Genomic DNA, 72,089 nt, shown 5'->3' on the forward strand with positions numbered 1-72,089 from the left:
GTTATGATAAAAAACCCACCACGCATATTTCAATAGCAGTGATATTACTTGGAAATGAATTAAAACACAGCATAATTAACACATTGTGCCAAGGGAAATTACACAACCATAGAGTATAAAAAAAAATTAAATATGACGGAACAAGGAAACAGTGCACCCACGTGACCTGGCAGCGCTAATGAGGAAAAGCCACACATGACTTTTGTGGAGCATCTTTATTATGCCACAAATAAAACCCAGTAGTTCTGAAAGAGGACCTAGCGTTTGTTTGTTTTTACTCACCAACAATGACATTCTGAAAATGGTGGAAGCTGCTTGTGATGGGTTGGCTGAGCAGACAGACACACAAAGAGAGAGAGGAGGAGTGTGAGGGAGGATAAGAAGGAGGCGGGTTTGGAAAGTAAAGAGTGAAAACTTCTCAGTGCTCAAAGACAGAAACACAACAGTCATATACGCATCAAAGAAAAGACCAAAGTATGCACACACACACACTGACAGATGCATGACAACATTGCTTTTATGGTCAAACAAGGGGAATGCACACTGGTTCTGCTGAATATACCACATTTATTACTTTTGAACTGATTAATAGAAAGAGTGGGGGCAAGGCCACTCACATCACTGTCTTTAGAAAACGGAGAAACGAGAGGAAAAAAAAAAAAGCAGCCCATAGCAACGACGAATTAACTTGTCCAAGAGAAAGAAAAAGAGGGTAAAATAAGTCCAATGAAGACTGTTAACAGAGGGCTGCGTTTTTTTAAAGATAGATTTAAATTATACACAGAGCCAGACTCATCAACTCAACATTTTCTTCTGCTTTCAAACTCTCGAGCCCCTTTCTCCTCCTCTCCAGACCCGACCTTCCCCACACACTCTGCCCAACACATGCAAAAACAAAACAGAGGGGCATTTCTTAAACATCTGCAGTCCTCTCAACCAAAAACATGGCCAGCATGTGTGCATCACATTTGGGAGTGAGTGTAGTTAGTTGACACCCGCCTACGATGAAAATCCACTGAGAGAAAACTCCACTGGGTCCTGGTTGAGTATTGAGCATCCTCAGAAGACAAGGGGACGAAGGAGGGGTTTAAAAAAACAAAAAAAACTGCCCATTCTTGACTATGGGATACTATTATTATAAGCCAACACTACACATTTCTGTTGGATATGCGTGTTTGAGAGAATTTCAGACTTTATCTTGGACCATAAAAACAGAGGATCCTTTCATTTATAAAAGGAAAAAAGCAGCATACAGGGGAGAAGGATATGTAGTGGAATGGGGTGGGGCAAAAAAGATTTCACCTAAGGATGCTATGCATTTAGTTGTAGTCCTATGAATAATCGTTTCCGTTTGTTTTTACTACAAGTTCCAAGTCTTCAAAGTCAAAAGAAATCAAGAAAGTCTTCATTTAGTTTTTTTTTTTGTCCTTGGTTAATTCTTCACCCCTATTAGAATTTCTTTATAGATCTGAATGTATTGATGTACTGGGGTGGACAGGGCTTTGGGGGGGCCATTGCAGTCTTTTGACCAAAGCACCAACTGTTACTTGACTCGTCCTTGACGCTCCTGCAACACAACCAAAAAGACAGCAAATTACACACAAGGACAAAAGAAAAAACATTCTCTTCTATTTAAAACAAACAAACTGATAATGAAGTCAAATGTACATGTTATACTCGTACAGAACATTTACCAATTATTAACTGGGCAACTATTGCCCAACTATTAACCACTGCCAGGGTTTACAAACGTCAGACTTTAAAACACTTGATTCTTTTAACATTTCAAACAACGAAAGCCTTTATCTGACGGCTTCAGATGAGCACAACAACAAACACTGCTGCCTCTGCATATGAAAACAAATGCCTGCTAAAGTTACCTGAAGCCTGTAATGAGTCCTGTTGCTTGGGTTGCTGGGATATGGCTCGTTGCCTTGGACCTCCACCTGTCACACAAAAGGAGTGAAAACTGAGCGTAACTGGAACAACTGCACATCCAAACAAGTGCATATCCTCACATCTGATTGTATTCAACATAAAATTACATTACGAGCATCTGCTTGAATCATGGATTAAAAAAAAGAAACTCTATAAATATTAGCTCATTGCTACGATTGCCTGGAGTATAACTTATAAAACAAAAACAGCAGTGTTTAATACAACAGTGGTCTTTCTACGGTCTCATCACTGCACAACAGATAGTTTTACTGCTGGTCAGTAGTCATAAATTACTTCTTCAAACTTCAGAAAACATTATACAACAGCAACATAAGCGTTGCCACCAAAAACTGTGATGTAAAACCAAGTATTTTAAATAGGACACTGACCAACTCGTTTCTAAAAACATATCCTTGCTTCAAAAGTACTTTGTGTGTTTCTGGCAGCACATTCTGTGGTTTTGACAAGCGATTACACCTTCTCCTTCGACAGTAGATTTGAATACACAGTGGGGTAAATATTGAGACTTGAAACAATAACTCTTGGCATGAACCAGCAAAAAGCACATGACACTTCAAGGAAAAATATTCAGAGTATAATAAACCTTTTCTATATCCCATAACAAACGTCAGTTTATGAACACCAATAGAATATGTTAGTGTTTAGGGAGGTTCCAAATCAATGTTGTCCTAATTTGTCCCACAGCTGCGCAAGACATCAAAACCCCACATATAAAAAAGCACCTTTTTAGATATCCGACAATAAGTTAATGTGCTACAATACACATTCCTTCTTAACATATGTTGGTGCTGATTAACTTTATGAAACAGCTTCCTGGGGAAAAGAAATATAAACCCTGTGTTGGGAGGTTTCACAATTGAGTGACCTTTAACAGCTACACAAACCCAATTTATTCACTATATGTGCGTGTATTCAATAGGTGAAATTATTAAGTGTAGTGTTTATTCTTGTTTTCTATTTTTGAGTGAAGTTTTACACACGTTTAACAGAAGAGACTACAGTGAACTTCAGTGACAGAAGAAAAATCAAATACCTGACAAAAATTTTAAACCAGATATAAATGATTATCTGGGCAGCCCCTCCCTTCATAACGAACACATATACATGTGGACATGTACTGTAAAACTAAGCACTTTTTCCATACATCTTTTGTTACTTTATTCAACAGTAACTAGGTTACCTTTTTCACACACTCTTCCTCCTCTTGACGCTTCTCGTAGTGAGAAAAGTCATCGAAGATGGAAGTGGTGTGTTTAAATCCAGCGATGATCTTTAGCACCTGTCTGGCTTTATCCAGTGGTACCTCCTGTGTGTCCCGAGAGTTGGTCACTGGCTTGTTCTCGTTGTTCTCCAGTCGAATGTGCCTCAGCTGACTGTTGGGAACGTCCTTAACAAAGATCCAGCGCACATCAAAACGACCCTTCCACTTGTCCTGTGACCACACGCCAGCAGACGTGCTGTAGTCCACGGGTGAGCGCATCTCTGCGACACCACAGAAGTGACCACTCCCATTGACACTGAAAAGGAGATAGATAGGCCCTTTGCCACCCAACGAACGGTACGCTGCATCTAGCCTCTTGTTGCCGTGCTCCGTGCTGCACCAGATGTTATACTTGATGGAGCGGTGGATGTCATCCTCCGAGTAGCTCTTGATGATAAACACTCTGCCCTGCTTGGGATTCCAGTCAAAGTCCTTGGGGTTATAATTGTTGACCATACGCAGTTTCTCTAGGACAGGGTGAGGCTCAGAGGGAACCCCAGGAACAACACCCACACCAGAAGAAGAGGGAGGTGACTGGCCTGCACCACTCCCACCAGCATCCCCAAAACCATTGGCCCTGTTCCGTGGAGGAACCCAGCGAGTGGGTTGAGAAGGTTGCTGCTGACTTGGAGGAGGAGGACCCTGGGAGAGCTGAGGCACTGAAGCCATACCTGGCTGCCCGCCGGGTGGAAGCTGATGCTGCCCCATCTGAGAAACAGGTGTTACCAGTTGTCCATTGCTGAGGGGCATTTGTGGGTTTCCTGCAGCAGTCGCTCCGGGCTGTGGAGAAGCCTGACTGGGTGGCTGCCCATTGCTGGGAACAGGGGGCACCTGCTGTGAGGTGGCGGCTTTAGGCATGGTACCCTTGTTGTCCCAAGTGCCAATGTCCATATTGTGTTTTATGGGTGGAGGAGGCAAATTGGCACCAGCCATACCACCCTTGGTTTTCAGCTTGGGTTGAGGCTTGGCTGGCTTGCTGGCAATATCGGCCCATGAAGCAGGCTTGGCAGGGGCAATCGAGACCGGAGGCATGCTTGGAGGTCCTACAGATGATACAGGGCCGAGCGGACCCCCACCTGGCAAACCAGAGCCAACAACTTTAGGAGCCATGTCCCCGTTACCACCAGGAGCAGCACTGCTGATCTTAAGCCCCGCCATACCCTGGTCAAGGCTGTTCATACCAGGTGCCTTGTTGAGCGGCTCATTGGCAGCAGGTGCAAACGGGGACTGTCCATCGATCATGGCACCTCCAAGGGAACTTGGAGCATAGGCATAGCTGCTGCTGTAGCCAGAGCTCTGCGGTGTCCCCGACTGTCCCTGAGAGCTGTTATTGCCCCAAGCCGAGAAGTCGATACCACTGGGGAAGAAGTTGAAACCGTGCTGGCCCAGGAAAGGATTGCTCCCCAGGGGGCCGGGTTGGCCAAACATAGCGTCCGGGAGGTAGTGGGGCTCCCCATTGCTCAGCTGTCCATAGGAGGCCAGGTAAGGCATAGGAGGGTCCCCACCTGAGGACCATGCTGCCTCATTCAGGGAGTAGGAAAATCCTATGGAGGGGCTGTAGTAGCTGGGCATGTAGGAGTCCGACATGGCCGTATAGGCATTGCTCTAAAATAGAAAAACACAGGGTTTTAATGACAAGATTTTGAGAAGAGAAAATGTATATATTCATTCAACAAACTCCAGTTTGATATGTATGCCTTTCTTGGGCTCCAAAAGTCAGAGCAAGATAAAAGTTAGTGAATTACTATCATTTTTCATTATGACAACATCTCTATCAACATCACATTTCCCTCCTCTTTTCCCCCTCTGATCTGAAAGAAATAAAAAAAGATGCTTGTCTGGTCTAATGGTCCAGACATGAATACACTCTGTTAACCGTTAACCTCAGGGACTGTATTGACACTGTGGGAAACTAAGCACCCTCGATGGTGCTTTCCAAGTGCTTCATCTACTCATTGAGTTAATGTATTTATGGAAGAAAAGCTTTAATTTACATTTATGACACGTTCAAAAAAGCTCAATCAACACCGTCTTCAGACAGAAAGGCAACTAGTGAAATCCAGGTAAAAGAAGTTGGCCAAACAAATTAAAAGTGACTCAGTTTTTAAGGAGCACTTGTGGGCAAACATCTGCCAGTAAAAGCTTACCTGTCTGGCCTGAGTATTCAGGTAAGGCTCAAACTCATCGTCATTCAAAGTATCCTTTTGTGTCACAGCTCCGTTTTGCACTGCAGAAAGAGAGAGACATACACTGGCATTAACAAAAAGAAACATGTTTGTGTGAGATATTACACAGCACCTGTACATCCCGTCATATTAGCAACATCACTACTTGTTACGCAACAAAACCACTCCCTGCTATTATTTATGAGTCTCACAGGAAAAACAATTAAGCAGAGAATGACACCAACTGTACAAGATGCTTCATATTACAAAGCCTTAAATTACACAATGATGAATCAGTCCTTATGAAAGATGAGGTGCACCTAACAATCTTTAACAGCTAGTAAGACAAAAGCCTTGAATATTCCTAATATATAACACTGCTCCTTTATGAAGACAAAACGTTTTAAATTATATATTTGTCTATGGAATAGACAAACTGAAATCAGTCTGATGCTTGGTTATTGATAATGAAAAGGTTTGCATCTCTCCATAGATTTCATATATCAACTCACTGAACCAAAATAAACGAGTTTCAGGATGCAATTCATATTAGTGTCACTGTTTCACAGGGTCAAATATGTTGGTAAACCTAAATGAGACTTTATTCAACTTTGACTAGATGTGATGATTGTAGGATAAGGACTACAAACCCCACATTAATAGAGTGGTCTTAGTACTTGGGGTGCTGTGTGTAATAGATGACTGTGTGTGATTAGCTTTTCAGAGATGAACTAAAACGCACACACGGTTTGGTAAAACAATGTTACCAACGGTACAGCATGGTGGCCGGAACGTGTGAGGCCCATTTGGACACAGGAAAAGCATGTCATGTCGGAAGACGTGTCATTTTGGGTTAAGTTAGCAGCGAGCTAACGTTAGCACGCTAGCAGTGTGGTTAGCTGCATGCAGCGAGTGCGCAGCGTCTCCGCGTTCACGAGCGCCAATCGTCCTTTTCAACATGACGGAGCTGGCTAACCATTAGCCAAGTGATCAGCGTGTTGGGATTGCACCTGTGGCACCAAAAAGACCGCACACCTGCTTTACACTTAATAACAGAGAATGTACGCATATATCATACGGTATGTCGCTGCAATAAACAGCGCAACAAGCACGACCAGGGAATTATGCTCTTGTGCATCATGTTGCCATTTAACGTTGTTAGCAAATGAAGGAATAGCTTATGCTAACTGTGTAGGACCTTACGAGTGCAATTTCAGGCAAATACAAAGCGCTCACGGACTGCGAGCAGCGGCCCAGAGAACCCTCTTCTAAAGAAATATTCCATTTTATTATTCTTTGAGGTGACAAAGCACAGACGTCTCAGTAACTTTACACACACGGGCCTAATTGTCAATACACAGAGAGACGGGCTGTAGCATCCGCGCACGCAAGATTTCCAGAGCGCACCGCACGTAAAAAAAGGTCCGCATTCAAGACAACCCGAGTGCACAGCGCGAGACAAAATGTGTCCTTACCTTTATTAGCTTGGCCTTTCGGTCTCTGGATTGGGTCCAGGTGATTCATGAAGGTTTGATTTATGAGAAGAGAGGAGGGGGAAAAAATAGATGAGATGTATTTTCAGCAGTTCCTTTAGCAGGTGGTCAGGCCTACTGCACAACTGAGCCACAGCCGCTGCCTCTGAGCTAAGCTATTCCCGCTAGCCGTCGCGATGCTGAGAAACGGCCCTCGTAAATGTTCAGAAAATACCTCTCTTTACCTGTTCGAGAAGGCTGCTGGCTGACATGTCTTTCCCCCTGTGGCCTATATAACTGTATTTGCTTCTAAATAAAAGTGGCAGGGTGCGAAATTGGTCTACCTATTGAAGAGTTCCAGCCAAGCGCCCCTATCTCCCTACAGAGCCTGGTTTCTACACAATGGCGGGCTGCAGTTTGCTTGACAGACTCTTCAACATGGCTGGGCGGCCTCGTCAACCCACGATGGACTTTATTTACAGGGGAAGCGCGCCCCCCAGTGGCGCGGAGGAGCAAAGTACTACACATTGCAACCACTGCAACTCACACTATTACAGAACCAAAAACAATGACCAATTTAATGTTGTGGATCTACATAAACTTGGTACCAGGATGAAGAAACTGAGGGGAGTTTAAATATTATTATTTTTTTAATTATAAATAAATAAATAATAATAATAATAATAATTAGGGCCCCAGCACTGACTGGTCCCATACTCCTTCAGATATTTGACCTCCCCAACTCCTGCAATCTTTCTGTGTGATCTGTATGTAGGTTACCACAGAAACGGCAGTAGTAGCCAAAAGTATGTTTGTACTAATAGCACGTAGCAGGCTGCAGCAGAAATGTGATGGAGAAATGAAAGAAAGGAAACAGATACCACCCTCACCTTCCTCTGATCTTTATGTGGGTTACCCCAGCAACCAGTGTTGACTCTGACTATGTATTCATTTACACGGTGCCTACTACCCTTATTGTGTGTTCTTTCATTCTTATTCTTATTATTTAACTATTCCTTTTGAACTTGGTTAGTTCGGCGTTCGTGTGGACAGCAAATGAAGTATTTAATTGCACAGAGAAACATGCTGTCTTACTGTACACATGAACATACTGTCAGGTGGTTAACAATGCACACACACACAAATCTCATTAGTTTTAATTTAGTCAGATGGAGTTCAGGATTCAAGGTTTGTTAACATTGTCTGCAAAAATAAACCAGTAATTATTGTCATTATATGTCTCTCGATCCAGTTCTAAAATATTCTATGCTAGAAATTCACTCAAGAATTAATGCCGAAATGGGAAATGTTGGGGAAATTAATAAACAATAGGGAGGAAGTACATCGACCACGTCAGAACAGATAAGCGGTAACAGTGTTATGGCTGGTGGTTGGTATGTAGCTCACAGCACAGCAACATAAATCCCAGAGTAACTTATTTAACGGTAAACAGTGAATAAAACAAACTAACAAATAAATACATTGGACCTGTATGTGAACAGCATGGATACATATAATAGCGTATAAACAAAGAAAAAGACAGTTTGTATTGTACTTTAGCCCAGATTATATTTAATTTCCTTTCTGGCATCAGGATGGTGAACAAATTCATGTGAAAACAAATTGTCCATTATCTCTATAGCTGTACTCTTTGAGTCCATACCATATTAATATTATTATTACCTTTGCTATGGTAGCTTTGGATTTGAAAACATTCTCTGTTTTATCACTTTTCTAACTTTCTGAAAAATAAAGACTATAACTAATTCCCTACTTCTGCCACAAGGTGGAGTCCTGGTCCCTGCCATGGGTTTTGAGTCAAGTGAAGCTTTAACTTCTGTGTGGCAAACGATAACCAGACATCACCAAGTCCTCTGTCACTCCAATTGTCATTCTGCGCACTCACAAACAGATAAAATAAGACATTTTAATCAGTTTCATGATAGTTTAGACCAGGGGTCACCAACCTTTTTGAGACGGAGAGCTACCTTAAGGGTAAAAAATAATATGGAGGGCTACCATATAATATTTTTTTGTTTGTTTACCATTTAAATGATTAATATTATGCATTCAACTGCATACACATTCATTCCAGTGCTTACTCCTAACGATTACCAGTTTTTATAAACAATATCAAAGATATTTTACTGAGAGATCATACGGATACATGCAAGTGAGGTGAAGTGAAGTGAGCCCGCGGGCACCGTATTGGCTGCCCGCGGGCTACCAGGTGCCCGCGGGCACCACGTTGGTGACCCCTGGTTTAGACTATTCATTCGTTTATATTTAAGTGCTCTTGATTTTGTTTGTCTCAGTCTGTGACTCATGAGGTTTGTGTACCTGCTCGTTCAAAAACATGAGACCTCTGTGTATCTGAGTATTTTGAATGCACTTTGGTGTCTCAGTATTATAGTAGATTTTCAGATTTTCAGGAATGACTTGGAGCTGGGTATATATGCTTTTATGCCCCTCTATCACCGACTCTCCCCCTCCACCCCAGGGTCTATATAACGGGTCAGATGTCATCTGACTAAATTGCACCTTTGAGCACACGACACAGGGCCAGGAATAACCCCATCCTTGAAGTCACACACAAACACACATCGCAACCCCTTTAAGGGGTCAGAGCAGGTACAGGGAGAGACGAGGAGAACACGGCATAAATCACAACATATAATATGTAAAAATCACGAAACATGCAATGGAAGAAAAGGGGGAAAAAAAGCCACACGAGACAGCGATGCTGTATATGAAGGCTGAGCACACACTGGGAAACACAGACCAGTAGCAGTGACAAGACATTTGACTTATGAAACATGTCTAGGGCAGTAGCAGGCATGCGTGTATCATATTCTGCCTTTCAACCCTCAATCATTTTTTGGGTGCTTGACTTTTTTTTCTCCCTGGGGCTTGTTGACTGGTGTGGACTGGACAGGTGGCATAGCATGGAGGAGAGTTGGCCATTGACCATGCATCCAATAAAAATAGCTGTGGTCTCCATGATGTCACCGCTGAGTAAATCATAAATACAATGAGAGAAAGAAAACAGGATCTGCATTATTTTCAGAATCCTTTCCTATCTGCATTCCTCTTGAGTTTGTTGAACATAATTCATCACTTGTTGTCACATGGTCTTCACTCCAGCTTTCTTTCCCACCGGTTTTCTCACATCTGCAGTTTTTTTTTTTTTGGGGGGGGGGGGGGGGGGGGTCCAGGAGGACGCAAAACCTCAGACAAGCGAAAGACCACGTTCCTCACGCCAGCCACCAATAACACTGCCATCTTCAGCCACTCACACCGGCTTCAGTTGCCAGAGAGGGTGTGCAAACTAAAGCCGGAGTCTGATCTCACTCCCATACCTGGCATTCTGAAGTCACAACACCATGCTGCCGATGTGGAACTCGATCAGTCATAAATCTTCCCTGTTTGACCATGTGACATGCCAAATTTGTGATTCTGCCACCCTTCTACCCTTTGCATCTCTGTCCCTCATCCAGTGCCCTTCTAACTGCAGGGCCTCGCTGGCAGCCTGGAGCGGGAATGCCAGGCAGGGAGGCGACAATCCCACGTGCCCAGATTGGTGTTTCTGTGAGCACCTTTTTCATGCACTTGTGTTCCTTTGGCTTTATATCTGTGTGTTTGTGCGCGAGTGTGTGAATTTGTGATTGTGTGTGCATAACTCCAGTGACCCAGAGGCAGTATGGCAGCAGGGATACTCTCGGTAACAGGATGTCAGGAATGTAGCACTTGTCAGCCTCTCCAAGGATGCTGTTCGCTCACATTCTGCCCATTTTAGAGGGTTAGCCCTTAATGAACGGCGTTTATTCACCTGTGCAGAAGCTTTCTCTGTATTCTCGCCATGTGAAGTGGCCAAATTACTCCTTTGTGTTAATGCAATTTGAGGTTTAGCTGCTACATTTTATTACAACTCGCAAATCAAATCACCCAAGCTGCCATGGTAATTATTAACAATATGCTTAGTAATAGCAGGTGCAAACTCATTTACTCCTGACCATGTAGTTAGTGTATTATTTCGTTTTTAAGTGGAGATACAGCAGAACATCTACATTTCCCTAAAAGTCATTGAATCAGCTACAGCTGATTTAAATAAGAGGTGAAACATCTTCAAATAATGGCCGCTTGCTACTGATTCAGTGACTTTTAGGCAAACTACAATCTGGATTAAAGAGAATCTGCACAGACTTTAGTGTCTAACAGGATTAATCTGTCGAAACAGTTGCTGCATTAACTTCAAAGCAACATTTAAGAGCATGAAGAGAGTATTTTTAGAACAATAAAAAAACATTGATCAGTTTAATGATATGCAATGTTTTCAGCAACATTAAAATTATTAAGGCAACAAAAGACCAGTGTCCAATTATCTATGCAAGTTTTTAAAAAAGCACAACCTACCGACTGGCCTTGTTTACAATAATCTTGAATGCATGACATGTCAATGCTGCAATAAGGCTACAACAAGTGTTAATGGTATTTATATACATCTTCTTTACTGATTTATAGACTGGAGGCTGTCCTGTGGTGATCTCCCCGGACAATAACGGAGTTGTTTTAAGGAGAAAATAGCCGCACAGTTGCACATTCTATCACAGAGGATTTATCACCAACATTTGTGTGCAAGGATGAATGAGCCAGACCTGTCCATATGTGGCCCTTTGTGTGTGTGTGTGTGTGTGTGTGTGTCTGCGCGTTCCCGATGACACTTACTGATGATTTTGAACAGCTGAGATGAGTTTGTGTGGAAGTGGAAAAATGGGGCAGCTGTACATCTCTGTCTTGTGAGTGCACACACACGCGCACACACACGCACGCACGCACGCACACACACACACACACACACACACACACACATAAACAGCAGTGGAATCCTTAGGTCCGAGCCTCTTGGGACCAAGCCAGACTGAGACCTTAATAAAGGACTTGTTGTTTCAGGAGGTGGCATACGTGGTTTCGGGTTTAAATATCTACAAGCTCAACTTTACAGAGCTCCACCATAAGCTTAGCAATCATATTGCCTTGATTTTCATTTCCATATTCGAGCCGTTCTTCTTTGTCTGCACCTCACATTATGTTGAGTTTTCCTGTCACGATCAACTTGTTCCCGGACAAAAATACACATGCGTGTGAGTGTGGTTATTTCTTTAATGTACTCGAGTATTTCCAGCCCAGATTATCAACTATTAATGGTGGTGTTGCAATGTGAATAGTGGTCTAAATAAAACCAGGTTGCCATTACTACCTCAACTGGCCCTGCAACATCTCAGCCAATGAGACTCACTGTTTGGTCAGACCTCTTTTTAAAAGGGCGGGACCTCAGTGTGGTGCAGGGTCACAAGGAGTGATGTAACCTGTGTTTATTTTCAGCATATACACGTAAATGTAGACACACACAGACACACACACAAGGGCAACTGTAGATGCATGCACACACTGTTCTTTACGTGCAAAAAGGGAAGCATGCACAGATCAGTATCACTGACACAACAACTGACTGAGTTTTTCACTTTGAGAACACCGACGTGTTTCTGCAGGGCGACTGTCCTGCTTGCTCTTCTCCTAGTTTGGTCATTCGATGACAAGTGTTACAGTGCATGTGTGTGTGCACGTACACACACACACACACACACACACACACACACACACACACACACACACACACACACACACACACACAAATTGAGAGAAGGTGTGTGTCTCACCGAGGAGGACAAGTGTGGGGTAGAGACAGAAAATTTAGTCATGGCCATTAATACTAATAGTGGCCTCTCTCCCCCTCCGTCAGCTGCAGCTGTTGATCATGCTCGTGTGAGTGTTCTAGCATTGCATCACTCTCTTTCTCCCTGACTCCAGTGCTGTCCTGCAATACACTATGGACCTATAGGCACATGCAGCCGCACTTACTCAGTTAGCAACTATTTATTCACTTGTTTAAAAAGAACAAGACTCTGCTGATGCTCTTCTGGTGCATGCATAACACCATACTCTACAATACAGAGTATAATATTGCACTTTAATGATGTTAAGTCAGCTCATCAACGCAGTGATGAGCAGACCTGGCAGAGGTGAGAATTAATATGTCGAATGTCAGGCACATCCACAGCTATTTAGGAGCACGTCTGATGCCAGTGCCCTGCCACTGACTGGTTATTCATGCTATGTGCAACGTATGCAAAGTGCGACGTTGGCCGGTCGTGTTCTCCATTAAGAGAACACAGTGCAGGGACGCTGTAACTTCCACAGAAGCTCGTCCACTAGCATACATCAGAGACATTCCACCTCATCTGACACTCGTCCATGGAATTCTGCAAATTTTCCACACTATTCTCCCAAGCATTCTGAAGTGCCTGTCAAAAAGACTGGCATGCCCAGACACTAAGTACCTGCAAATCCTCAAAAGAGGAGAAATTAACTACACAGAATGTGTCAGGATTTTTCTTTTAGATTTACTGACTAAAATAATGCAATTTTTTGGTATTTTTGCCCAAGATTTGAATTCTGTCTTTCCGTGATGTTTGCTGTTATCCTTGCGTATGTTTGTGTATGAGTGTGAAAATATGTCTTTGTTTACTCTGCTGATAGGTGATAATTTGTCATAGATTTGTGCACAGTCCCTTTTCCCTCCATGTTGGTATGACCAGTGTATGCAACCTATAGTTGACACCTATGTGTCATTATGGGAACACACACTAAATACTTCAGATGACTCGAAGGTTTACTTGGCAACGGACGGCTGTTTTAAGGCCACGGATACACTTTCAGCTTGGACCGGGCACAAAAGTTTTCAAGTATCCACAGGACATGGAAAGAAATAAAGTCAGAGAATCACATGCATCATGTGCTCATTGTGTGGGGTTGGTTTAAAAAGCTCCATGACTTCATCCAAATCTATTTTTGTCACAGGATGACATACTTGACCTTTATTTTACACCAGGATTAAGATTTTGTGGAGTCACAATTAGTCACAGGTTGTCCCCAAGCTTTAACACAAGACACTTGTGCCTCATATCTAAATATTACATTTGATTATTTTGATGATTATTATTATTATTATTATTATTATTATTATTATTATTATTATTATTATTATGTTTTTACATTCATGAACCACTTGATTTCAAATGCGCAAAAGTAATAATTGAGCATATATGTGATGTGTGTAGTCCTGGTGGTGGCAGTGGGAGTGTTGGAGGAGGGTGGGGGTCTGGTATAGGTGGGAGGGGTTGACACAGAGATGTACAGGACAGGACACCCTCATGCTTGCTCCATAAACCTCACCACATTTTGCTGCCGCAGCTGCTGTGGCGACTCTGGCGCGGGCTTTCGCACTAAGCAGCGATCAACGAGGCCGTTCCGCTTCGGCAAAAGAGAGAACGAAAGAAAAAAAAAAAATCATAATAACGGAATGTTCCCGCTCTCTCTCTCGGCAAGGTCGCTTTACACAGACGCGTGAAGACGCCGCTCATTTACCATGAGCTGTTTGGATGTTATGTACCCAGCCTATGGACATTACGCACCGTACGCACCGACTACTCCAGCTTTTATCAGCAGCTTACAGGTGAGACACGTGCAAATGTTTCTGTGATGTTTCTGTCTGAGTGTGTCTGATTTTATTTTCGGGTTCATTGACTGGAGATGAGGTGGCTGCGTGAGGAACAAGTTGATGCGTAAAAGTAAAACAAACAAAAAAAAAGATGGACATGTTTTCTGTTTTCTTTGAATGTAAACATTGGTTTAATTAATAACTTGTATGTTTATGTGCAGTAGAACTGGTTCTATGTCACACAAGTCATTCTGCACATACACTTAACTCTAATTTTGACACACACACACACAGGCATGCTCTCTCCCCCCTCTCTTTCTGTCTCTCTCTCTCACACACACACACAGTGATGCCACACACAAAGAAAAACATTATGTCAAAATGTCTCACAGACAGCTCCACAAGTGTCCTCACTAACACCTGTCTTAACCCTGTCCCTGCCTCCTCCTCCCCCACCACCACCACCCTGACCCAGACTCCCACAGGTCTGAACATCACTCCTCCTCACTGCCGGGATTTTATGGACACTCCCAGGGGTCCTGGAGGGATGTCTGGGGGCCCAGGCAACGGAGGATCAGCTTCCTCCTCATCCTCATCCTCATCGAGCACTTCCTCTTCCGCGTACACGTCTGCGGCTGCAAGGCCAGAGGAAGGGACCAAGGAGAAGCAGGAGGCCCCAGAGGCCGAGTACCTGACGTCTCGCTGTGTCCTCTTCACCTACTACCAGGGAGACATCAGCAGTGTGGTGGACGAACACTTCTCCAGGGCGCTGAGCTCCTACATGGATGGAGAGGGCAAACGCAGGGGGGCAGAGCAACATGGCACAGGTATGACATGCTGCCCTAAAGCAAAGGCTCATTTGCAAATTGAGACGGTGTCTTTTTGTGAGTAAAGCAAACTCAGCGTGAATTTAAACTCCATGATTACTTGGAGTTTAAATTACTCCATGATGTGTAAGTGTGAACAACTATAAATCATATGGCTGGGGAATATGGTCAGAAACATGACGTCAGTAAAAAAAAGTTTCAAATCAGTCGATTATTGATAATTATTGTATTAAAATGTCAGATTGAATTTGAAGAAATTTCAAATCTGACAATAATATCAATTTGTGTAGTGATAATTATTTTCATAATCTAAAAAATACTTGTTTAGTTTGTTGTTTAGGAAAAAACATTATTCTGTTTTAATGATTTCTTTGTTATGTAGAGCAAAGAAAACTTCTTATTTAAAAAGCTGAAAAAAATCAGAAAACTTTACTCAATCACAATCAAAATAGTTAATGTTTAATTTAGTAATTGATGAGCGAATAATCTCTGCAACCCTAATATCAATACATATTGTTAAGTTATTGTCCAGTTATAAAGTGTAGTTTATAAATCATTCATATTTTGTTAATAATAAGTCGGTTTTCCATTTGAAAGCACATTCATGACTCGTGCAGGTGTGCATTATGTTTTCTTTAAGTGGGTTTTTCCATGTACTTCCACTGATTTACGGAAGGCTGCTGCTGCTGCTGCTGGTGGTGTCTGTTGTTGTTGGTGTCTGTTATGTCTGTGGGCGTCTCGCCGCTTGCTTTCGGGGCCACACTGGGTGAGCTGACAGTTGTGCAGAGAACAGCAGAGTGTCAGACAGGTGATCAGGTGATGGCACAGAAGGGCTGCTTGTTGGAGCTGTTGTCCCTGCAGAGGTCAGGGCGCTGGGGGTCAGAGGTCGTGCAAGTCAAGAGCTGTGGGCAATCAAAAGGGACTTAAAAGGGGGCAAAGACTTAAAGGACAGCAAGAAAGACAGAGAATACACACTCCTGTGTAGTTAAGGAGGTTTAAGCTTGAAGTTTAGACTTTATTACATCAACAATTGTGATTATATTTAATACTTAATAATCTGGTGTTCATATTTGAAGTTTATTTAGAAGTCGTGTGCACGGACAGTGCAGATGTCCCTTGGATAACCATGTAGGGCCTATGGCTCCTTCTCTCTCTTTCCTCGTTCACTTTGGACGTCTTCATTTCGACACTCGCACACACCTTCTGCCTCCCAACAGATGCTATGTTTATCCATGGCTGTAAGCACACAGCCTCGCCGGCGTATCCCCTTCAAACATCTCGGCGGCTGCCACACAGACTGACTCTCCCTCCAGCTACCTCCTGCCCCACAATGGCTGCTGCTGCTCAGTCATACGCTGTTGTCTGTGTCACAGACACAGACAGAAGGGAAACACTCGCTCCCTGTGTGGCGCACGGTGTCTGTTTTCAGAGGAATACCTAAATATAAATGTATACTTTTAAAAAACATAGAATGGCTCCCTGACATTCTGTCAAGGGCAGGAGGGGGAGGAGGGAGGAGGCAGAGAAAACAACAGGTGGGGGTGCAGGAGACAGAGGAGAGAGAGAGGGGTGGAGGGTGGTAGTCTCAGTGTGTGTGTGTGTGTGTGTGTGTGTGTGTGCATGCATGAGTATTTTGTGGGACTCTCAGAAGGACTGGGCTGACATGAGAGTGAGAGATGTCACCACAGCAAGTGATTTAAGGCTCTGGGAGGTCAGAGCGTCTACCTTATATAGAATTCTAGGATATAGGGACGCCTCTCTTTCTCCCTCTCTCTCTCTCTCTCTCTCTCTCTCTCTCTCTGTCTGTCTGCTAGAACGCTGTTGTGTTTATTTCTGTGTCTTGTTGGGGATAGGGCTGTGTGACAGCATGATCCAATGGGGAAGATATCTGGGTTAGAGGGTGTAGCAGTCATGTGAGTGATGTGATGTGATCTATGTTTCAGTAAGGGTTGTTCATTGTTGTGCGCAGCTCCAGCAGCAGCCTTTCAATCGTTCTGTAGAAACTTCATATATATTTGATCCATTGTTTGCCCTCTGTTCCTCCCCGCCATCAGATACCCCTTCACCCAGCAGCCGGCGGAGCTTCCCCCCATCCTTCTGGGACAGTAACTACTGCTCGCCTCAAAGCCGCTCCCACTGTGAGACAGGAACACCTGCCTATTCCATGGACCCTTATGCATCAGGGTTACACCCGGGCCTTCCTCATCCACACGCGCACGCACACCCACACGCTCACCCTCACTCCCACGCTCACCCTGCAGAGAGCTGGGGTTACCCCCAGGCCCAGGCCTACGGGCCTCCGAGGCCCCTCCACGAACTCTATTCCCCCGCAGCTTTAGAGCCTCACTATGGTCCCCTGTTGATGCCAGCGGTGCGGCCGCCTCATCTCCCCGCCTTGCCAAGCCACTACGAGGTGAGCAAGCTGGAACCCAGTGCCTCGTGGCCCGGCCTGCTCCCCCCAGGAGACGTCGGCCAAACGATGGCACTCAACATGGATGCAGGTAAGCACTCAAGTGTTGCTTTAGTCACAGTTTATGAGCGGGTTTGCTGTCAGAGGAGATGCAACGACAGCCACTCAGACATGGCTACAGAAAATATGAGAAACAAATGTACTGGAATCTGAAGGGCCACATGCAGGTTTTGTGGTTAAGGTCACTGGTTTGGATCCTGGTTCCATAGCGGGCCGGTTTCTCAGACTTTGTCCCACAGAAATACTTTTATATTTCTATAAAAGCCATACAACAGAGGCTCAATATGTAGAGAAGGAGAAAATACATCAGTTCAATTGTACAAAACCTTAATAATGACCTTAATGGCTTCAACACCAAGGAAACCCCCCCCGCTGGTGATTAAGTGCTTTGACCCTTGATAAAGTTCCCCACATAATTTACACTAGTAGCCAAGTGTAATAAGCCAACATTAATTAAAATGAAATAGTGCATCACCATCCATTATCGAACTGCAGGGTCATGGCCTTGTTCTGCTGCTGCTGTGTGAAGAACATAAGCTCTTGTACAACAACCCAAACAAATGTCAAGTGCAGTTAACAGACTCTGCACACTCTGTCGAGACTCGGGAGCACCTGACGACATTAATGTGCTCGGGAAGTAACACGGGGAAGACTGAGAGAAGAAAACTGACAGAATATTTATACGCTGTGTATTCACACTTCGAGACACAACACTATACAATATTTTTGTCTCATTTGTGAAAGTGTTTGCTTGCAATTAACAGATTTCTTCTACTGGAATTATCTGACATTTTAATGCAATAATTAGAATTATTTCTGGCCACATCACCAAGCCTTGTTGTGCTTAATTGCTTGAACATCTTTATCTTTAAGTATTGACACACGCACCTCTACATTATCTTTCAGTGATAACGTCTCTTCAGTCGACCCTCACACACACACACACACACGATAATCACCACGGAAGCTTTCTTCTTAGACAGGATGTTTGGCTAAAGTAGACTCCATGACAACCTGCGTGCTGTTGTCCGCTGCAGTCGTCCTCATTGTGTCTTTGTCCCTTTTTTTTTTCCTCCTCAGGCCTCCAGCAGCACAAGAAAGGCAAGGAGCTGTACTGGTTCTAACAAGCCCTCAGTCACATTGACCACCAGCCATTACTAGATCCAATTAGTCCCTGGACCGACTCTGCTATTGAAGCAGCATGTCCCTTTATCCCCGCAGCACACATTGCATCCCCACCTATCCTCCCCCACCTCCTGGCCTCCCCTGCCAGTACACAGCCCTGCTCCAGGTTGACGCGTGTGCACCATGGAGATAAAGCAGAGAGAGAGAGAGAGAGAGAGAGACAGAGTGTCACTGTCCATAATCTCTATTGTTGCCTTCTCTTTCTCATCTCCTCCCCTCCACTGCCTCTCCTGCAGCACAGACCTTGGCAAAGGTGTGAGCCGCGGTGACCTGTTTGGACTGAGAACGACAGGATCACAGCAGACTTTAGCAGAGGAAAGAGAGAGAAACAGGGACACGCAGAGGGACAGAGGAGCAGGATTCCCCTCTTGTGTCCCTGGTTATCTCTGCCTCGTGTTCTTTGTTGTTGTCATCACTCATGTGCACAAATGCAACACGCTGTGAGGAACTGGAGCAGAGAGGACGACAGTTATTGCTATAGCGGGACTGTTCATGGTCATGATGTCATTATATATTTTTCTCTGAAATAAAGTGTTTCTATTTATTGGTGTTTCTGTGTATTTCTGAAATGTTTGTTTAGGCCAGTTTTCTGCAGTGACTGTGGTTCAGTTAAGACAGAGGTGATGGAGTTGACCGTTATCCTCACTGCCACTGATGGAAGAAGCTTGTGTGGAGAACAAAGATCATTTCTCTCAAATGAAAACATATCAAAATGATATCATGGTTCAGTTAAAACACGATGTTTGCACTGAGCACCTCCCAGATTGTGTTCTTTCAGTTTGATGATGTTCCATTTCTTTATTTCTCGCTCGTTTTTAGATGTTTGAATGTGGAATTTCTTCTTTTTTTTTTTTTTTTTTTCGTGTGTCATTTCTCAATTTTTTTTTTTGTTGGAGAAAATTGTGAATCAATAAATATTTTTATGGTACATTGTTACATGTCAATGTTTTATGTGAGCTATAAAAAGTATGTGCTGTGAGTGTTAGTCCAATGCGTTTAGATCACTTTCTGAATTTATACCCTTGTACAATAGAAATGCAGGGATATTCCAGCAGCTGTACACTATCACTGCTCTTGTTTAAAGGGCCTCCCATTTGAATTCCTGCTTGCATTCACACTTTGTCACCTATAAAGTGGGAACGAGTAGTGAATGCCAGCAATGTGCAACCGGAGAGCACACCAGTCATCCCAGCTATGCACCAAATGTTGCCGTGTTATTGATCCGATAATCAGATTATGTGCACAAGTATGCCAGCGTGAGCCACCGTCGCAATTTAGTGGCCGTTATGTGTGACCCCCCGCGAGAGCGCAGCCAACTATGTGATTGGCTCTAAGCTGAGGAAACATGAATAGTAATGAAATTAGACGAGTTAACGCGGGGACAGCGTTCCTCTCAGTTTCCCATGCCAAGCATCTTAGTGCCTTTTTAAGCGAGTATTGTCACTGGGCCTGAGGGTTTCCTTTCCATATTAGATCCTCATTCCATTATAGAGTGTGTGCAACCACAGCTATTGTCATTTATTTGGAAGCCAGGTGCAGCCAGGAAATATGAATACTTTCATAATACTGGGACAGAGAAAAATGCATTGATGCACACATTTAGTCCTGATAGTTGCCGGGTATTACAAGAGCTTTTCTGCTTGTTAACAGTAATTGCAGGTAAAGGATTGGAACAATTCTGACAGACACAGAGAGAAAAAATACAGCATAAGCAGTGAAACACTGCCCTCTCAAGGCAGGTTTATAACACTGCAAATGTCAGCAAAGAAAAGAAGAGTTCACACTCCAACACACTTGAATCTGTCAAACACAATCTGGTGAATACACTGCGAGTATTTCCCCTGTATAAATATTGTGTTTAACTGTAAAGTATGCTTAAAAATATTACTTTACAGCGTATATTCATTTCACATAAAACACAAAAATAAGATATCAGGTCGTAAATGTTTAAACTAATTGATTGCAGTCAGACATGATCATGATTTAAGCCTATGAATAGACAGAAAGTGTGTTGTGTTTCACACAAACCAAAGTATTATAGCTGGTAACTAACAGACTGGATGTGAAGTTTTTGGAAATGAACATGTGACCAGTTGGAAACCGGGGACTTTTAAAATGATAATCTGTTTAATTTTCTATCAAAAATAGTCTCGAGTTCTGGGAAACGAACGTCTGTCTGCACAGGGAAGTGATTCTTAGCATGACCAAGCATTTCCTGAGAACTGCTGATTCTGTAAGGCATGAGGATCAAGACAACAACAAAAAAAAACATAATTTCAACCACACATACAGTGAGTCTTGTGACTGTAGGTCAAAGGTCACGCTATACAGGATGTCGATTCTCATTCTGAGCCGTGTGCGATCGTACGAAGGAGTCTGAACAGTTTTAAAAAAGTGTTCACTTTTCACATTTGAATTGGATTTGACCTAAAACTTGAAATTCTTCACATGACTTCATAAATGGTTTATTGTTTTTTCCACCTTCAGACATTCACTACAGTCAGCAACAGTAAGGCAGTAAACGGAGGCGTGATTTCCAAAAACATCGCTCAGCTTTGACGTCCAATCTGACAGATGATGAAAAACATGTGGTACACCAATGCAAATGTACACCAAGGACAGTAAATGGTGGAGTGGAAATCACAAAACGTTTCCCCCGCGGCACAGTGAATCGATTTCGGTTTGGTTTTGTGAAATCACAAACATTCCTAGTTCCTCAAATATACACACATGCACACACTTGAATATGCAACGTACATAAATACATGCTCACACACACATCTTTTTATGCACTCTGAACTGTGAAGTTTTCCTGATGTTTTTCCTCTGTGCTGAGTCACGGGTTGAGCTCGTCACTTGACTGTTGTTGTAAAAGGTTTATTATAAACGCTGTGTGTGCAAATGTGCACTTTCCAAGGAGAAACCAATAATATGCTGCTTTTTTTTTGCCTGTATTTCCCAACAATGACTCAGAATACAAGGCTTTTACTCGTATTTTTATATGTGTGTATTTTTGGTCTTGATACTGTCCTGTCTTCATGTGTTTTGGTTTAGGATGATAGGAAGAGAAAAGTTATTTAAGATTCAGGCAAAAGTACTCATCCTTTTCCTAGAAAGAAATCAAAGACGCAGAGGAGTTCAATGACGTCTGTAAACTCTGAGGTGTGATGAAATGCAGCCTTGTGACCGTCAGACACAGAGAGAGACATTTACCTATTTAGGTGTCTTCATTTGCAAATTAAACGTATTTTATTTGTTTGAACACTAAATTGAAAGCAAAACAAATTACAAAATGAACATGTGTCAGTTCTGTTTGGTCTGTTCAAGTTTATTTGATTTCTTTAAATAACAGAATTTCCTGGCAATCAAAGATGGGAATTTTTCAGAACAAGAGCAACACTTACAGGCAAGTGTTAAACAGGATGTGTGAATCAGAACGGAACTCAGTCATTGGAAACAAACACTAAACAAATCATAAACAATATCAAATAAGAAAACGTATAATTAAATGCGGCCGCTTCAAATCAATATAACCGATATTTACTCTTTTCTTCCGTAAAAAACAGATTTGACGAGAAGTCGTCTTCTACGAGAGGAAAAAACACGCAACACAAATACAAACAACACATGATGATTATAGGACAAAGCTTCACTTCGTGGGTGTTCAGAGCAACCTCCATTTCTGGGAAACACCAACATCAGTCTTGCATAATTCACATTAAAGTTCAACCAAGACAGGTGGGTGAAGGCACACGTGAACACAAACGAACACATGAACATATCTGTTTTGTTCTTTTGAGAAGAAATCGGTGCAGAGAAAACAAATAAAAAAAATCCCTTTTTTTTTTTACATGACTTCATACAACTCCCTTCTGTTCCTGTGGTTGAAACATAAAGTTTCCGAAAATACAATGGCATCATGCAAATTTCTCAGAACAAGTTACTCATTCCTTATTTTTGAACCATTTACTGTGCAGTATATTTCTCCTTGTCCCACATCCTGAGCTGCTGACACTCTGACTTTTTCTCTCTCTGGCTTTATGAGCTACTTCCACCTGACTGGACACACAGCAAGTCATAACCAAAGGCTGCTATTTAAGAGCAGCTCTGTGGCACAGACTTGTCATCAGGTACTGAACACCTCCAAACTTCACTGCACAAACCAAGAGCAGAGCAGGTAAGCTGCTGCGGCACACACACACACACTCACACACACACGCATACTGACTTCCTGTGTGGCAGGTGCTCTGTTACAAACGAGAAAGGAACTTTGAAGGTTTGAGGTGACAGCGATCATTGAAACTGCATATGTATGAGTTTAATATGACAAGTGAAACAAAGTTGAGGTCGAAGGAGCTTGTGCGACTTCCTGCGACTTATTACAGAGCTCCTGAGCTTTTCTTTTTTCTGCTTGCTGCGCCTCAGTCAGGATGAAGCTGCTGTTGGTCGCCGCTGCTATTCTGGCCGTGGCAAGCTGTGCCGCCATCTCCCTGGAAGATCTGGAGTTCCATGCCTGGAAACTCAAGTTTGGTAAGGCTGCGTAGTCACTGTCGGTGTCTTCTATCAGGATCCTGAGGTTTGTTACAGTAGAAGAAGCTGTGCGGTTGAGTCCTGATAACATCAAGATGTTGAAAGTGATTTACAAACCAGCAAAGTTTAGACGTCTAAGGTTTTCTTTGTCTGCTTAAATTGGATGAATTTTTTCACTAATTTTGCCTGCTCATGATGTGCCTGATTCTGTGATTGACAGGACGGTCCTACAACTCTCCATCAGAGGAGAATCACCGCAAGCAAACCTGGCTCAACAACCGCAGACTGGTGCTCGTACACAATATCATGGCTGACCAGGGCATCAAATCCTACCGCCTTGGCATGACCTTCTTTGCAGATATGGTATGCGCTGTGAAATATAAAGATTAAACATTTAACATTTGTATAGTAAATTCACATTTTTAATTGGAAACCCTGTGAATTTCCTAGGAAAACGAGGAGTACAGACACCTGATTTCCCAGGGCTGCCTGGGAGTCTTCAACGCCTCTGCGCCTCGCCGTGGCTCTGCCTTCCTGCGGCTGCCTGAAGGCAACGATCTGCCAACAACCGTGGACTGGAGGGACAAGGGATATGTGACTGATGTGAAAGATCAGAAACAGTGCGGCTCCTGCTGGGCCTTCAGCACAGTACGTGCAAAAAACAGAACTCTCCTTATTCCACTGACAACTTTTGCGCAAATGTTGTTGATTTCTTTACAAATCCACATGTCCCTGTGTTTTTCAGACTGGCTCCCTGGAGGGACAGACTTTTAGGAAGACGGGGAAACTGGTGTCGCTGAGCGAGCAGCAGCTGGTCGACTGCTCTGGTGACTACGGTAATATGGGATGCATGGGAGGATTGATGGACCAGGCCTTCAAATACATCCAAGATAACGGTGGCATTGACACAGAGGACTCTTACCCATATGAGGCTGAGGTAAACAATGCTGCCATCTTGTGGACGCAACTTTCTCAGACAGACTTTCAGTATAATCTGCAGTAATATAACTTCAAAAGCACACATGCCGTCTCTGTATTTATTAGGATGGACAGTGCAGATACAACCCTGCCAAAGTCGGTGCAACATGCACAGGCTACGTGGATGTAAAACAGGGGGATGAAGATGGCCTGAAAGAGGCCGTGGCCACCATTGGACCCGTGTCTGTGGGCATTGATGCTGGTCATATGTCCTTCCAGCTTTATGAATCAGGTGAACAACTCTCTGCTGTAATAAAGTTTAATAAAGCACAGGAGAAAATGTGAACTATAATATTTTTGTGCGCCTGTATGAACCTCTCTGTGTGTTTTTAGGAGTGTATTATGAGCCTGAGTGCAGCAGCACAGATTTGGACCACGGTGTTCTGGCTGTGGGTTACGGCACTGAAGACGGACACGACTACTGGCTCGTGAAGAACAGGTAAGAACAGTCATTTAAGACGATGTCAAATGGAGTTTCAGCTTCTTACAGCAACAGAAAATCCTTGCATTGGTTGTTTTATTGCAAGGTAGCAGAGCTTTTTCAGGAAAAAAGGTGTTGTGTGTGAAGTGAGAAGCCATTACAAAAGGTTACCTCCTCAGGATAATGTTAAATCACATTATAAATCAAGTTCATTTTCTATTTAAACTGAGTTTTTCTGCTTTTGCTGCAAACATTAGAGTCGCCCTCTGGTGGAAATTCAGTATATTACGAAACTTCAGGATCCACAGCCATTCTTTGATTGTCCAATGTTTTGTCACATAGGTCACAGCCAAAACCATTTGCCTGATCTGGTACTAAAAACGCTGCAATAATGCAGGTTATAAACAAGTGTGCAGGATTTTCTGGTTGTTTTTTTGTTAAACAGCAGCTGAGTACAGATATATTATGTGTATTATTTCTGTAGCTGGGGCACAGGGTGGGGAAATAAGGGATTCATCATGATGACCAGGAACAGAAACAACCAGTGTGGCATCGCAACTGCAGCCAGCTACCCCCTGGTCTGAGAAGGTGAGGAATAAAATCACATCATCTTTACATTATCCTACGTCTGCCTTTTATCGCTGGTCTATTCACCGGTTGTTGTTTTTGTTTGCTTGATTTCCAGGTCCATCTGCGAGGAGGAAAGTGACGCACAATTTACTTTAATTTCACAAAAGGAACTGAGTTATGGAACAAAATAACAACGTGTTGTTGTTGTTGTTGTTCCTTGGACGTTGTTTGGGACTAACATGAGAGATCGTCTGGTGCACTTTTAATCGAAAGCGTTTGCATGATGATTGTAAATAAATGTTAACAAATATAAAAAATAAAACTTTATGTGTTAAATGGGATTCTATTTTTTAATTTTTTATTATTCACTTATAAATGTAAATCAAAAATGGCTGAACGTAGATACAGTCTTTAATAGAGGCCATGATCTCAGAAATCCTGGTTTTTACCTCATCACTGGACATACAGCTTCATCTGCCTTTGTTTCCACTTCATATTATATCATCCCGATCACTGCAAGTGTGGATATAAATGAGGAGTAGAAGTCTTTAACTTTACTTTTACTGAGAGGACAAAGGCGGTCATTGTGATCAAGGGAGCGACAGGGAAACGTTTTTGTTTAGTTTCCTGGATGAAGATGGAACGTCGACACAGCGCATTTAAAAGTGTGCCACGGTGGAATATAAATCAGGTTTGACCTGCCATGTTTCTGCAGACAAATATAGGCCAAATATAGTGTTGTGCATTGTGAGGCGGGGCTTAAAATGCAAATGAATTACTTACTTGCGAGGGTCACTTTAGAGGAGTTCTCTGTTTGTTACAAATCTGAGGTTATAAGAAGCACAACTTTTAGCCAATCAGATTAAATACTTTTTTTTCCACTGCATTTTCACCAACTATAAAAACACACAAAAGAACTCAAATGTTTAAAAATTGAATTTTATCTGTGAAATATTTGGAAATACGGTTCAAATACAGTTCAAAGTTCGCTCGGCTTCTTTGAATCAAGAATAAATCATAACTTTAACTCACCCACACATACAAACTTACATATAAAGTGCTTTTCTATGTCACATATACAGACCTTATATGTGGTTTCTTAAACGTGTGCGATGGCTGAGAGCTTTATAGAAAAAGCAATTTCATTCTTCACTTGTCGAAGCTTCTTTATGTCATGTGTGGCTTTGATGCTGAAAACAACTGTCTTTATGATTTGTAAAAAAAAAAAAGTGTTGTTTGGCCTTCAACATACAAAAAAAAGCTCTTTAGTGCTTTCTGCTGTCTGTGGAGTTTTGGTTGGATTGGATGACGTTTTTATCTTTCCTGGATACACGTTTTTCTTTTCTTCAGTGCTGTGGTTTGTGAAAGGTTATCTCCGATTCCTCGCGTGTGCAGGTGGAGATGCAGGCGAACAAGAGGCAAAAGTTGAAGGAGATCTGGCTGCAAATATGAATATAAAGTGAAAGATAATGGCAGAAGCGGAGAACGAGTGAAATTATACACGTCTGCGGTTGAAAGCCTTGTCTGATGTGGTATGGATTTTAGAGACACATCTCAGCCATGCTGCATGTATTCTGATCTCTGTTACTGTCAATATACTTTACAGACTGTCTTTTGCCTTCAAGAACATCCCTGCGTCACGTCTTCATCTCTGACACTCGATCCACACAAGCCCTGATCATTTATGTTCCATATAAACTGTGCAGAACAGGAGGAATGAAAGAAATATATCGTAGAAAATGGCGTTTTCACTTCAAATAAGAGCACTTTCTAAATCTTAAGCTCATATTCCCGGTTTCCCTGCTTTGCCCTATGTATTAAACGTTTGAAAAAGATCATTTTACTTCCATATTTTTATCTTTAGTTAAAGGTCCCATATTATGCTAAATCAACTTTTTAATCATTTAAATCTTTATATTTGGGCAACGGTATCCGAAAACCGGAAGTCCGCGAAGTCCGTGAAAAGGTCTATTCTCGGCTCCACAGTGCAGCACAGAGTTCTACACAAACTTCCAGCCTCAGAGGATTTATCTGTCCAGTGGATACATGTTATATATGACGGCAATGTGCCTGCTAGAGCCTGCAAATGATCACTTTTCCAAATGCTAACTGCTGTTAGCTCCCAGTGGCCTCTGTGTCTGAACAGTTTTTCAAAAACTGCCCCCCCCACTTACAGAAATCCTTACAGAAATCCTATGTAAAACACACTTACTTACTTACTCTAACATCATTTCCAGGGAAAGAGTCAGGTTACACTAAAGTCATTCACTCATGGCATCCAGGTTTCTTCCAATCATATCAAGTGCAATGCCTGAGGGTTTTGTGTAACTCAGCTGAACAGCAGCACAAAGGTCATTTTGTATAACTCAGCTGAACACTTGTGCTCCTCCACTCATCCATAATACATGAAAGCGGCTATAAATACATCTGAAATACCTACAATCATTATTAGAAGTCACTTTACTGCAAGTAAACAGGACGTTCATAAGACATTCAGTGCCCTACAATTCTGTTCTGTGTGTATTTTTTTAATTATTTACTTAGTCAATAAACTCCTCCCATGAGCGACATCTGTTCTAATCACATACAAAATTTGCTCCGATTGCAATTAACACTGTAACACGCAGAGCTTGTAATTTGCCATCTTCAAATGTCACATGAGGTCTGGGCTGCAATAATGTGTTTTTTGGGAGAAACACTGAGAGACAGGGATAACAATGAGAGGAGATTGAACGTATTAAGGATTTAATCAGCCTGTGGGACAAAATGTGACCTTGACAACTTGGTGTCCCCCCCCCCCCCTCCGTGATACAGAAAACTGCAGCATAGAAGCAAACATGGTCAACTGAAGTGAACGAGATTTAGCGAGACAAGCTTTTTAACATCAGGATTTATCCAAATTCTGATTGTCATAATTATATATTACATTTATATTATTATTCATAAATGTACTCTGAGATTATGGATGTGGGCATTAGACAGTGGAAAAAGCCACATGATGAAAAATCTCCCAGACAGAGACACAGGGAGGGAGCAAGTGAGGAAAATTAATTGGTTTTGCTAAATCCTCCTCAAACAGCAGAAGCCAATGTGGTTCCACAAAAGGCCATTACCAGTAATCAATTTAAATCTGTTTTACCCTTCCCAAGGAAACCAATTAGGCAATTTAATTAGGCCTTTTTGATGCACGGCTTTACAACAGCACAGGATAGATCATGTAATTCTCTGCTTCCAGCAGGAAAAAAAAAAAGACAAGTGAAACACGGCGAGGTGTTGCTGGAACAAACGGATGTATTGATACGAGGGGCGGCGGCGGCGAGACGGGAGGACGCAACGGGGAGCACGGACGGGGGCAAGGAGAGGAAGAAAGGGCAAAGATATGTTGATTCAAACTGCCTTCAGTGAGCATTCACTGCTGCGTGTGTTAGGACAGGCACTAGATGGCAGCACTTGACTACTTATGATGAGGTCAGAGGACGACGTTCTGGCCTCAAAATCAGAAGTATGCGTTTGATTCATCACATGACTCTATCCAAACAGACAGTAAACATTAACATGTAGATATCCTCTCTCTCTCACACACACACACACACACACACACACACACACACACACACACACACACACACACACACACACACACACACACACACACACACACACAGTCTCATAAATGACTGTGTTTCCCCTGCATCAATGAACCCATTACAGAGGAACAATGCACACGCTGTTCACCGACTCTCTGCCTAATCAACAATGTCACTGCACACACTCACTTTATTGGCTGTCGGGTTGTTCTGTCAGCCGTGTCAGCATCATAACCAGAGATTCTACTCCTCTGTGTGTGTGTGATCCATCGCTCATCATCACCCCCTTCTTTTCTGTTTGCATGCTTGTGTGTGTGTGTGTGTGTGTGTGTGCTGTCTTTTGTGTGGGATGTCATCGTAATGGGGAACATGTGTGATTGTGACAGACAGGAGTTCTGGATAACTGAACACACACACACACACACACACACACACACACACACACACACACACACACACACACACACACACACACACACACACACACACACACACACACACACACACACACACACTCTCTGTGTGGACACTCATAGACATTAATGCATCCTTACCCTAACCATCACAAGTCAGTGCATAACCCTAAATCCACAAAAAGCCAATTACAGTAGTGTGAACGAGCCAAAATGTCACGCACACACACACACACACACACACACACACACACACACACACACACACACACACACACACACACACACACACACACACACACACACAAACAGATTGGAGAAACTTAATGAAAATTAGCTGAAGTTACTTAGTAAACAACATAAACGTTTTTTTAAAAATGAACCCTAAGTGAAAGCTTTTAATCTCCCCTTTATTATCTTTATCCCCCTTTCCTCCTCACTGCATCTCATCCATCTCTCCATCCTCCTCTAGCCAGCTGCATTTCTTGGACAGGGCTCTTGGCCGCGGTCTGAGAGAGGCGATTGAAGCTAACCGTTTGAGAAAAACAGCCCTGGCAAGGCCAATTACACCCAGACAAAGCACTTTGCATGTTATTGTGTTAGGGATTCATGCTTGATTGACTGAATGGGTTCTAATGAGGCTGGGGAGCGACATGCAGGAAAGGAGGAAACACTCCTCCGTTTCCCCCTGATGGATTGATTCACCCGCACACTCACGTATACACAAACAAACACACACACACACACACACACACACACAGGTGCCGGTGCACACACATTCACATTTACATTTACACTGCCGCGCACATGGGGGAACACTCGCAGTGAAGATCCACCCAAATCAACAGCAAAGCAAACAATTGCTCTCTTGCAGGCTGCAGCTGTGAAGTGTGAACTCTGTGCATGTGTGTGTGTGTGTGTGTGTGCAGTGGGCGGCAGATGAAGAGCAGACTCTACAGTGGAAAGGTAACTCGCTGGATTTGCCTCTGCAGATGCGAAAGCTTCACGCCCACTGGCGTCCTTTTATAGTATCACTTCACTGGGTAGAGTTTGACATAGGAACAGATGGATTGGTAAAGCCTGGAGCAGAGAGATATATAAAAAACAATGCCAGTCATTATTCTTGTTGGGCCTGTGAAACAGATGTTGGTTTTATTTCTGTGTTTGGGTTTCAACTCCACCAAGTTTCACACCCTTTTTTTGAAGTTCTCTCCTTCAGAGACACGAAAGTAGAAGAAAAGTGTATTACGAGCCACGGCGCTGACGGGAAGCTACGATGTTGACAAGGATCTTGTGAAACTTCAAATTGGAAATGAAATTAGCCGGCGACCCCCAGGTCCGGGCATGAATTTTAAAAAGCAGGTGTGAGCTGCATGAAATTAAACGGCGCGATCACATGGTTCTTAAATAAACATTCGTGAAATGTTTACATCATTAGTCACCAGGAGACAATTAGCTATAATATTAATCATCTTTGATTTGATTTCCACAGTCACTTCAGCTGCAGCAGTGATGGATCCTTGAGAGCCAGAGTGTGTGAAGAATATTTACCGCAGCCATTTTGTCCCGTTTTTGCAACTCTCTCATCTCCCTGTCTCTACATCTCACTCATTCATCATCTCTCGTGGCCCCGCCTCCCCCTCAGTCATCTCCCCTGCTGTGCTGAGGTCTGGGTGAAGGGTCAATTGCCTGGGCGCTCCACAGAGCATGTTCTTCCACGAGCAGTCATGTATCTAGCCTTCCGTCATATAATCGTGTTTTATATCATCTGACAACTCTTCCTCCACAGGAGACACCCTCACGCGTTCACCCGAACTAACCTGCACTAACCTGCAGTAACCTGGTCCTTTCTACATACGTGTGTGTATTCGTGATGGAGTGCACATCCCTGCGTCTGCCCTCCTTTCGACCTGACCTTGTTTATTTGCATTATCTTTTCTTCCTCTCCATTCACGTACATGTTCTCTCGCCGCCTCTCCTCCTCCGTCGATAACAAGCACTAATAAGGCAATTAAAGCCTAATTAAAGGGGTCTTCAGAGAGAGGGAAGGTCCCAGGCAAACTTCAAGAAGGTAAAGATAGCTTTGATTTCCTCTTTCCTGACCACCACTGCAAAGTTTAAGAACACGTATTTTTACAACATCTTCAGAGTTCTCTCTCTGTATTTTTTTTTTTTTTTAGCAATGTCAAAAAGCGGGCAACACGAGATAACTAGTTAATTTGTTCTGCTTCACGTGTATTTATCCAGCCGGCGTCAGCCCACTCATTGTCAAATTTGCCAGCTCAGATCAAAGGGTCCTGTGAGACGTGTCAGCCAGGTTACCTCTGCTCAGCGTTTGGAATTAAAGTCATGGATTAAGTGCGAGAGGTGGGGAAGAGTGTGTGTGTGTGTGTGTTTGTTGCCTCTGCAGGACCTTTATCTGGCATGAACACTAACCTTGTCAGGACCAGACGCCCTCATGCAGACCAAAACCCCTTGAAGATGTGAATTGTGGTAGGATTAGGCATGAACTGATTGTGGTTAAGGTCAGAGATAATGTTTTTTTTTTTTTTTTTTTACTGCAGTGTCCTAAGAAGAATAAGTGTTCTTGTATAGGTATATTTGTGAGGACCAACAAACTTATAAACCATAGGGAAAGAGGATATTTTAGGCAAAGTGAGGGCATTCTGGGGGTTAAACCTTGGTTATAGGGTTTACGCCTTTAGTTGTGATGGTTAAGGAGAAGATAATGAGTGTCCTCACTATGAATGCGGTGCAAACAGTGGTGAAAAACTATTCTCTGTCTCTGTCACAAAAGTCTGTGATGGATCTCTGTTGTTTTTTCCCAAAGTGTTCTCTTACATCCCGATGAATAAGATCACTGTGTGCACTTGTAGTCTGAAACAAAATCTTTACCCCCTGATTTAGAAGGCACTTACAATGCATTATCCTCGTGGTAATTACTAGAAACTCAATTAGAAGAAACCGCTGAAGACCAAGACCAAACTGGAGGGCTTAAGCTGCAACGCTGGTAAATGGATTTGGAGTTAATTTAGTGAGTCAGAGGGTGAAACAGCCATCAGTGATGTTTTAAGCTGCAGCAACCTGAGCACTCAAGGCTCTGTACCATAGGCTGCTCCTCTCTATAGTCTGCTTTCTATAGCATTCAGCTTCACTTTGGTATCGAGAGTTACAATTAAATTGCTCTGGGAATTTATTTCAATAACGCGCACACATGCCCTTGAGCGTTTGTGCAGGTGACAATCCTTTAAATCACTTTCCTTAAGTGATGCATTGTGTGTCAGTGATGTTTACACCAGGGTTATCCTGTTCACAGTGGAGCAGTATATTATTCATGGGCCTGAGTATGTTCTCCAACATGCCTCCAAGCATAGTCGGGACCTTAGCCAGAGCTTGTCTGTCTCCACTGAACATCAGCTTTCACCTTCTCTAGGGTTTAAACCCTAGGTGCGTCTCCTTTGTGATGATTTATAGAACCGATCCAAGACCAGATCTGGAACCTAAAACCTTGCACATGCTACTGACCAACAAACGTGGCGAACACACAGGCAAAGAGATTGGATATACATATAAATCTGTAAGATTACAGGACCTAGGACACATGTATGCACTAGCACTGTAATACACACCAAGCTGGTATGAGATTTATCACATATTGGACTCGGCGGAGAGAGGAGTGAGCAGATGGACTGTACCTTGTAGAAAATGTGGGTGGTAAAGTCAGCATGTCGCTGTATGCGTTCCTGCGAATGCTCCTATTGGTGTCAGCATGTGTGTTGGAGCATGGATGCCTGTGTGTGTGTGTGTGTGTGTGTGTCCCACAGAGGTGCTACTGCAGGATCCTGGCTCGTCTGCTATGGATTAACGGCATGAGTGTGTGTGTGTGTGTGTGTGTGGGCTGGTGAGTGGGCGTGCATCATGAGAGCACGGCGATGTCTGCTCTCTCTTCTGGAGACCAGATGGTGATGGAGACAGTGGCTCCACCCAACTGTTCTTGACATCATCGGTCAAAAAAGACAAAGCGAGAGAGAAATAATCAAATATCTGACTCAGTTTTCTTATTTATGCGACCAAAATTAAATAGTTGTATATGTATACAATTGCCTTACATTAAATGTAGCCTATACTCCAGTAAAAAATATAACTCTTAAATGCAAATTTTTTACTTATAAATACAGAAATATATGCAGGCTTTTCAGCAAAATGAATCAAAAGTTGAAATTGTGATGATGCAAACACTGTTGTTTTCTGTTTATGCAGCAAAGCTGTGAAACACAGGGCAAAAACTAAAACAGCAGCACAACAGTATATGGTTTACATGATGGATAAAGGTTACACTTTTATGTGTTGCCGTTTTCCCAAAAAAAAGTGCTGATTCAGGTGAGGTGTTTTTGATATTTGGTCCTTTTTGTTTCTTAAAAAACCAAAAGCAAAACAGAAAAAAAATTGTATTTTAAACCAAAGGTTTAGACAAAGTATGGAGGTTAAATACAGGTTTGTTAATACACTCACTCACTCACCAAGGACTGTCTCAGAAAGACCTACACGCCTTCTTATTCAAGCAATTATCCAATCTGCCAATCACGTGGCAGCAGTGCAATGCATATTTAAATGTAGGAGATTCAGCTAATCTTCAAGCATCAGCATGAGGACACACGTGTGATATGATGTGTGGTGCCAGGCAGCGCTGGTGTGAGTCTTTTAAAAGCACAAAACGTCCACAGTTCTGTTAAAATGCCGTAATGAGGGAGGTCAGAGGAGAATAATTAGACTGGAGCTGATGGAACGATGACAGTAATGCAGATATTCAGCCTCTCAGAATGCACAACACACACCCGAGGTGAACAATAGAAGTGTTCCAAGTCCTATTGTCCAGAATAGATAGATGTAATAACTGTAAAAAAAAAATGAGCCCAGTCTGCTGAATCTGAGTTTCCACTCAGGCTGTCGATGGTAGGGTCAGAATTTGGTGTCAACAACCATGTGTTGTGCTCAGGCTGCTGTTAACAGTGTGATGATATAGTTCTCCTGGTACACTCTGAGCCCTTTACTCCCATTAACCAGCCTGTTTGAGAGTATGGTCGCTGAACATGCGTTTAACTTTATGGCCACAATTTGCCCACACCTCATAATGGCTACTTCCAGCGTGTTAATGCACGATGTCACAAAGCAAAAGTCATCTACGACTGGTTTCATTAACACGAACACGAGCTCAGCGTCGACTTCAATGGCTTCAGGAGTCACCAGACCTGAATACAACTGAGCAGGAACAGCAGGGGATTCACAGTGAGAGTGTGCTGCTGACAGGGAAGTGATGTGAGACTACGGCGGGGGATTAGGGCCAAACAACAAAGCCTAATATTACCAGCATAAAGTCGTAATATTACGAATCCTAAGAATCCTAATGCCATAAAGCGTTGGAGACCCCATGCTCGCCACAGTTTTACTCCTTCAGGATCTTAAAATGTGATTATCAATCTAACGGTTTCTTGAGAAACGACAAAACCCTCAGATGTAAACCAGTGATGGCCTTGCACTCGACCACTTGCAGCCATTTCCTCCTCCACAAAAGAGAGGATTTCCTCCAGGTCTGTGTGACTCTTTCTTCCAAACAAACTCAGTTTCTTGCACAATCTTTTAAAAGTCCTCGACAAAAGATGAAATATTTTGCAGGTTGCAGCTGATCATCTTTGCTCAATTACTAATAACTTTATTCTTGTAATAATACTTAATATTACTTTCAACATGGATCTGAATTTAAAGAGAGGTTCCCATCATCTAATAAAATGCTCAGTGAGTGAATATAGTGAATTAAACTGCAGAAAATGATGCATCCAGTACCTGAACCCTGCTTTAAAGGATTCTTGGCCCCGTCTTATTCAAGTGCATTCTGTGTAATAACATATTTCCTGGTGTCACACACTCAGCTGACAGGGTGACGCTGCCTCGTGGCATTTGATTATTCTCAGGAACGGACACATTACATGTAAACGCTGTGGAGGCGATCTGCTGAATGACAACACCGTATCCCATGAATCAGAGAGGATATAAACCCACTCAGGCGACTCCACAGAGACGACACATGATTAGTGTGTAGAACTGAAGAATAATAAGATAAGATAAGATAAGAAGTCCTTTATTCGTCCCGCAGTGGGGAAATTTACAGTGTTACAGCAGCAAGACAGTAAGGATAAGGATAATAAATAATAAACATGCATTACCAAAAAGAAATAGAATATGTAAAGTACAATATATAAAGATATTAACACTGACTATAAAAATAGGTTTAAAAATAGAATGTACATTACAACCGGTCTGCAGAATATACACAGTATGCACATGGTATTTATAGTGTAAGGAAACAAGGCTGAGCTATTAAATAAGGATATTAAATAAGGATAAGGATATTGCACTGATGAGAAAACTACAGTATAAAAAATTTGACAGTATGAAAAATGACAATATATTGCACTTCAAAAAAAATTTACATTATGAAAAAATATATACAGTATATTACACCAATGAGAGTTAACAGTATATTGCACATGGAGAGTGGAGTGTGTGTGTGTGTGTGTGTGTGTGTGTGTGTGTGTGTGTGTGTGTGGGGTCTACTTAGAGCAGTACTTGTTGTACAGTCTAACAGCTGCAGGGAGGAACGACCTGCGATAACGCTCCTTCAGACATTTTGGATGTTTTAGTTTGTGACTGAAGGAGCTGCCCAGTGCTGCGATGGTGTTCTGCAGGGGGTGGGAGAGGTTGTCCATCAGAGATGATAGCTTGGTAGCCATTCTCCTCTCTCCCACCACCTCCACTGGTTCCAGGGGACATCCAAGGACAGAGCTGGCTTTCTTAATCAGCCTGTCCAGCCTCTTCCTGTCTGCGGCTGTGATGCCACTGCCCCAGCAGACCACTGCGTAAAAAATGGCTGATGCCACTACTGAGTCGTAGAAGGTCTTCAGGAGTTCTCCCTGAACTCCAAAAGACCTTAGTTTCCTCAACAGGTAGAGTCTGCTCTGACCCTTCCTGTAGAGCGCAGCAGCATGATCAGACCAGTCCAGTTTATTGTTAAGGTGAACACCCAGGTATTTGTAAGATGTCACCATCTCTATGTCCTTTTCCTGGATGCACACCGGCGATGGAGGAGAGTGTCGTCTTCTGCGGAAATCCACCACCAGCTCCTTAGTTTTCCCCGCGTTGAGCTGGAGGCGGTTCCGCAGGGACCAGTCCACAAAATCCTGAACAAGTTCTCTGTACTCTCTGTCGTCATCATCTGTGATGAGGCCGACAATGGCAGAGTCGTCAGAGAACTTCTGCAGGTGACAGGAGGGGGAGCTGTAGGAGAAGTCTGCAGTGTACAGGGTGAAGAGGAACGGAGCCAGAACTGTTCCCTGTGGGGCCCCTGTACTGCAGACAGCCATGTCCGACACACAATCCCGAGTCCTCACATACTGGGGTCGATCAGTCAAATAATCCACAATCCAGGATGTGAGGTGAGGATCAACTCCTGCATGCTCCAGCTTGTCCTTCAGAAATACTGGCTGGATGGTGTTGAAAGCACTGGAGAAATCAAAAAACATGATCCTCACAGTGCTCCCCGACTTCTCCAGGTGAGAAAGAGCTCTGTCCTGCAGGTAGATGACAGCGTCATCCACCCCGATGCTGGGCTGGTAGGCGAACTGCAGTGGGTCCATCGCTGGTCTCACCACAGGGCGCAGATGAGACAGCACCAGACGCTCCAGGATCTTCATCAGGTGGGATGTTAGTGCCACCGGCCTGTAACTGTTAAAGTCTTTGGGGTGCGGTGTTTTTGGCACTGGTACCACACAGGACGTCTTCCATAAGTGTGGTACTCTCCCCAGTTTCAGGCTCATGTTGAAGATGGTCCCCATTATCCCACACAGCTGAACTGCACAGGATTTGAGGAGCCTGGAGCTGATGCCATCAGGACCTGCAGCCTTCTTCGCCTTGATCTTTTTGAGCTCTTTTCTCACCTGGTTAGGTGTGAAGGACAGATTGGAGCAGGGGGGTTGTGTGTTGTTGAACGAGCTTGGAGATGAAGGGAGGGGGGTGGAGGTCGGGCAGTTTACTGGTGATCCAGATGAAAGAGGTTCCAGCAGGGCTGTCGGGGGAGAAGTGGGGGCCTGATCAAACCTATTGAAGAATAAGTTCAAGTCGTTAGCCCACCTCTGGTCCCCTACAGCCTGGGAGTCCAGCTTGTTTTGGCCGGAGATGGTTTTCAGGCCTCTCCAGACTCCACTGACATCTCTCTGCTGCAGCTGCTCCTCCATCTTCTTCCTGTAGCTGTCCTTCCCCTCCCTGATCTTTCTCCTCAGCTCCCTCTGAACAGTCTTCAGCTCCTCCTTGTTTCCTGACCTAAAAACTCTCTTTTTCTCCTTAAGGAGAGCCTTTATGTCAGGGTTAATCCAGGGTTTGTTGTTAGAGAAACATCGTACTGTCCTGGTGGGTACAGTGCTCTCAACACAGAAGTTTATGTAGTCCGTAATTGTATTTGTGAGACTGTCGATGTCCTCCCCATGTCCCTCACAAAGTTCGTCCCACACAGTAGACTCAAAACAGTCCATCAGAGCCTCATCGGTCTCCTCAGACCATACTTTCACTGTGCGGGTCACAGCTGGCTGCCTGTGTACAAGAGGTTTGTACACAGGAAGGAGATGAACCAGGTTGTGATCAGATCTTCAATCAGAATATACAATCAGGAAAAAAGAAGCACTTATAGGCAAGAACATGGAGAAAGAAAAACATCCATAAATCATTAGATTTAGCTGCAGTTTCAACTCATGGAGCCAGAACTGCTGCAATAGTCCCAAAATCCCTCAGGTCCAAAATTACATCCCCGTCTACGGTGGTTTGAGGCTCAGCTCGTATATAAAGGTCATACATGACTATTAATGAGTATCTTTGTTCTGCTTTCTGTCTCTGGAGTTGAGCTAATTGAGCTGCAACCCTTTCCCTGCACATATACACGGACACAGGGAGAGACAGCTGACACAAATGTGTCCCTGTTCCCCTCAGACGCCGCTGATGTGTGGTGGTATAGCTAAATGAGGCCTGTGATGGACGCCGTGACGAGGCATCCAAGCCCACTGCTCGCGCTCCGCTCACCGCCCCGGTGTGCGGCGCGCTGGCCAATCAACTGCTCACACAAAGGAGGAATTAGCATATTTCCTGGCACAAAATCGTTCCCCTTAATTGCAGCTGCATTGAACCTACGTTGTCCACACCTCCTCACCACTCTCTCCTCTTGTTTTTCTTTCAGCACTCTTCTCATCAGCAGCCTCTCCAACTGTGTGTGTGTGTGTTTTTCCTGTTAATCTTTCACGTTTCCCTTCATTTCTCCTCTAATCATTCAGTCTTCATCAAATGGCTATTGTGTGAGCTCGGGAAGGAGAATGCAGAGGAAAAAGGGAAGGGGGGGGGCTGGGAATGTGTTTGGCATGCTGTAATACTGGAGTGAGGTTGTCGCTCAAATGATGCTCTCATAATCAGCACACTGGAGCAAGGCTGCAGCACAGAATGACAATATCAGCCTTTAGTCCTGTCAATCTCTCTGTATCTCTGTGTTTGTGCCCTTGTTTCTCGTAGTTTCTACTGTTTTCGTGTGCAAATTTCCCTTTGCGTGCACCTTCATCTGCATCTTTTTGCTCCTTCTCACAGCCCTCCGTCTCAATTCACCCAATGCATCAACGCTGCTTGTGATTCTTTGTCTCAGTCCTTCAACGGTATCCGAAAACCGGCAGTTCGCGAAAAGTTCTATTCTTGGCTTCACAGTGCAGCACAGAGTTCTACACAAACTTCCAGCGGATACAGTGGATACATGTTATATATGACGGGCAATGTGCCTGCTAGAGCCTGCAAATGATCACTTTTCAAAATGCTAACTGCTGTCAGCTCCCAGTAGCCTCTGTGGCTGATGTTATTATTATTATTTTTTTTTAAGGTGGACCTAAAGAGATACTACTAAACAGAGCGTTCTGAACAGGGCTGTTTTGGCAGCGTGATTGAACTGCTGTGGTGCTTCATCTTTATGGTATTTTGACTAAAGCATGTCACAGACATGTTTATTAGGACACCAGGGAACTAGTTTAACTTGTAGAAATAGGGTATAATATGACCCATTTAATGCTAATTTAGTTTAGTGAGTGGCTGGGTCTTGTGATACCTGCCTGTGCTCTAAATACCAAGGATAGATCTCTTTCACAATCACCAATATGCTGACGACAGTAACGCGCTAATATTCAAACTTTACTTACGACTGCGCTCCAAGTCAACCTTTCAGTCACCCTTTCAAAGTTTCTGCAGCCTGCTCCTCCTGTACTTTCATATCCTCTCACAGCATCACATTTGTATTTCTGCCACCAAACTCTGTGATCATCACTGGGCTCAGACGCACCTGCCTCTGCAACACTGTCACAGCTTTCACTCTCCCACTGTACACTGTCAAACACCGTGTGCTGGTGTGTGTGTGTGTACGTGTGCCTGCCTGCCTGCCTCTGTTGTTGCTTGCAGTTTGTCTCGCAGAATTGCTGTTGTGGTAAAGTGTGTTTATACTGCCAGTCAAAGACAAGGCAAAGACGGCATCACTCATCCTTCCGTTGTGGAAGGAAGCCGTGAGGAGAAAGAGGGGGGGGGGGGGGGGGGGGAGAGCGTGATAGTGAAAGGCAGCAGTCACATTTCAGAGTGTAAAGAGTCCCAGGTGATTTACACGCTGGTGCTTCTGAGATAAGCTGAGGTCTTGACTGCTGTTATGCAGGATTTCCAGACAGATGGAATACTCCACCATGATGCAGGTGTGGGGAGAGGGGCTTCACATCCACCACAAACAGGATGTAAAGGTTTTAAGCAGGACTGCAAAGTCTTCATCCAAGCACTTCTTCTTTTCATTCTATAATAATTACTGCCCCATTTAGAATATTTAAAACTGATCTTCATACAATATGACACACGAAGGCAAATGCTATTATTATTTTAAACTATAATACCAAGAATATATGGTTTGAGCAAAGCCAAAAATCACAACACTTTGATCCAAAACTTCCACTCCAATCTTTGTTTTGCAACCCTGCACACAAAGACCTAATACAACCACATATATATTACAGTTTTATTACTTATTTAAACACAAATGTAATAATAATAGAAAAATCACACATTGTCATGTGCTAAAATGCACATTTTAGTCACTCACTGGTGACAAAGTCAGGCATTATGTAAAGTAACATCATTTATAGCTTGGACAAGTATATTATACATGCACGGCGTACAGTATGCAAAGTTGTTCATCTATTATTGCATCAACGTAAAAAAAAATAAAAAATCTCTTTCGCTGTTATAAATTATGTCTGAAATTCAATGTGCTGTGAAACCTTTCATTTGAGCATCTGAGTTGCTCTGAAGAGAGAAAATCTCTGTAGAAACACACAGTACATCACATAACTGTCATACGCTCAGTTATTCCGTCTTCCAATGGCTGTATTAAACCTGATTATCCTATTTGTAATCGCTTGGATGAGCCGAAGTATATGAGAGAGTTTAAAATAGAAACATGCTGATGATCTCATTCATTACAATTAGCAGTTCTTGGTAGGAAGTCTCTTTTACCCTCCATCTGACCTCGTAATCATCCGTTGTGTAATGACAATAAAGATCCTTTCCGTTTTCCTTTCATGAAGAAAAAGGAAAACCACAGTTTCTGCTCAGGCCAGTATTGTAACACAATTTGGGCTACACTTAATAAAGACAAATAATAAAGAAGAATAAATAAAGAATAAATTAAGCATCATAAAATTGACCCTCTTTGACCTGGCACCTGTTTTTACAGGATCATAACTCTGGCCAATAAATAAATCCCCACTCAGCCTGTGGCTAAGAGTGAAAGGCCTGCACAAATAGCTTCTTTATTAATAACACTTGACAGGGTTTCTGGTTGGAAGCTAAGTGCTCATTAGAACACACTAACTAGTCCCTGGTAGCAGAGATGCATGGCTGCTGCTGCTGCTGCTGCTGCTGCTGGTCTCTAATAAAGAATGAGCTAATTGGTTAATTACATTCATAGCCAACGCTCATGAGTGTCCTGCATATGGACCTCATTACAAAAGGGGTTAGTGTTTAAAATGCACGGTACAAAACGGAGGTCACCTCTTAAGAAGGAAGCTCGCTGTATAATGAACACACGGCCGCGCGTTGACAAACGACGGCCAACACACACACACAGAGACGCAAACAATCGCACACAATCACACACTGCTGTGCACAATTTATTGGCAAGGAAGGAAGTGGTGACTTCACAACATGCAGCTCATTAAGGAAAATGCCTTCATTGACATGCTTTGTATGCGAACTCTAAATAGACTCAAAGTGATTGTTGCAGACTCGGTCTCAGCGTGACACAGGCGAGCATAGGTGGCGTCACTGTCCTCTTCTTTTACTTCTGTTACTACGCTGAAAACCTATTTCTGGAGAGATTTTACAGTCGACAGTCAAACTTTTTTAAAACGAGTCCCAAAAGAGAGTTAAATCAAGGAGAGAGGAGAGAGAGCTGCAGGATGAGGATGCTTGATAAAGGAAAGGGGGGGGGGGGCGGGTTGTGTGCAGCTGACCCAACAGGAAGTCTTTGACAGGGACCCACATGGCAGGTAGCAGAGGTGCAGGACTCTGACACTGAAACTAAGCGCACAGTCATCCATCACCTTGGCAACTCCGCCTGTCTGTGAGGCAGGCAGAGGGACACAAAGGCAGCGCTAGGGCAGATGGGAAGGGAGAAGGAGGCCCAGAGTCGTCCACCAGAGGAACCATGGTGAGGGACAGCAGCCAGGATGTGCACACACACACACACACACACACGCACGCACACGGGACATTAGACTAAACCTTTGCTATTGTTCTTTGTGTGTGTGTGTGTGTGTGTGTGTGTGTGTGTGTGTGTGTGTGTGTGTGTGTGTGTGTGTGTGTGTTTAAAACAGGGGCTAAAGTGTGAAATGACCGATGGCCTTCGCTGCTCCTCTGTCCACTCTGCAGACCAGCTGTCTGGAGAAAGTAGATACAGCACATCCATCATCACACTGCTCCTGTCTCTGAGACCTCAAGCCAGACTGCAGTAACAGTGAGTGCGTGTGTGCATATGTGCGTGCGTGTGTGTGTGTGTGTCTGTTCTCTGACTGGCTACAGTCACTTTGAGACAGAAGAGGGCAACAAACATGCAGATATCTGAGACGTTACATGTATGTAACTCCGTTTAGTGTTTACTTCTCGATGCCTCAACCTTGTAATCGGACTTGTCCTCATGGAGTTGCGTGTATTCGATTCTGCTTGTGCTGGATTCGACAGAAATATCACACAATAAGACAGAATTACAAAAAAAATCACAATCAGCAGCAGCTTGTTGTTGTCCAAGGATTATGGGAGCATAGCCAACAAAGCCAGATTATTCCAAATGTGAGGAAACGGTGATCATGGCATAATTTATAGTCAATTCAATAATAACTTTTGTACCAAGAAAAAGTTAAGTAGTTCTGTTGTACTACATTTGTGAATAATTACATTTCTCTTATATAGAAATAACAGCAAAGTGCACAGAGCACGACTCTCATTTCCCACAACTCCTCATCCAGATCTGTTTCACTGTGTCAGTGTCGCTGTAGAGTAGACGACTTCATTTCATTCAGATACTGTAAGTCATGGAATATTAAAATCTAACTGGGTTTGTGCGTCTCTGAGGGAGAAGGCAATCATCAGAGTATCTTATATCCAGTTAACTTCCATACCAGGCAGATGTCGAGCAAACTACAATATTGATATTGCTTCATATTAGACCAAAAGTCCAATAATCCTGCACGATGATAACCGATACATGAGGAGCTATCGATGATCACTTCTGTGACAAAGCCTCTGAAGGACACCATATGAGATCAAACAGCAGAGGCTGAAAATGATGGCAGAGCAGTCTATTTTCCAACTTTCAGGCCCTCAATTTTGATATTATACTGGAAAAAAAACAACATTCTTTTTTAATTAAAGGTCAGATGTAAATTAAAGGTCAAATCTGTGCATATGAAGTGCAAAAATTCAAGTACGGTAGCTGAAATATTAATTAACAGTTCATATTCTGTGCTTGGGAGACCATGGGTGAATCTTAAATTGCAGCCATTTATTGGTTGTGTCAGAATATTGAAGGAGAGATAGATTATTCAAGACCTACTGTAACAGAAATGGAGAGTGGTCCTCTCGTGATCGATGCCGCCGTCAATACTGAAGCCGCTACACTAGACTACACAAGGCTGCGGGCACAGCGGCTAATGGTAAATCACAATCACAATTGGCTTTTATTGGCAAAATGTGTGCGCGCATACAAGGACTTTAACTACTGGTTTCCATTACTCTGTGCACAGGACAGGCAAAGTGAAGACCAAAGTTCTATCATGCGTCTAGCTCCACCCGTACCGTGCCATTACCTTGGTAGGGAAAGGTACCAAAAATGGAACAGTCGGGACTGATCATTTTGGTTTTATTCCTAATGGAAACACAAAAAATATATATATATTGCACCAAATGACAGAAGCACAACACATAAACACCTAAACAAGTACACAAGTATATATATTTACATACAAAGAGTCGTGATGTGGGATTCTAGAAAGAAAAAGACTTTTACGAAGTCCAGTGCACTGAAGATGTTATTCCTGAATTTAAAGAAGACACAATGGAATGTGTGAGCAGCTAACAGCCTCTTGGGAGAGCGGCGCAGCATTATCTACAGATAGACTAAAGATAGACTAAATCACCAGCAATGGCTCCTTTAGAGCATCGCTTGTAAATGCACACTTACGCCGTCTCCGAACTCCAGGCACTGATGTGAGCGTAACCTTCAGACAACATAATAACAGGGCTTTTAAAAACACTCTAAAATGCATGTTTGTGTGTAACTCGTGCAGCGATCGACACTTGAGACTTTGCTTTCAGTCCCTGGAGACTGAGTTTCTCTGGTGCTCACACCACGGTGTCAAATTGACAGTGATTTAAAAGAGAAAAGCAGAAAACACACATTTCTATAGGTCACTGCACTTAAGATATTTATCTAATTTGCTCACATCAAATCACAAGGTATAAATAAACAAGAGGACGTCTATTTTTTCTTTTAATAAAGAGCAGCCGAGAGCGTCTCCATCTTGTCAGTCCATTAAAGCGCTTAAAACATCAACTCAACAGGCATCACCGCGGGCCCGGCTCCATTACTGAAGTACAAGGAGAGTACGCTCGACCACAGCAATCAGCTGCTGCTGCTCGCCTGTGGCCTGACTGATATTCCTTTGAGGATACTGCACAGAGAAGTGTCCACCAGTTTGCAAAGTGTGTGCAAGTACAGGTTTGTATTTTTGCTGCACGTCTGATAAACGGGGGCTTCAAAGGAGGATAACTTCCAGAGGTGCTTGAGGACGCTAAGCACCCTCGGACTAATATAGAAGCACTTTGAGGTGACGTATCTGCACTCACTGACATTACACCTCAGCCCAGCGATTACACACTTATACAGCGCGTGGTACATCTCTGTAGTTTTGTTTCGCAAAAAATCAAGTAATATTTCAAACTTAATGGGGACATATTATGCAAAATCAACTTTTTAATCATTTAATCCTTATTTGGGACTCAGTCTGCAAAATGTGCAAAAAAGTGACTCACTCATGTTTTTGTGGTCCTCCTCAGTCTAAGAACAAGAGATAAAACACACGATGTTGACTTCTACGCCCCTTGGGACGTCTCAATGCGCCAAATTCCTGAAATTGTTGTCTCGTGGAGCTCCGCGTTGTCAGTAAAACATGCGAGAGTGCTGGCGAGGACAACGATATTTGAAAACCGGAAGTCCGCGAAAAGCTCTATTCTTGGCTCCACAGTGCAGCACATAGTCCTACACAAACTTTCAGCCTCAGAGGATTTATCTGTCCAGTGGATACATGTTATATATGACAGCAATGTGCCTGCTAGATCCTGTAAATGATCACTTTTCCAAATGCTAACTGCTGTTAGCTCCTAGTAGCCTCTGTGGCTGATGTCATTCCCGGTCCCTTAAATTTCGTTTCCCTTTTTTTTTTAAGGTGGACCTAAAGAGATACTACTAAACAGAGTGTTTTGAACAGGGCTGTTTTGGCAGGGTGATTGAACTGCTGTGGTCCTTCATCCTTATGGTATTTTGACCAAAGCATGTCACAGACATGGTCATTAGGAGACCAGGGAACTAGGTTAACTTGGAGAAATAGGATGTAATATGGGACCTTTAAATTTGAACAAATACAATTGCTACAGATGTTGATTCAGGTGTTTCCACTTAAGGGTGTTTTGCATATGAGCCATAATTCTCATCCCATTTTTCTCGTAAAATGGGTCTTTAGATGATCTCGATTGCCGCTACGTCTGTTGCTATGGTGATATTTAGGTTTTGAAACACAACTTATGTCACTAGCATGAATACAAGGTATACTAGTATATTCTGAACTGATGCGACTAAAACTACTCGCCTACCTTGGCTGCCACGAGTGGTTATTTGAGTTACTGCTGCATCATTGCATCATTCTCCTCTGACCTCTGGCATCAACAAGGCATTTTTGTCTGATGCTCTCTAGATATGTTCTCTCTTTCAGACCAAACCTCAGCGATGCTTGTTTGTGGAAATCCCCAGAAGATCAGCTATTTCCGATTTTACTCTTAATGGGAATGTAATTCAGAAGAGTCAACAATCAATGTGGATAATGTTTTCTGATGTCATGTAGGTGATAAGTAGGATCATTTTCCCACAGACATCCCACATTCCTTCAAAACGGGTTCATTTTTGCAACCAGCAGAATTTCCCCCATTGGTTATTCAACATTTTCACTTACTACTTTCATCCATTTTTAAATATGCCTAATTATATTTTTGCCAAACCTTCCCTCACTGAGTCCCTAAAGTATCACATTCACAAACTATGGTTACAGCTGCAGCATAAAAAGCATAAAAGGCTATAAAAATGGACACAGCAAATGCCAGTTCCTCCTCTTTAATGTTGGGTATTTGTTTGATAGTTCACGAGTGAAGGAAAGCATCTGATTCAAATAGCTGCCTCCAGTAGGTTACCAGCTCACTGAGCGTCTCATATAACACACACACATACTCTCACAGGGACCAAAAAAACACACAAATGTGTGAAACATTAAGCCAGCGTGCTTATTCAGCAGTTGTGGAGAGAGCTTAGTCAGTCTTGATTCGATCGGAGAGAAGCTGACGTGAAGCTTTTTGTCACATCTGACAAACATTTTCCACATACTTTTGTACAAGCACATTTTTACACTGGTTGGTCTGCAGCTTTAAAAGTCCAGTGGACAGAAGACAGAGCATCGAGTCTAAAAAATGCTGATGAGAAGAAGAAACTGATTTCTTTTTATCAAAGTATTTTCTTTTAAACCAAAGCATTTTTTTCTTTATGTTCAAACACGACTGAGGGAAAAACACGAAGCTGTGATTGCGTGTGATGTTTTGCCTGTATTGTATTGGATCCACCTGTCAGTATATTCTGCATGGACTGCCATTGAGCATCCATCTCACCTTCATTTTACGCCGTATGCAATCTCCACAGCCATTTCCCTCCTGCACAGTTGCTGCTGAAATTACATCCAGTGCAGCCCCTAATTTAAGAAGCAGCAAAATCATTTCCTGCACTCAGGTCTGCTTCAAAGATGGTTTTAGGGTTTGTGTGTAGACATGTAATTTAGATGCACACATGTGTATGTGTGTGTGTGTGTGTGTGTGTGTGTGTGTGTGTGTGTGTGTGTGTGTGTGTGTATGAAATAGATCGAGGGAAGTATCATCATCCATGTACCTGCTGTTCTCTTAAATAAGATATTGTATTATGACTGTGGGTAGACGATGACTGTCATTCTCATAAAATCACCGTCTGTTTGACTGATCCATTCCTTCCTTCTATACTGTGTGTAATAGGAAGTGATCTGTGAGCAGGGATTTTCATAGTTATGCAATATCTGAAATAAGCACCAGCACTAAATTAGCAATCGTGGCCATAAATATTGTATATGGCGCCATGCAGGGAGGCGACTGGACAAAGAAGATAATGGGATTGATTGATTAGATACTCTTGTTCCTAATTGCCGTAATGAAGAATTAATTTTGCCAGTGAATATTTGTGAGAGTGTAATTAAAGTATGTTAACGTTCAAACGATCGGGAGAAAAGAGAAGAGGCCTCTGTTAGTGACGACGTGTTAGCACGGAGGTCACACTTTTGGTGATGCACCGCTAATTAGGCTCACGGCGAGCACTGTTACAATTATTAGTCGAGTGAGTCACCAGTTATTCTCTTTGCCTTGCCTTGTCGGAATGGCAGTGAGTGGCTGACCGGCGGTGGGCCATCGGCTGAGCATTGATGGATGGTTTTCGAATGCTGCCTTAAAACAGAATCAGCTCAAATCTTGAGTTATGGCTTCGGTTTCAGTCGTATAGGTCAGCACAGTTGTCACCGCACAGAAACACACGACCAGAGACAAACATACGCTCTGTCACACGGAGCAAAGCAATCAAACCATGCACTTATACTTCACTGATGCAGCAAATTCTCCTAGTAAACCTTTAACTGGTTTCACAGAAACATGAGGTTTACATGATTACACTGTGTTTCCAAAGAACAGAACGTTGACACTGAATATTTATAGGTTTGGTCATTTTGTGAAGTAAAACAAAACTATTGGGGAGGGATTTGCACTCTTGAACCCAAGCTTTATAAAATATGTGTCAGCTAAGCTCATGCATTCATCTTCTACTGCTTTATCCTCCACATGAGGGTCGCATTTTGCCTAAATCTGCATGTTTTTGGGCCATGAGAAGAAACTGGAGAACCAGGAGAAAATCCATGTACACGCAACGAGAACATGCAAACTCCATGAAGAACCCAGATCTTAAAGAGTGCTTACAACTACACTCTTAGAAATAAAAGTGCTAAGTAGAACCATATAAGGTTCTTCGACTTGTCCTCATAGGAGAACCCTTTTTGGCTCCAGGTAGAACCTTTTTATAAATATTCCACCAAGAACCCTTTTAAAACCCTTTATTCAGGAAAGGGGTTTTAAAGGGATCTCTGGATCAAAATGGTTCTTTCTGGAACCATTAGTGTTATCAAGAACCCTTGAAAAAACGTTTCTTCAGGAAAGGGTTTTTCAGAAGCAAATGGTTCCAGGTAGAACCTCAGCCCTTGTAGAAGGACACTTTTAGAACCCTTATTCCTAAGAGTTGCGCTCACTTGGCTCCAAAATGAAACAAAACAAGTATATTTTATGAACGACATTATTATATTGTTGAAAGTCTGGACTAAAGTGTGTAACTTTAAAGCCATGATTAAACAGGAAAGAAGGTGGTGTTTTCCAGCTGTCTGTGGCTGCTTCATCTCAGCCAAACTCAGCCAAATTGATGGCATTGTAAAGAAGACACTGGTTAAAAAAAAAGAAGTGTGGATAAATACACTGTGCCCTCCCTTCCTGTAACCAAGGAGACACAAACCTCTGAGATTTAAAAAAGCCAAAGGTTTGTTTCCCCTCTTTTCTCCTCTCTTTTCCTCCGTAGGTCAGCTCATTCATCTTGAGGCCTGGTGAGACGTCAGCGCAGGGCATGGCTCAATCGATCAGGAAGTCTAACTGCCCTTTGAGCGCGTGTGTGTTTCCAAATGCATGTGTGTATACAAGGGGCTATGACTGGAGCATTTTATTAGCGGCCACAGGGAATGGCAGCTGTGGCCTTTGCTTCTCGCATCACCGCCTCACCTTCTCCCCTCCCACGTCCCTCTCTCAGCACTTATATATTCTCCTCTCATCCTCTGCTTTTCTCTCACATTTATCTGGGCTTTCAATCCACGCAGTCCTGAATCCGTTCATCATCTTTTCTGGCAGTCTTTACTCTTTCAGTGACCAAATCTACCTCATCCTCCTTTCCTATTTCCTTCTCCTCTCTTGCCGAACGCGAGACAGTTGACAGCTTTATGGTTTTTATCTTCGCCCTGTTTACCTTTCATTTCCCCTGGTGACACCTAATTAGCCAGTTGTCATATGAGAGGAGGCAGGTGAGGCGGAGGCACATCACGGCCGGATTATTCCTCCGATAACAGGCACCTGTTGTTGGCGAAGCAATGAGAGGGCCCAAGAAGAGTGAGATTGGAGGATTGAGACAGGAGAGGGAAGTGAGAATGAGTCGGGAAAGTTGATTTGAAGGCGCCGAAACAGGATGGGAAGACATATGAAAAGGAATGAGAAGGAACAAAAGATGTTCAAGATCCACGGGTGTCACCACGGAGCTCTCAAGTGAGATTCTCACCAGCCATCACCTTGGTGTCAAAAAGCAGCCTCAAATAGATTTGTGCACATCAACGCCCCCCCTATCCCCTCACCACGCTGTACTCTCTGCGATCTGGGACAGACAAACGTGTGGGAACGGCAAACACAGACAAACAGCATCGGCTCAGGATCATTTAATAGGGTAAAATATATGCAAAAACATTCCCCTCATCTCCATCATGTCTTTCTAAGAGCGAGAGAGACATTTTCTATGCGGCGTGTGCACGTTTCTGAGCACGTGTTAGCAAAGCGGCAGCAGCTGCTTCCCACCACTTCTCATTGATAAAGGATGAATGACAGTAATTAGGCGAGCGGGGGTAGTTAATAGCTGGTGTGGGCTGAGAACATACTGTATACATGAAGAGGATTCTCCATCCAAACGTGATTGAAGACATTCGATTGGAAGTGTCGGCAACACAAAATACACTAATGAGACAGTGTCTGTGTCTGCTTTGGTTAAGATATAATGATGTCAAAATAATGTTAACAATTCATGAGGAAATAACAAGATGGTGATGAGACAGGTGAGTTTGCCCCAATCGCCTCCCACTGACACATATAGCAAATTCAATAGGATATGCAATATCATTTTTTTTTAATATCATTGATTTAACACCATCATTAGTAAATAATGTGATTAAATAGTGATGCAAAATTGCCTTTTTTTTAAAAAACTAGAACACTCTACAAGTGTTTAAAAATCTATAAAATAATTTGAAACGATTTATTGATCTACACTCGTTTCAGAGACCCAACATTAATATTACACTTATAATAGTGAAAATAGATCGCAAATCCAACCATATTTTATTAATAAACATTGAAAGTGTCACAGATTACTTGTGACTAACCTTTGTTTGACATTAAATTTGCAGTGCAGAAAGTCTGCAGCAGAACTAACACATGGGACATTGTCTCTGTAGGACACACCTGAAACACTTCCACCCTCTGAACTGCTTATTTTACAACAGCTGATAAACTCTCTATATTGACATCAATCTAATTTTTACAGTGTTTTTAACCGTTTACACACATGTTGTAAAACTGATCATAATTGTTGGCACACGCCTACAATCCCATTACGTCCACTTACAGATACATTATCGTGATTTGTATTGTCTCATAAAACTTTTCTTTTATCGTTTACTGCGTATAAATGTTTAATGCGGCGGTTAAAGCAAAGTGGACGCCGCGTGCCGTGTTGTTAAGTGTTTGTGTTTGTACTTCATGCTTTTTAAAAGGTAATTAAAGGCGGCACCAGTGTGAGTGGTCAACACGTTTTTAGTCTTCATCAGTTATCGTCTGCAGTTTCAGCTTTTCCAGAAGCACAAGTGGACGATCCACAGCGCGTCAGGAAGAAGTGAAGGTGCTCAGAGAAGTCCACTGTGAAATGCTTTGAAGATGAAAACACACTACACACCTCATCAAGTGGTCTCCAGGGACCGAGAGGACGGCGTGCGAGAGTGTGCGAGCACTAATTGCCAGCAGCATAGCAACGATTCATATCTGCTGGAGTCAAAGATTTAACAAATCATCAGAATCATCACGGAACGACAGGAGCCATTAGCACACGTGACGCTGTTAGAGCAATCAGCGCCAAACCAACTTCAAGCTCGTCTCCCAATTCCTGGTAAAAGGTCAGGATTCCACGAGCTCAAACTGGGATAATGACAAACTTCCCCCTCTTCTTCTTCTTTTTTTTTATAGCCTCAGTTCTTTTGAACTGACAGCTGAAGAAGAGATGAGAGAAACGATTATATATGAATGAGATGAGGAAAATGGAGGACAGGCGATGGAAACGATCACATGGAGAGATAAAGATAGCACGACATGTTTATCTGCGAGTGTGACACTAACAGACATAGTCATACAGACATTTACCAATGATATTCACACATTCACCTGATGAAGTTATTGGCCACATATGTGGAGTGGGAGAAAGTAAACGTCACTCTAACTTCAACAAACAGTTGACAAATCATTGATATTTCCCAAAAAGAACGACTGAAAATGTACTCCTGGTTCATTTCAGTCTTTGACTTCATAAATCAGGTATTTATGTGAGATAATAAACGTGAAAGAGTCCTTTTGGACCGTTGCTGATTAATTGGACCTTGCGCACTTGCATTCCCGGATTATTTGTTTAAGCTTTTACATCCATTTGAATTTAATTGCATCGCTAATGGTTATGAGGCAGAAAATGTACTCTTATCTGCGTTAAATCAGCACACATTCTGCTGCTGAGTGCACAAAATCAAACTCACACAAGACTGATCAGAACAGCCGACGTCGTTAGTTGCGTTGTGCGCGGATTCCAGTTTATGCCGGGATTCTTGTTCACAAAAGTATCCACACACACATACACACACAAAACATGTTTCTTCTTCCTTCCCATTTATCGTGTACACACTGAAATTCGCCCTCTTCCTCCTACTTCTTTCTTCCCCCCGCTGCTTCCCTCTGCCATCGCTCTGGGAGGTTATGAATATGGATGGAGGCTGCTGCTGCACAGGGGAGAGGAATAGGTCATGGACCACAACCTCAAACACATATACACCGCTTTGCTGTCGAGGCGGCCTCTTAATGTCCATTTCCCCTGCTCAGCTTCATCTGTGTGCATGAGTTTGCTCCCTATACGAGTATGCGATCATTTTTCTTGTGCCACATGGACTCGGTGTTTGCCGTTTTTTTTGCCTCCATGTTGGTGCACCTTGCGTTCACCACTGAGATCCAGAGAGTCAGATTTCACAAGTCGTTAATTCTGTGAGAAGCAATCGATGATATTGTGTAAAAGTGAAGCTATTATGTGACAACAGTAGATGGATGAAGGGTAGATCAGTGGCAAGATCAAAGGCTTGTGTTTCATTAGGCCGACACTCTGGTGCCTGCTGTTTCCTCTGCCTCCACATAATGAAGCTTATGTCGCGCTTAAGTCTAAGTCATTATTTGGAGAAAAAAAAAAAAAAAACGCACGGCAGTGGCAGCTTCTCACACAAACTAAATCAAAATGTTTTCATCAGTAACAAAAACCTCCTTTTGTTTGTTCCTTTTGTTATTTCACAGATTATAAAGAACTTTAGTGGAATTCAAACATTGTTTTGTTTTGTTTTTGGTAAAGATCCAGATCCAGAAATTATACAAGTATCTCTCTCCTCTCTTGTCTTTCCATTAAAGCTTTTTCTTTTTAACATAAAGAATGAGATGCAGTTTTAGCAAAACTATGCTCCTCCTGTGTGCTTTCAAAATTAGAAATATGCCAGATTAAGACAGCTCTGACTCATCAGGACCATTTGTAAAACAGTTATAGTGTATAATAACATGGCTGCAGAATGGAATGGAGGGAGGGGAGCGAGAACACAGAGAGAAAAAAATATATAGAAAAATAGAATTTTTCTAATCACAGCGCCTGTAGATTACGGCTGACAGCTTGTTAGTTTCACCACTTCTCTCCCTTTTTTTTTTTGGTGTAATTAAACCAGACAAGTGCTCCCCTGGAATTGCCTGTCTTAAAAAAAAAAAAAAAAGCCTCGATTCTCAGGAGCCAATATTCCCGCTCAACTCTGAGAGCCCGAGGCGAGACACGCTTCTCAAATGTGAGAACACGAGTGGCCAAACAATAGAGCCAGACTCCTGCCAATCACAGTCACGGTCAATCAAACACGAGTGCAGCAATAAGCGCAGTAGCAGTTATGAACTTTAAGGTGAGCATGATGTAGACATCTGTCCGTTTTGGGGGGAAACAACACGAATGGAACTGAGCCACTGTTTTGAAAAAGTGCTGCTCCTTCTCTCTTTCCCTTCAAAACTTTATTGGACGACGGGGAAAATAAACATTCACACGATATTCTGTGTCCTGAAGTTTAACCTTCACTAACTACCAAATGCTGCAGACTCTCTCCTGGGCAGCGCTACCACGTTTTCATATTCTACCTTCAGTTTATTCACGCCTTGTTAGTGTGGCTGAGACTGTGAAAGGAAATATATGGAAAAAAAAAAAGAAAGAAAGAAAGAAATACTTTTTGACAGGAACCCACAACAGCTGTCAGAGGGATTCAGCAGTGAAAACAAAATGCAGCATTGTTCCAAAAAGGGAGGGAGGGAGGAGGAGGAGAGAAATATATTTTGTTTTTGATGCCTGACTAGGGTATAGATGAGATATGAAACAGAAGCTGTGACAGAACTGGGCTGATTGAAAGCTTTGGGAAAAGAAACTTTTTTTTTTTCCACGAAGAATCCTAAAAAGATCCTAGAAACAACAACTGGTGTGAAGAAGATGTAAACAATGTCGCTCTATTTCAACGTCGAATTATAATGCAACGTTTTCCACATCAGGATTTGAAACATAAAGGACCCCGGGATAATAGTAATAAAACAATAATGAATGTAAAAATGAATGTGTATGTTGTGGATCTGCTGGGTTTCCTGTAAACCTGGCTCTTTCATGGTGATATCAGTGATCTGTGCACTTGTGAATCTGGAACAGACTCCTGTGATAATCTCACCTCTCAGTCTGCTCACCAGCCGTCCTGAAGCAGTCCCTTGAACCCTGGTGAAAACGGCGGAGTTTGAATGAAGCTGCAGAAAAAGCAAAAAAAAGAAAGGTTACTGTGACTAAAATGCATCTCGGTGCTTATGAAATAGTCCAACATCTGTTCGTGATTTTTATGCGGTGAGAAGCAGCAAAAGCCCTGATAATGATTCTGCTCCGAGGCAAAATGGTAAAAAAAAAAAAAAAATGGGCCACAACTTTAAAATTGCTATTAACTTTATAGTGTGGGGAAGAACTCCACTTTTTTTTTTATTTTGGAAGAAGGGCACGAGTGCGTCGCCCCCGTCTCAACGCGACAGTTAAAATGTCAGAAAAAGTTGAAGCCGAAATTGAGAGCGAATCAACAAGACATAAAATCCAAGCACTGCCACGAGGTTCAGCACTTTTATTCACTCCAGGTGCAGTGGTTTCACACCCGGGCAGCGATTCTACTGCTGATCACAGCCTCACACAGAGAGACGTCAGATTAAAAAACTTTTCACTTGCTGGTTTGCCTTTACCTGAGAGTGCAAATGACTCTCAGAGAACGGATTGCACAGATTTATTTTTGACATAAAGTAGATAAAGTAAACCATGAATGACGTCGTCTCTGGGAGCTACAGGAGGTGGATAGATTTATCAGGCCTCCCGATGGGGCTGAGCAGGTGACTGACAGATGGAACTGTGCTGCACGGCCCTGCTGACCAGCTGCTTCTCTCTCTACCTCCACTGTGCCTCTAATCCTCTTCCTGAACCCGTGATCCGACACTGGTACCACAGTCACCTGCACGTGACAACACGGCAGAGTAAAAACGAAGGGTGTGGACGGGGGATTGCGTGACAGAAGGTTGGCGGATCAATCTCAGCTGGGAGTTGGAGATCCAAATTGTGGCAGCATGAGAGTCCCTGGCATGGTTCTCCCTCCACTGTGTCGACACTAAGCTCCTGCTATATCACTGCAATATCTTGATCTCTTGAGCTCCACCTTTGCTCCACGTCGCTTTTCCCTCCATCATTTTCTGTATCTCACAGCAAATTCACTGTTTCTCTGTCTTTAAGCAGATATGTAATTTGCTTTAAGACTCTCTGGCCAACTTGGATACGCTTCTTTTTCTTAATAAGATCAATCTCGTAAAACTTTCTTTAAAGTTTGTTCCTCCTACTAAAACCTCAAGGTTAGCTGCAACATATCTCACAGAGATTGAGACTCGAGTAATAAAAGCAGCAGTTATGGTAGAGAGAGAGTGAGAAAAAATCTAATAGAAGGTGTGAAGAAAAAGAAATAAAAGAGGAGTATGATGGAAAGAGTCACTACGAGATATTGGCAGAAATGTTTAGCTGAAGACGTTTGGCTGCTGAATCTAAAGCAAAAAAGAAAAACATCCAGAAAAAAACACAAAACACTTGAGGGGAAAAAACTGCACTCGAGTTCAGGAATGGAATGTTAATCTTTCCACAAAATATAAACCCGGGTCATGACAGGCTAATATCTCTCGTGACAAATCGATGCAACTTAGGCGGAGTATTGCCAGAGAAATGTGAAGCGCTTGCAAAACAAATGTTGCCGCAACAAAACCACAATTTGTGGTGGATACAAAACTGTCTGACCATCAAAGACGCAATAACACGACTCACATCCACCAGTACAACTGCACAAATTGAGATTTTTAGAGTTGAGAAAACAGAAATGATTGCAAAATCTGCCAGAGCAGGTGCACGACCACTGTAACTGAATGTTTTTTTTAAAGGGTTAGGTGTTCACGTGTTCTCTTTCTCTTTCAAATAAACTTAACTGTGGCAAAAATGTGTTCATTTTATTAAATATATGTTGGACTTGCTGGCTTGTTTTATTTTAAATTTCTGCCAAATGAAAAATAATTACACCTAAATTGTGCACACCGGATGTTTAATGGTGATCATCTATAGTTTACCTGCTTTAACAATTTCCAATGAGCCAATTAAGCTTCAGATTTCTCCACACGCTGAAATCATTTGCAGCATGAGGCAAAAGTTTGAGTGGTACTTAGTATTTCAAAACGATTGGGGTTTCTTATTTAAAGGTTAAACTCCAAGTTAAACTAGTTCCCTGGTGTCCTAATGAACATGTCTGTGACATTTTGACTTCGGTCAAAATACAATAAGGATGAAGCACCACAGCAGTTCAATCACTCTGCCAAAACAGCTCTGTTCAGAACGCTCTGTTTAGTAGTATCTCTTTATGTCCACCTTAAAGGTCCACCTTAAAACAAAGTAAAACGAAAGTTAAGGGACAGGAAATGGCATCATCCACAGAGGCTACTGGGAGCTAACAGCAGTTAGCATTTGGAAAAGTCATCATTTGCAGGCTCTAGCAGGCACATTGCCGTAATATTTAACATGTATCCACTGGACAGATAAATCCTCTGAGGCTGGAAGTTTGTGTAGAACTCTGTGCTGCACTGTGGAGCCAGGAATAGAACTTTTCGCGGACTTCCGGTTTTCGGATGTCTGATAAATCAGACATTCACTTACTAAAAATTAGGAGCCCTTATTACTCTTACAAAGGAAACACTTCTTTTGAGGCTAAATTAATGCTAGCATATAAACAATCCTCTGTCAAACAAAGCCAGACTGAATCACAGGTGTCACCGGGGTCATTTATGGACGTGACGTTGTCTCCACTAATGGAGAGATGACTCACATCATCAGAGTTTCCTAAAGTCTCCTGAGAAAATAAAACTCTCTCCGAGTCGACCGTCTTCACTCCGACCACCTGCATCTATAATTCACCAGGAGACAACACCTGCTCAAGGGCAAGTCTGGAGCCTTTCCCCTTCAACAACATGGCAAGAAGAACTCTCACAACTCAATTTATGGGGTTCACATGGGCACTGCACTATTCACCTTCAACGTACGGGGATTCTGAATGAAGGGGTGCTCAAGCATGGCTGCATGCACCTCTGCTAATAAAAAAACTCCATTTTAATTCATAACATAGGCGAGCATAAATGCACTTCTATTAAATTGGAAATGGCATTGGGGGGAAAAACAAAATCACACTTTGCCACAAGCCAGGAGAGAGAGATTAAGGAAAGTGAGTGAAGAACTCAGTAGGACAATTTAATTGAAATCTCTTGAGGGATTGGGTGGCTGCATAGGCCATTAAAAAAATGCAAGTACGGGAGGAAAAAAGGAAAAACCCGAGCACAATTTTAGCCATAATGTCATTTTTCACTCAGTTCAAAAGGAAAAGGTCATCTGGCATCCTGCAGTATTAATGTACCTCCATTGATGATTGGTTTTCAATCATTCATTAAAACTTACAATGGCCCCAAGGTGCAACGCTATGATTAAGAAACATTTCTTCCACCCTCAGCCTGGCCACCAGTCCGCTTTTCTTCCTTTAGGCTCACTCGTCCATTCTGTTTCATTATTTAGTTTCTAATTAAAGCACCTGGTGGTTATGCCAAGCCTCTGCTTCAGCATATACTGTACTTTATATCTCTGTGTGGTTTCAGACAGCAGCTGGATTACAGTCTGCCAACAGTTACCTTAAATATAGTTTACATGTCATCTCCCCGACTGTCTGGAAGTCTCTCGTCTCTCTGTCCCACATGCGCTCGCTCGCATTGATAATAGTCTCAGGTAGCGGTGATGCGATGCCCAGAAGAATACAGCTCCACCAACTCAAAGCGTCTGCCCTCTTCACTCGCATGACAACAACGTTTTTGCAGCCATAAATAAACCCAGTCATGTCGGGCCACACAGCGCCGGGAAAATCAACAGCCTGACACAGATACTCTCGCACGGAGAAAGCGGACGCATCGCAGGGGAACGTGGCGATGGAAACGCCAAATTATACCGACTTTAAAAAACGTCTTTATCCTACAAAGGTAATTTAGTCAGGGACACGAGAGGTGGAAAGTTCTTTGTAACTTGAGTTGGAGTGAAAATGTGAGTGAATAACCAATAAAGAGTAATAACTTCCATTCTCATATAAATGCACAGACTCTGTGCCTGTGACACAGATTGACAAGTGAAATTTTTGTTCTACCACCCTCGATTAAAACTCTACTAGACGACTTTTTTGATAGGCATATATATTGTCGCCACAAATGGCCACGCACTGACTCAGTCGTGTGGACCTTTATTATGTCTTTGTTCATGCTGTTTCTGCAGGAAACACTTTTTGCATTACTCAAAGTGTTGGCTATTGTGTCTGCTAATGGTGATTGATTCACTCGCTCACTTGTGACGCTGTAGGTAATGGCTGCTTTTGTCTGCTGTAGACTGCAGCCATGGGTTCCTATGGAAGTCAAATAATGACATTAAAGGGGCCATATTATACACTATTTCTCCAAGTTAAACTAGTTCCCTGGTGTCCTAATAAACATGTCTGTGACATGCTTTGGTCAAAATACCATAAGGATGAAGCACCACAGCAGTTCAATCAATCATCCTGCCAAAACAGCCCTGTTCAGAATGCTCGGTTTAGTAGTATCTCTTTAAAAAAAAAAAAAGGACTACATGCTGCACTGTGGAGCCAAGTATAGAACTTTTCGTGCACTTTTCGGATTTCCGGTTTTCAGATGCCATTGCCCACGCCAGCACTCTCAAGTGTTTTACGGACAAAGTGGAGCTCAACGAGACAACAATTCCAGTAATTTAGCGCATTGCGATGTCCCAATGGACCACAAAAACATAAGTCACTTTTTTTCACACTTTTCTGACTGATAGGACCTCCAGAGTCCCAAGATTTAAATGATTAAAAAGTTGATTGTGCATAACATGTCCCCTTTAAATAACATATACTGTGGAAAGCAGCAGCATGGTAACGCATTACCACCGTTACTACAATTACAGATGATCAATTAACGCATCTGCAAACAATCGAGTGAACGTCCAGAGCGGATTAGCCCACAATGTTGAGAAATCACAACATTTTCTTTTGATTTTGAGCATTTAAATCAAATAATCTGTTCATGGTTATCTAGTTTGTACAGATGATTTTTAGCTGGTGGACTGAGCATTATTGGTATACACATGTAGAGAATTAAAGGGAAAAAAATCACTTACAGTTTGTGCAAAGGCCATCATAGCTATTGGCTGATTGTTGAATTTATTTGCTGACAACTCCTAAAACTTATCAGCAATGAGCTACTTTCTATTGAATCCTTCTTCTATCGAGTGTTGTCCTCTGAGCACCACTGTCTTGGAAAAAGCCATTTGCTGTGCTGTCACATCTCTTTACTAATGAACTAATGGAGTACCATAGGGACTTGACCAAATTTGGTACTCTGCAGAAAATGATGCAGAGTGTGATTGCTGAGGGGGTGAAAAGGTCAGACACTGTCCAAGAGTCTTGCTAATGATGTCGCTAACTGCCTAAATAAAGCCGGTGGAGAAAGTGCTGATGCAGACCAAAAGAAAAGGAAAAGGAGAAAAGAAAAATCACACCTTCTCCCCTTGAACTCAATCTTACTTCTTTATTCTCGGAGATTAGCTTTGCCCTGCTCTGATTCTACCCAACACTCTCCCAATTAAAGATAAATTACAAGAAACGTCACCTATCTGAGAAATACAAGACATTACATATTCACACTTTTGCCAGTGCTGCGATCGTCTGCGAGTCATCAAGAGACTTCTACTTCTGTCAAATCAGACACTTATTAGCATTCATGTGCTTGTTCAATTAACTCGGCTGATTAATGCTCCCATCAAACTCAACTTAATGATTAATGTTATGAAACAATATTGCACAACACTGTTAGGCTTCACTCAAACAGCAGGAGACGCATTAGTCAGACAAGTGCACAACAAACCTGCCAGTGAAAAGAGAAGAGCATTTAATGAGGAGAAATGGTCAAAGGAAGCTGAACGTGAGGTCACACACTCTCTCACACACACACACACGGTTTGTGCATCTATATGAAAAACGCACACAGATTTTTGGTTTGAAAAGTGAAGTTTAAAATAGGACAGAAGTCGTGATTATACACCAGGGGGGTAACTTCGCTGCAAAAAGAAAATGGACTATTTTCCACCTGATTTTACGATATAATACGATCAGACATTTTCCTTGGAGGTCTAGCGATTCACTCGTTTCACTACATCTTGAATACCACGATCACTCTCTCGACTTTGTAACTCGTGTTCCCATTTTCGATGGGAAATGGGCGATAAAGTGGAGCAAAAATGAGCAGATACCATTTTATTGACAGCTATAATATTAGCCCCTTTTCCACAGCAGGAAACCTCGGCACCTTTCCACCAAAATGACCTGAGCAAAAACTTTCCCTCGACCCCCAAATTTTGCCCGTTAGCAGAGACTTTGATCCGCTGCCATGTTAAATGTTTTGGTCTGTACGTCATCAACAATACTAGGTAAATAAGTTTGGAAAAGGGGCTATCGTCATGTAGGTGCCTAATTGGAGGCGACATCTGGGAATTTCAAATTTTAAAACTTGACGTGGCAACTATAGATTCTATTGTAATAATAATACTAGAAATAGGAAAACATGTACAGTATGTCCCAAAAGGGGTGTGCTTCCGAGTTCATGTTTTCTCATGAAACCTATATTACGCTGATTTCGGATCCTTTGTTGGTTCAACATCTGAGGAGAGTTGATCACGTCTGTGAGCCTGCATAATTATTTACATACTGCATTCCCACATTTTCTAAATCCTGGTTCAAAGCATAACTACATCCATCATCTTCTACCGCTTTATCCTCCACACGAGGGTCACGGGAGGTGCAGACAAAATGCGAAAGCTGGGGTCACCAGTCCATCACAGGGTCACATGACAGCAACCATTCACACTCACATCTACAGCCAACTGACACCAAATGCCCAATTGACCTAATCCCCAAATCTGCATGTTTTTTGGGACCTGGAATAAACCCAGCACAGACATGAAGAGAACATGCAAACAACAGGGCAGCATAACTTCATTTGAAATTCAATACTTGATGAATAACAACCCGTGTTCATAAACCACGACAGCCTCCTGCGTCACTCGCCGCTTTCATCGAGACACTGGGGAAACTCTCTGCGCCAAATCTGATGTGCAGAATTGTTACCATTCTCCAAATTACAAAAGGAAAAAAAAAAATTCATAGCAATTTACAACCAGGTTGAGATGGCTGGCATAATGAAGGGAACATGGACAAGTTTCAACTTCATTTTATCCACACAGTAAGAAAAACCCCTCTGGCTAGCTTCTTAATTAAAAATCTGGCCTGGGAGAGCATTTGTTTCTTTGTGGTCTGGTAAGGGAACTTGCTTACAAGCTTACAAATTAGATACCATGTGGCTGCCATTATTAATATTCAAATATTATTCTGTATTATGCTCCCTGGGCAGTCTCCACTACAATGGAGCGTTGTTGACTGCTTTGAATATCTCTGAATACCAACCGCACTGGCTTCATTTTCAAAAAGCAGGTTGTAAATACTGCGATTTACAATTACAGCGGAACCAATCTCAGTCAATCAGTGGATTTTTGTGATCAACCTTTTCTTGTTTTTGTCAAATAATCTCATCATACTGTAATCACACAGAAAGGTCAGACGGGGGTCACGACCTTTGACCCTTGTGTTGTGAAGGAACAGTTCCAGCCATTATTCCACCATGTGGCCGAGTGAATGTATCAACTAAAAAAAACAAACATGTTTTTACAATTTACACAATCTGATCAATCTCCTGACTCCAGGATGAGTCCACAGACACAGAGACAGGAGAAGAAAATAACTCACTGCCTGTGGCGTAAGCATCTTGTTCCTCTCAGAAGCGACTGACTCATGGATTAATTGAAAACATGTATTGCCGGGGCTTTATTCCACTATGTGCTTTGACTTCATGATAACTTTCCAGTGAAACTCAGGAATCAGGGAGTTCCACTTCCCCTCAGATGAGTCAGTCTGGGAGTCTCTGTGTAGGGAGAGAGAGTCATTGGTATTTTAACATCCAACTCTCATCCAATATTTCAAATGGCATGAATTTATCTTTGTGTTATCTGAATTATGGCCCAGTTTGACAGTCTTAGATAAAAGTATCACAGCTCATGTTACTTAACATAATTTGGCACAATAACTAGAAAACTTATACATGTAAAAATGGACTATACATATACATATACATATACATATACATATACATATACATATACATATACATATACATATACATATACATATACATATAAACAGGCTACACTGTTGCAGATGAAATGTTTTAAATGTTAATCCCCAGATTAGAATGAATATCTCCACTTGACCTTCACAATATTTGCACTGTCACTCAGTGTATAGCTTAACTATGAATGTAAATGCTCATGTGTTTGCTTGTAAATTATAATATTGCACTATTTTGCATATAGAAGTCACCACAAAAGCGTATTACTTTGCGCTCATCATAAAAAAGTGAATTGAATCGACAGTCATTAATAATTTAGCTCTCACAAATATGTGGTGGGATTCTGCACACACAAAAGCCAAAGATAGTTATTGTTAAAAAGGGGCAGCAGGCGGGATTCGCCCTGACCAATTTACGACTTCCCCCTGGTATTTTATTCCTGTCTGAAAAGCCTGATATTTTTGTTCAGCCATGCATCCTGATACCATTTCCTCCATCTACACTCCCTCCTGACCTCCCCCCATTCTTCCTCTTGGCATGGACTCTGATGTGCGGTGTGAAAGAGCCCCGACACCCTGGTGTTGGACAGGAAGAGAGTCCCAGTGTGATGGGATGGCACTGAATGTCTCGCCAACGCACACGGTGGAGCCAGTGCCTGCGAAAAAAGGGGCTCCACGGAGCCTCAGATGTGGAGAACAGAGAGACAACAACAGACCTCTGTATTCAGACGCATCCTCGGGAAAAGACTCTGCCAAAGATGGCCACCTGCCTCACACACACACACACGTGAGGTTTTCATGACTTTAGGGGACATTGCATTGACTTACATTCATTTCCTGGAGACTTACTCTAAACTTAACCATATTTACTACTGGCCTAATCCTAACCCTATACCCTCAACCTAACCTTAAAACTTTTCTTCACCTTAGTCATTTACATTATGGGGACTTGGTTTTTGTCCCCACAAGGAAGACAAGTCCCCATAATTTGACTGTGTAGACAGTTTTACGTCCCCACAACATTAATAATACATGGGCACACGCACACACACACACATGCATGCAAGCTGTACACAAATCCATGCCCACGTTGCTTTCTGTTGCTGTTTCGCCATTACATACATGCACATATGCAATGCCCTTGCAATGCATCATTAGTCTAAAATTAAAGGCGCCATATGTAAGAATGTGGCCAAAAACTGTTACTACACTCATATTCAAAATACTGAGGCCTTTTAGGTTTCGTTTTCTCCACCATTGTAGCTCAGACATAACTGGCAACCCGTGGTTGCTCAGCAGCTGAGACTAACTGCAATGATTGGTAGACGGTGGTAGGTGGCGCCACATGCCATGCCAAAACATAAACATGATTTGCAGTCTGCAAAAGATTTTTGTTAATGCAATAATTTTGGCTGTACTGTTGTTGTCGTCGGTGAGTTCAGTATGTTATATGAATATTATTCCTGAGTCTCTGTGACATATCAGGATAGGAAATATTCTATGGCCAGTTGCTTTAGATTTATTACATAATGCACCTTTAAATATGCCAAATACACACATTTCATTTCTAATAAAACTGACAGGGAAAAGGATAAAAACTGGCTTAATTGAAACTAATTTGATTGGAAAAACTCAACTTTATCTGTTCCCTCAGCGATGCTCAGCGACAGAGAAGCTTCTTAATTTCTAATCTGAAGCCAAAGAAAATCAGCCCTATTAGACGAGGAGCATGCCGTAATCAGACCAACGGCTCATGAACACAGCGTGGAGGCCTGCAAACGCGACATCAGCGCCGTCGAGACGCGTGGAAGCGATGCCTCCATTTCACAGCCCTCATTACCCACAGCACTCTCATTGTTTTTACCTGTGAATGTTAATCACGCCTTTCCCAGATGAATAGCTGCAGTACCGTGTTCCTTTCCATTCAGTGTAAAAAAATGTCAGGTTGTTTGTGTGCTTCAGAGTCCTGAAATCATCTGCTAATATGCCGCCGCTCTTTTACAGCAGCGAGAGGAGTGTCAGCCTCCATCGCTGATTACAGTTATTATGGGATCGTTTGCTTTTCAAAGGCTAGGTAGAAATTATAATCCATATCTCACTCTTTCTCCATATCCTCTCCTGTCACTCTCTGTCTGGCGCGCGTGTGTGTGTGTGTACGGTGAGTTTTGCGTTATGGATTTTGTGTGTGTCAGCGTGCGTCAGGTCCGAGCTGAGAAGATTGATAGGGGGTTATCGTTTCAAAACATATCGTTTATCAAAACTTGACAAATCCATATCTGACACAAACACCAACAGCAGCAGCAGCTATACACCTTTCTTTCTTTTTTGTTTCATGCCTGAAGAAATCTATGAAATTACTGTATATGTGTGTGTATCCATGTGGGAGGAGGGTCTCTCTTTTTAAAGCACACAAGGATTGGACAATGTTTATCTACAACAGAGCTGAGAAAAATGTGTTCGTCCCTGATGACATTTCCATCGATTGACTCGCGTGCTGCCCCTCTTTCACAACCGAAAATGACTAATCTCTGGACCGGTGGTGGCGGCTTTGTTCTTGGAACGTCAGGGTGCCGTGTCCTCACAATGTGTCTGAACTTATCCCCACATGGATATCGTTCAATGTTGCTCCCAACTGGACTGAAAGGAGAGAATAAAAGAAGCAAACACTGTGCGTATTTTCTGAATGGCTGACAAAAGATGACAGAGAAGCAAAAACACCATTTTTATGAATCAGTAAAAAGTTCAGCCCTGACCCAAATAACTCAATGAAACTCTGGGGTGATATAAAAGGAAGGGAACTTCAATGTCCCGGAGGGTTATAAAGAGCGCTATGTGCTTTTTCAACCGTGCACCTCACACAGAATCTTTACTAATTAATTGATATGGCAGATTTGGGACCATGTGAGTTTTTTTTCCTTGAGTTTTATGAAACCACCTTTAATGAGCGTCTTCTACGGAGTCATTATCATCTTGGAAGATTGTGGGGGGCAGCACTGAGGGATAGTGTTGGCACCATAGGGTGCACCTGGTTCCATAAATTGGCCTCACAATGCTTCACTGTAACGTGACCCTGCAGAGCCATCACTGGACGTTAATGGCTGCAAAGAACACAGCAATCTGTGCCCGTTCACAGCCTCCGTGTTAAGCAGATGGCAAAAGACATTGAAAACATCCATCGGTGTTTGGGTTTCTACAAACACATTGAGACTCAGTACATTATGAAGCACTTTCACTCTTCCTATGTTCAAGTTATGTGTCCCTTACATAACATCATGTTAGAAGGCATTAGACTTTTGGCAGACATTTCCATCCATGAGCACTGTACGGTTTTTCCTGTTTTACGACTGCCAAAGCCACCGTGTTTATGACTCATTTATTTGGACATTGATGCAATTATTCTTTGAAATGTCTGTGCTTTCAACTTGGGATTATTGATTATAATTTAACTATCGAAAAATAAAAGAGGAAATTGCAACAATACAGCATAAGATTGAAGACACATCCTTGATGTGGACAAGGAAAAACATGCTGTCACGTGTAAACAATGGAGCAAAAACACCAATTAAAGAAAGAATGTGATCTTGACGGATACTTTGCAACAATCTACATGAATATCCTTCACATTAAAACAAAGCTATTGCACTACATCTATGCATTAGATCGACTTCTCTGAGCTGAAGAATAAGAGCTGAAAAACAACATCGACTCACTGGATGTTTTCCAATAATTATAGTGTTCACAAAGTAAACGGTTGTTTGTCCTCGTGTGGAGGATAAAGACAATGAATGGATAGGGTCCAAAAAGTAAGAAGTTATATTAAAACTTTGTCCAGAATTGCCACTTTCAGAACTGCAGCTAATAACAAAAGGATGCAGTCTAAATACGGTCTACAACAACAACGTCAGCCTGCTGCCTGCGTGAATGCTGCAGTCTTCACTTTTGTGACAGACACCATTTGGTACAGTTATACCAAGTATCAGCAGGTGGAGGAGAACCAAGGGCAAGACAGCTGCAGCTGGCATTCTCATGTTGTAGAGGTCAGGCCTCCTCAATCAGGAAGTGACTGAGTCATCATTTCCAATGAGTTTTCAAACTAAAGCTGAGCCAGAAACTACTTTTATGGATGGGGCCTTTAAAGGTCCCATATTATATCCTATTTCTCCAAGTTAACCTAGTTCCCTGGTGTCCTAATGAACATGTCTGTGACATGCTTTGGTCAAAATACCATAAGGATGAAGCACCACAGCAGTTCAATCACCCTGCCAAAACAGCCCTGTTCAGAAAGGTAAAACCTGTTCATGATGCTCTGTTTAGTAGTATCTCTTTAGAAAAAAAAGTAAAACGAAACTTAAGGGACAGGAAATGACATCAGCCTCAGAGGCTACTGGGAGCTAACAGCAGTTAGCATTTGGAAAAGTGATCATTTGCAGGCTCTAGCACAGGGGTCACCAACCTTTTTGAGATGAGAGCTACCTGAAGGGTAACGAATAATATGGAGGGCTACCACATTAACATTTTATTTTTTTTGTTTACCATTTAAATGATTAATATTATGCATTCACCTGCATACACATTCATTCCAGTGCTTACTCCTAACGATTACCAGTTTTTATAAACAATATCAAAGATATTTTACTGAGTGATCATACGGATACATGCAAGTGAGGTGAAGTGAAGTGAGCCCGCGGGCACCGTATTGGCTGCCTGAGGGCTACCAGGTGCCCGCGGGCACCACGTTGGTGACCCCTGCTCTAGCAGGCACATTGCCGTCATATATAACATGTATCCACTGGACAGATAAATCCTCTGAGGCTGGAAGTTTGTGTAGAACTCTGTGCTGCACTGTGGAGCCAAGAATAGAACTTTTCGCGGACTTCTGGTTTTCGGATACTGTTGTCCTCACCAGCACTCTCTCGTGTGTTTTACGGACAAAGCGGAGCTCCGCGAGACAACAATTCCAGGAATTTAGCGTCTTGTGACGTAACACTGAGTGCAGAGGTCAACATTCCGTGTTTTATCTCCTGTACTTAGACTGAGGAGGACCACAAAAACATGAGTGAGTCATCATTTAAATTATTAAAGTTGATTTTTCATAATATGGGACCTTTGATTTTCTTCTGTAAGTCAGATTATAACCAGCATGCCTTCCATGTTCTCGAAAACTACACAGCAGGTACTTCTCTGTATCAGTATGCTACAGCTCAAGCACTGCAAGTATTTCACATCAGGCTCTTGTTGTGTTGTTGAACAATGAACCCATTACTGCCGCGAGGGGTTTCTTAATGAAAACAGGACCAAAAGATCTGAGTGAGATCATGGGAATCATAGTCTTCACTGTGCCTCTGCACTTTATGGAAAGAGTCTTGGCAGCAGAAGAACAGAAAACAGCGATGAGGTACAAATGCACACAATAAAGTGAAAAACAAGCACACGACGCAACAAGTTATATAATATAATGTTGCATAGTATATCTTTACAGAGTCCAGAGATTCTGTGAGAATTCAGCCTCTGTCGCCGCCAGCAGCATCTGTGCTCAGTGAGACTGCAGAGTTTTACCGTGGCTCGCTTGCTCGTGAGTGGTCAGATTTACGACGTCCACGACCATTTCTCACCATCACAAATATTATATGGGAAGGTTTGTAAAGAAAAACTCTCATGAATTAACTTGTGCTGATTTATTAATGCGTACCATATTTCCTCAGCAGAGCAGAGGGAGAACACACGTCAAATATCCTCCGTTCACCTGTAGGAACCTTAACTGCACCCATGGTACAAGTGTTCCGTTTCCTAATGAGCCACTTGTTGCAGTCATGTAAACAATAATAATGATGCATTATTCAGGGAATAAACACATTAAATGTTGCGGATGTGTTTGTGCAAAGAGATAGAATGAGTAGGTGGAGGGTTTGAAAACAAGAGACCACAGGTTTTTTTTTTTTTTCTAATGCAAGTAAATAAAAGCTGTAAAATGGTGATTAATGAATGTGTCTAAATCTTAACCCCTAAAGATCCTGGTGAATAGTTCTTCTCTCTGCTGTGAGTCGACTGAGCGTGAAGCGTTTAAGTCGTGGAGCGTTTCGATGATATAGTTCTTTAAAGTTTTCACTAATAATCAGTTAACTTGTCCAGATCCTCCCACAGAAAAACTGAATTCCGTCGACAGATACTTTTGGCAGGCAAAGTTACAGATCTACTCTCTGCAGATTCACAGATTGATGCGCTGTAATCATTCCAATGTTCTCTTCCTCTGAAATTCATCTGAAACACTCTCACTTTCTTCCACATCTCTGCCAAAAACTCGGTGTTACTCCCTCTCTCTCTCTCTCAGTGGTATCTGGGGGATAGTGACTCATTGAGTCATGTCATTAGATAATGGGTTTGGAGGAGTTATTCAAATAAACACAGTTCCTGGATGCAAAATGGAGGCAGGGATTTCAGTGTTTTTTTTTTTTGGTTTTTTTGTTTTGTGGGAATACCAGGGGATTTCCATCTCTGCTACAGGGCCCATCTGTTCTGAATCAACGCAGAACCACTGACCCACACTGCAGCTGCCCCCCCCCGTCACAATATTGTTTTTAAAGACACAGAAACCATCTGTACCACAGTGTTTAAACTGAGTTTAAGCGCAGCATTCCTGAGTGTAATGACAATCGTAGAATTATTCATCATTTATTTGTTATTGATCATCGTCAGCGCGCCGGCTCGTGTTTACACACGTGTGGGCCGCAGGATCCACGCCTTCAGCCCGGAGTCATGATTACGATTCCAGCTGCGTCCACTCAATACGATCGCTAACAGTGATATTAACACATTTGTGTACTTCAAAATGCAGATTATGAAGTTGTGTATCACTGCTCAGAGTCTGTAATGTATCAAATCGGGAAATAAATAGGTGGAGAAAAAAAAAAAACAAATGCAGCTGGGCTGATGATGCAATGAAAGCTTTTAGTGAGAGGGCTGTGGTTTACGAGTTCAGCTGCCAGCTGTCATTTTATACAGCACATTAAACGTCCGCTATAGTTTTAAATGGTGACTGAAAATCTAAGGATGAGCAGAATCGCCGTGCTGAAGAGGTAAAACAGAGCTGGCACACTCTTTGTCTTTTCTGCCAACGGTAATAAAACTGTAGAAACTGCACAACACGTCTGGACTCTCCAGCCCATAACTTAATGAATCCCTGCACCACTGTAACTTTGGGCAAACTCCACACTTTCTAATACTGTACTCTATTGCACTCTGATGTTCTTATTGTCTGTAAAGTTGTGGTGTGTACGTCCTTACGCTTTATTGTAATATTTCATATTTTGTTCTGAGATAAACACAAATCAATAAAGCGCATGTAAATATGTCTCAAAATCAATCATGGCCTGAAGCGCATTGTCCACAACAGATCTGCTGTTTAACAACAGTGACAACAACATACGAAGAAGTGACTGCAGCAATACAGAACATGACTTCTAATATCTTTACTTGTAAGACCGATATTTTAATTTTGTAAAGAGTCCAAGCTCCGTGATTTCTTTTCTGTGATTCATTGTCGGTTGCCTTGTAAAAAAAATCAATGGCAATGACTTTAACAGCAATATCCTGATAAATCATTGACCTATTTTTCAGTCTGTGTTTATTTAAAAAAAAAAAAAAAAAATAGTGTGCATGGTTGTGTTTCAACGATAATTAATGTAATAATGACTGGCCATAATTCAGTGATCTGACGAGTCATAGCTGGGCTTTTTATCGAGGTCATTATCGAGTCATAATTTCTCCTGCTACTCAGATTTCTCAAGTAGGATCTGTCCTATTGTATTGGTGACATAAAATAAAGAAATAAATCACTGAAACATCATGTCAAATATACGTATATAGGGGCTTTTCCACCGTCACAAATCTCTGTTTGTTTCATACAATATTCCTGCATGTAATCCTCACTCATGAATGCATGTGTTCACCCTCTCATTTCAGTTTCTATAACGCACTCACCTGCTACTTTCTCCTCTTTCAAAACGCGAGTAATTGGGTAATCTTGAAGGATGGAGAGAGCGCAGATCCACGCCGCACTGCAAGAGACAAGAGAATATGGAAACAGTATTAGACTTGGCCTCGGGGGCGTGGATGCATGTGTGTGTTTTCCCTTTTGTTGTATTTCCTCTCAGCGCCTGTGGCCGTGCTGTATTGACAGACCGGCTGTGGTGAGGCGCGGCTGAAAGCCTCTCAGGGCTTTTAGTCGTGCCCTCGTTTAGATGGTTTTGAAAAGAGGAAGTTGGACTCTGTGGTTATCGTTGGCACGTTGGAGGGAGTAAATATAGATTTTATCCTTTCTACCTCCCACCTCTTTTTTTTTTCATCTTTCGGGTCCATTTATCTCTCTCTGTGTCTCGCTCAGTCTCTTTCCCTCTCTCTCTCTCACTCTGTCCTTGCCATAATGACTGCAATTCATATTGAATTTTTCTATTCTCTGAAGGTGATGAGGATGAGGCACAGCGGGGGCAAAAGGCGAACCGTTGTGAGGCAGCACTTCCATTGGTGAGAGGTGGTGTTGGCGATGGTGGAGAGGAGGAGTGACAGCAGGGAGAAGGATAGAGATGCTTCTTAGGATTGATTCTGTGCAACAAGGGGAACGTAAGGTGAGCGTAGAGAAACGGTTGGGAGGTGGAGAGAGGAACTGAGGGAATGACGAGGTCAGGAAATCTAAAGAGGAAAACAAGGAAGCAGAGCCTTTGCCTTCTTCAAGTTTTAAAAACTGACATCAGCATCCTCTTGCAAAAAAAAGAAGGAGTCTATAAGAGCTGGGAGAGTTTGCTGATGGACAACATAAACATAAACCTGTCAAGGGTAAATGACACAGAGGGGGAGGGATGGGAGCAAAATTGAGAATGGATGGGGCAAATAAAGTGAGACTGCGCCTAAAACATTCTGAAGCTCATTAATAAGTTAGACGTGATAGGAAATCCTTTCCTCTCCCCTGGCTTTACAAGTTTTGGAGGGGGCGAATGTGGTCGAAGCAGCGAGTGCATCATGTTTGACGCTCGTCAGTCACTTCTCACGTGTAACTGATAATGTAACCTGATAATCTCTGGTGGAATGATTTGTCTCACTGTGGAAACCCAACACACTGAGAACGCTGAAAACACTCACAGCATCGGTGACTTCAGCAACACAAATGTATGCAGGTTAAATTGTCTTGTGGAACCTGAATCTGTGCCGCTCTTTCCTCATAATACAAAAGAATACATATACAACAAAAGCAAGTGACTGAAACATAAATATCATTTTAAAAAGCTGCAGTGTAAATGTCAGCTGGGGCTTTGCCCAAATAGCTGCTACTAACATATCATATTTTTTAGTCAAACTTTTTTATTTCATTTCTCTGAATGTGGGACATGAAAACGAACTATAATGGGTGTACACTTCTGCTTAGTGTTGACGTATATTTAATGTAAACACGTATAATGAATTCTAAAGACTTGTTGTGGCAATCACTTTCATTCTTTTTGTCCATTCGGAAAAAAACACTTCAACCTCAGTCCTAATGAGGCAATAAACTCTCCAAGCAAAGTGAAATGAAAGTAATTGCAATTAAAGGTCACCTAGCAACCGTCTCTCACAGCGGTGGAGGTCGAGAGAGCAGAGGCTGATGATGTTCGGAGTGAACGCTTGTTCTTAGCTGTGCCTCGGTGTA

General features: G+C 42.5%; 4 protein-coding genes across 5 annotated transcripts; 3 read left to right on the forward strand and 1 right to left on the reverse strand.

The window, feature by feature from the left end:
* Positions 1-259: 259 nt before the first annotated feature.
* ythdf2 (YTH N6-methyladenosine RNA binding protein F2) lies at positions 260-7,255 on the reverse strand. 2 transcript variants are annotated; one of them, XM_083903217.1, is made up of 6 exons: positions 7,202-7,240; positions 6,861-6,885; positions 5,368-5,447; positions 3,140-4,825; positions 1,881-1,946; positions 260-1,567 (listed from the first exon to the last, which is right to left on the reverse strand). In XM_083903217.1, the coding sequence occupies exons 4-6, from the start codon at positions 4,805-4,807 to the stop codon at positions 1,544-1,546; spliced, it is 1,758 nt and encodes a 585-aa protein (XP_083759343.1). In that variant the 5' UTR covers positions 4,808-4,825; positions 5,368-5,447; positions 6,861-6,885; positions 7,202-7,240; the 3' UTR covers positions 260-1,543. The 2 variants fall into 2 exon arrangements, with proteins under 2 accessions (XP_083759343.1, XP_083759342.1); XM_083903216.1 differs by having other exon boundaries at positions 6,861-7,255.
* Positions 7,256-14,117: 6,862 nt separating this feature from the next.
* Positions 14,118-19,786, forward strand: vgll2b (vestigial-like family member 2b). The gene is made up of 4 exons (XM_083910698.1): positions 14,118-14,430; positions 14,891-15,242; positions 17,297-17,743; positions 18,793-19,786. The coding sequence occupies exons 1-4, from the start codon at positions 14,344-14,346 to the stop codon at positions 18,834-18,836; spliced, it is 930 nt and encodes a 309-aa protein (XP_083766824.1). The 5' UTR covers positions 14,118-14,343; the 3' UTR covers positions 18,837-19,786.
* Positions 19,787-23,327: 3,541 nt separating this feature from the next.
* Positions 23,328-25,631, forward strand: ctsl.1 (cathepsin L.1; the record flags this gene model as incomplete). Its single annotated transcript, XM_083910414.1, has 8 exons — positions 23,328-23,427; positions 23,648-23,790; positions 23,878-24,075; positions 24,173-24,364; positions 24,472-24,637; positions 24,739-24,844; positions 25,311-25,414; positions 25,512-25,631. 7 exons carry the CDS (start codon positions 23,328-23,330, stop codon positions 25,408-25,410), a joined length of 1,005 nt encoding a protein of 334 aa, XP_083766540.1. The 3' UTR covers positions 25,411-25,414; positions 25,512-25,631.
* An 8,507-nt stretch (positions 25,632-34,138) lies between these two features.
* LOC310941220 (uncharacterized protein) lies at positions 34,139-38,574 on the forward strand (the record flags this gene model as incomplete). The annotated part of the gene is made up of 5 exons (XM_083906350.1): positions 34,139-34,147; positions 36,677-36,886; positions 37,004-37,147; positions 37,256-37,390; positions 38,455-38,574. The coding sequence occupies 5 exons, from the start codon at positions 34,139-34,141 to the stop codon at positions 38,572-38,574; spliced, it is 618 nt and encodes a 205-aa protein (XP_083762476.1).
* Positions 38,575-72,089: the final 33,515 nt, after the last annotated feature.

This window comes from Microchirus variegatus (assembly GCF_963457635.1).
Source record: "Microchirus variegatus genome assembly, chromosome: 2".
In the NCBI taxonomy this organism is placed as follows: Eukaryota; Metazoa; Chordata; class Actinopteri; order Pleuronectiformes; family Soleidae; genus Microchirus; species Microchirus variegatus.

Coding starts and splice junctions, on each gene's coding strand:
- ythdf2 (XM_083903216.1), bottom strand. CDS start 6,909: ATGAATCACCTGGACCCAATCCAGAGACCGAAAGGCCAAGCTAATAAA. Junction 4,826..5,367: donor TGAATACTCAGGCCAGACAG/GTAAGCTTTTAC, acceptor TTTCTATTTTAG/AGCAATGCCTATACGGCCAT. Junction 1,947..3,139: donor AGGAAGAGTGTGTGAAAAAG/GTAACCTAGTTA, acceptor TTTGTGTGACAG/GTGGAGGTCCAAGGCAACGA.
- vgll2b (XM_083910698.1), top strand. CDS start 14,344: ATGAGCTGTTTGGATGTTATGTACCCAGCCTATGGACATTACGCACCG. Junction 14,431..14,890: donor CTTTTATCAGCAGCTTACAG/GTGAGACACGTG, acceptor ACCCTGACCCAG/ACTCCCACAGGTCTGAACAT. Junction 15,243..17,296: donor GGCAGAGCAACATGGCACAG/GTATGACATGCT, acceptor CCCCGCCATCAG/ATACCCCTTCACCCAGCAGC.